The sequence below is a fragment of the Hibiscus syriacus genome, unplaced genomic scaffold, assembly GCF_006381635.1.
Source record: "Hibiscus syriacus cultivar Baekdansim isolate YM2019G1 unplaced genomic scaffold, ASM638163v2 tig00005936_pilon, whole genome shotgun sequence".
NCBI lineage: Eukaryota > Viridiplantae > Streptophyta > Magnoliopsida > Malvales > Malvaceae > Hibiscus > Hibiscus syriacus.
The window spans coordinates 7-60,954 of record NW_024062072.1 but is presented as its reverse complement, the minus strand read 5'-3'; the positions used below and the strand labels follow the sequence as shown (position 1 = coordinate 60,954).

Sequence of the window (60,948 nt, the reverse complement as noted above, 5' to 3'; positions counted from 1 at the left end):
TATACAATACATATATTTTCTGATCTGACATTTGGTAAGGAGAACTGACATGTCTTGCTCCACATTACTCTTTACTCTTCTCGAAACCAACGTGTGAAACAATCACACGCTAAGTCGAAGACTTAGTGAGGCATAAAAACTTATAATGCACTTTATAACATATATCAATACATGCATGTTTTGTTCTATCATGTTATACCAAATTACATGCTTTCTTCGTATCATATAAAATCATATCAGATTAATTACAGTAAATAAATACATACACATAACTCATCATTAACAGTTTATCATGTAATCACATACTTTTATGCTTAACCTTTTCAATCAAACACTATACATACACAACATCATATCATTTCTATAACATTTATCATATCACTAACATATATTTGTTTATATCTCTTGATTAGCCCGTGTACATATGTGAGAACTATAGATATGTGAGTTTATGGAGGTTGTACACTAATGCTGTCACCACAACTCATATAAATGCACTGAAGTGCCACATAGAATTGCACCGTAGTGCCGCGTAGAATTGCACCGTAGTGCCGCGTAGAATTACACCGTAGTGCCGCGTAGAATTGCACCGTAGTGCCATATAATAATGTCCATAAGGACCACATATCATTCCTTAAGAATCATATACATATACTAGGGATCAAGTATGTGTCTCACCAGACTTCACACATGTTCAAAAGAATACATATATGTCCCGAAGGACCACATATCATTCCTTAAGAATCATATACATATACTAGGGATCAAGTATGTGTCTCACCAGACTTCACACATGTTCCAAAGAATACATATATGTCCCGAAGGACCACATATCATTCCTTAAGAATCATATACATATACCAAGGATCAAGTATGTGTCTCACCAGACTTCACACTTGTTCCAAAGAATACATATATGTCCCGAAGGACCACATAGACCCTCGACTCTTGGCATGCCAACTATACCCCTAGCTCTCAAGACACATAACATGGGCATTTTCTTTTATACTTATCATTTCACATAACACATAGTTCAATTACTCATAGAACATTTTCATATGAGTCACATTTTCATGTCACATAGCTTATATACTTTATCACGTAGTTACATAGATCCATATCATATAACATATATCCCAAAGTGCACATAATCACATATATCATATCATATAGCTTAGATCATTTCTCAGATATTCATATAAACATACATATCATATCTTGTTCACATATGATCATATATGCTTCATATAACACATAGAAACACCTAGAACACTTTCTCATAGCTTATATCAATTTTCAGAGTCCTTTCATATTACCTGATGACATATATCATATAGATATATAATAACGGATATCATATTATCTACCTTATGCTCCATTTCTTTGTATTCCCTTAGATTATAAATTATGTCGTATTTCTAAACATATATCATTTAATAGTATTTTTATTTAGGTACTAATTAATCTTTTTACTTAATTCAATTTCATATATTCATTATAATATTTTCATATAGCTCCATTATCCTAATTCTCATAATAAATCATACCACTATGTACTTGTCCAACTCATGTTTCCATTATGCATATACTGTTACCCATGTTTACCTAGTTCATATCACTTCTTATAAACTCACTTTCATCATATTTTCCTATTATTACATATTTTATCTCATAACCATTTATCCATATAGTCTTATATTTCATTACCATATTACATATATTTGTTCTCCTATGACTCTTAATAAACATCTATTTCTATTTCCCTACATCTCTCGACTTATCTTCTATATTCCTATAATTTCATAACTTATTTTATATCATTTTCCCTTTTCACTCACATAAACCATCTATTTATTTAGTTCAATTTCTCACGACTTCCACAATACTCTTTAATAAAATTTTGTAGCTCTTCACTTTAATACATAAACCATAGTTTCCTTTAATTTATCAATCTTCTCTATATAACTTATGTATCCTTACTTATGCCCTCGAATTCATACTATTCTCTTAGAGTCTCCTAACATTTCTCGTATAATCACTTATACCATTTCATATGACTTATACTTGATTATCTTATTCTCTCATGTTCATTTCATTTCTTATGACTCTATCATATAACTTATTCCATGTTCTTCTATTATTACATGATAAAGTCTTACATAAATCATATAGCATATACAAAGCATATCATTATCTTTAGTCATGCATACATACAATCAATGTAATACATATAATCACATATAGTTATAACCAACACATAATCATGTCTATGACTTCATGCATATTACTCTAGGAAATAGACTCATCGCAAGTCTTATTTCCATTAAACACTACATGTCACTAGTATGCACTCACCTTGGCCTCACTAGTCAATTCCAATCTCTTATCTTCCCCCTTGATCGATCTTACTTGCCAAATGTTCCGGAATTGCTTTACGCGCAGAATCTACATAAATGTACATTTTGAGGCAATCATTAGATACCTACACCTTGTAATTGGATACTAGCAACTTAAACGAACTTATTAAACTCATATTCACAATTTTCCTTTAGGGGGAATCGGTTCCCTCCTGTGGGGGTATCGGTTCCCCCTTGACATTCTGGAATTCTATTGTTTGAGAGGGTATCGATACCCCTTTGAATGGGTATCGATTCACCCTAACCCAGAAATCATTTTTCAGCATGAAATTATTTCATTTCCTCTCAAACACTTCATATATCATCCCCTTTTTCATTCTTAACTCTAGTACACATACTTAAACCAATCTATATTCATTTATTTCATCTTAAACCTCAAAATCCTATCTTCCATATGTAATTCAATAATTACATCAATTTTGCAATATGTTTCAAATCCAATTCTATTACTCCAAACTCTTAATTTAACCATTTACAAGTCAAATTTAACTTTCAATTTAAGAAATGAACTTTATTCCAAGATTTCATTTGTAAACTCTAAATCTTTAATCTCTCCTAACTCCACCATCCTTTGCTTTTAAGATGATTTAAGCTTTCCTTAAGCTTAGTTATCATCTAATAATCAAAACCCAACCTTAAAATCAACAATTCAATTATAAACAAAGAAACTTACCTTTGGGAAAAAGAAGAAAGGAGAAGAGAACTCTAGAGAATTCTCTCCCTTTCCACGTGCATTTATCCTTACCAATCCCATTTTTAATTTATTTCTTGGTCAATTGACCCTTTTGCCCTTTATTTCATTTAATAATTACTAAATAACCTTCATCATATATATCCAATAATCATTGAACAATTTCATTCTTATACTTTAGTCACCAAATTCTGAAGCTTTACAATTTGGTCACTAACCCGGGATTGCGGATGTTACAAATTTACTTATAATATGTAAATATATCTTAAAGGTTTGAACATCTTTAAAATTTTACATCATCATAGTTCAAAATACTTTTCAGAGCATTATAATAAATCTATTACATGTCATCTCACAACATCAAAAGTGGACATAGCTGTCGTACAGTTACTGATGAGGCGACCCTTGAATGACAATGTAAGATGCACTCCTTACTATGCTAGCTAAAACCTACGCGTGAAATAAACACACGCTAAGTATTTACTTAGTTAGGCAATAACACTAATGAGGTGAAACCATTGCATCAATATATTATAACTATCAAATTTGAATTTTATTGTTTTCAATTATTATAAGTTCTTTGGGGTGCACACGTAGTGCCGATACGGTCGTTCATAAACTTATTATGAATTCTGTGGGTTGCATACTTAGTGCCAATATGGTCGTTCATAAACTTATTATGAATTTCATGGGTTGCACACTTAGTGTCGATACGGTCGTTCATAAACTTATTATAAATTCCGTGGGTTGCACACTTAGTATCGATATGATCATTCAAAAACTTATTATGAATTCCGTGGGTTACACACTTAGTGCTGATACGGTAGTTCATAAATTTATTGTGAATTCTGTGGGTTGCACACTTAGTGCGGATATGGTCATTCATAAACTTATTATGAATTCCATGGATTGCACACTTAGTGCCGATAGTACACATAATACTGATATAATAATGCAACACATGCATTTAACCATATGCAACTATAAGTCTTGATATACATAATAAATGCACTCACCTGGTATGCTTCACTAGTATGCTGCAATGATGTCCAACTATTTGGCAACTTTATCCTTGCCCTTTTTCTTGCTTGACTCTGGAGCTTGGTTATGATTTACACAATCATCCATTATTAAACATACCATACAAATGTTAGTATACTCTCTAATATTTATACTTTAATAATACTTAAAAGTACTATTATATTCAATTTCATTAAAATTTATCAAATCTAAAATATTTCAGCCTCAATAGTATCGATACCTCTAGTGTAGTATCGATACTTCTATACTATGGTACCGATACTCCTTTCAGTATCGATACCATTTCTGCATTCTGGAATCCATGATATTGATATCTTTCTATTAGTATCGATACTCTTAGCAGTATTGATACTAATTGCATCAGTATCGACACTGCTCATCTTATTTCCCTAAATTTAAACCTATAGTATCAGTACTGTTCTTCCAGTACCGTTACCCTTAGTTAGATTTTCCATTTTTCAGCTCGATTTTTACCCAAATTTCAATAAATTCTCTTACTTTTACCTCTAACAATACTATTAAATTCATCACTACTTAACCCAACTAACTTTCCTTCATTAATCTTCCAATAACATCCAAATTCTCTAAAGAACACTCCAAACCAAGAATCACACTACTTTTTCCAACATGTTTTTAACCACATCCAAGGCTTCTAATCTCTTATTTACATCTTTAACAAGTCAAATATACTTGTAGACCTCCATAAAAACTCATATTTCATCATAACAATCAAAAACTCATTTTCTTCAATCTCAAATATTTCACTAATCACTTAGTTTTAGTCATCTTTGAACTCTCCTTAAACCTCTATATCACTTAAGGTTTCAAAACTTGCCCATAAACTAAAGAAGAAACCAACTCAAATAAAACTCACCTTTGACTATGGAGGAGAGCACAGGACGAGCAAAGAGAAGAAGAAGAGAACTTGGTTTTTCTCAACTTTTCCCCTTTTTTCTCACTTAAATATCCCCAATATAATAAATTTTAAATCCATTTCCCTTGAAAAGACCAAAATTCGCTTCCATTCTTCCATTCTTACTATTTGGTCTTAAACACAATTTCCTAAATCATTTCTTATACTTTACCATTTATTCAATTTAATCCTCCAAATCTTTAAATCATTTCGATATAGTCACTGACCGATATTTAGGGTATTATAGCTCATATCTTAGTTTATGTTATAATTTCATCCTTGTTTGCCTTCAAATGCTCTTATGGTCTTATTCAGGTTCAAGTCATCAAGTTTTAGTTCATTTATTTTTCAACAATATATGCTTTGAATAGTTCATTCCAATCACTTTTCCTTATTATTGTGTTTTTGATTAAATTGATGCTGGTGTTATAATGTTTTATTTCTTTCTGTTTTAGTCATATATGTTGCTTTGGGGTTATTATTGTTTTAGTACTCCTGTTAGATAATATTTGCACATTAGCCATAAGTTTTGATGTGTTCACTATTGTACTTCCAAAGTTATTATTCTCATTATTTGATCCTTATTTACCAAGAATTATTAATTTACCGAGTTTGTACTTTAGCCTATCATGATCGTATGAATGCATTTTAGTCACTGATTTTGACTTGGTGTTAATTTTTATTTATATTTTTATTTCCAGTTTAGTCCTTATTGTTTTGAATATTGAGTTTTAATTCATGTATTTATTACATAATAGGGCATATATTTTTTATTTCATTATGTTTTGGTATTTGCTGTTGCTATGTATGAAATTTGATATACTTTTGTTATTGGCTCTCATATTTTCATGTTTATATTTTAGTCCCTTGTCTCCAATGTTGTTAAAAATCGATCTACTTCGATTCATATCATCAAAGTTCTATTTATATGCAACTTGATCACCATCTTAATGTTGGAAATTTAGATTGTTGTCTGATTAACTCCCTGTATTTTTGTATTCACATGTTTTGATCCCGATATTGCTTATTTGTCGTATATTAGTGTCATATTAAATATTTATGCGTGTATGTCTACATATTTATTTTTAGTATAGTATATTTATGTACTTTGTTTTTAAAAATGCTTATTTATTTAAGAATTTGTTAAATGTTATTTATTCAAATATTTTCAAGAACACTAATTTGTAGAATGAGCATGAAAAGCATTGTTTGATCGAAGTAGTGCGATCTGATACGACATCCGAAAAAAATATAAACTTGAAATAAATCGAAGTGTCTTTAAGTGCTAATTAATTGGTTTGATTCAAATGATGCAATGCATGTTTTTTAATAGTAAGTTATTACATACTATTATTAATATTCAATTTATATTCGAGTTGCGTTTTTTGATAATATTGGGGAGGGGAATATTTCTCGTATATATGAGAAATAGTTGAGATAGCCTTCCCATTGTAGGATGTGCAAATCTCGTGATTTCTTCTTAAATTAAGGAATATTCCCTAATAATAATTTGAAACAAAATAATCAATGTTCAATGAATTGATCATATTTTAACTTTATATTCAATTTATAATTTCCACCATTACGACAACGTATAAACATCTAAGTACCAATTTTTGGGCGACGAGGGGGTATTTATCCTTCCCCATGCATAATCGACACCTGAACCCATTAAATCAAATTTTTGGTGAACGCAGACCGATTTTTGTCTTAAAAAATGATTTTCCCTTAAAATTGTTTTGAAAAATGTTTTTAGGTATTCGGCCTATCTAGCTCAAAGGTCGATGGCAACTCCTTTCAATTTAATACAAATTAATTCAAAATCATAAATTATTCAAATAAAAGTCATAATTGTTTTTCTAAACTTAAATGTTTTTATAAAAAAATGGTTATGCCAGCTTAGCGACTCCACTGAGGAGTTTTTTTTAGAGTGTCAGGCTGTAAGTCACTTATACATTGTCGTAGTAGTGGAAATTATGAGTTCGAGTCTTTAGATAATTTATGATCCATTTATTGAAGCTTTTCTAATTTCTTTATTTCTTTAAATTATCGTACTAATGTTTCAATTTATGTTTTCAGCTTCGTCAAGGTTTTTATCAAGTTTTTTATCATTTACCTTTTGAATCAAAGTTTTGTATGTTTCTCCTCACACACATCACGAGCATTTACATGACATAAGCTCTAGACATGAGCTTCATTCCAAATAAGACGAGGTAAATGCTTTACTCTCTTAAGAATTTATTCTTCGTATGAGTTTTAGCAAATAACCCATGAGATATATATGCCTTATACATTCGTAGGGATTTATTCATCGTATTGGTATATGGAACTGAATCCCCTCAAATTGAACTTGATATGTTTATGCCTATAATGGGTTAGGATTGAGGGTTTGGTAGCCCAAGGGGGCACCGACATCAAGGACAATTTGAGTACCCTTTTCTCATAGAGCTGAAACCATTCATATAGTGAATCGTAGAGCGATCAACCTAGGTATATAGCCATATCGAACCTTTTTCCGTCAGTAGGTGCCAAAATAAGTGTACACGAATGAGGAACTACTCTAAACATTTACCTTTTACTTTAAGTTCGTAGAATATATTTATTCTTTTTGACTAAAAGCATGCGAACTAGATACCATGTTTTTAGGATCAATTTATTGAAAATAAATCATTTTTGGTAGAAAACATGTTTGGGTAGGATTGCTATCTAATGAAAGCATGCTTAGATAGATACCATGATCAGGTAGGTGTTATATTTATCTTTAAATAACATCTTTAACTCTATTGATTATCTTATCAACACTAACTCATTTTTTTCTTTTTGTGTCATTTTCACATTTTTCGCATTGCATTTCATCAACATGACATAATGCGAAAGTGTTGATCTACAAGGGGATATTTAAGAGAAAATTTTTATAGGGAGTGGTAAAATTTTCAATGAAGTAGTCGCGTACACAGACATGGACCAAGGGCTAAAAGAAGTTCAGAGAGTAGAATAAGGAGATTTGCTCGAAGACCGTGCAACATTCGAGACTAAAAAGATGGTCCATTGATCCAAGGAGTAATCCAACAATAGAGCTTTACCTACGATCGTTCCATCGCTGACCACCAAAGAGTGATGCACTGACTTTAGCACCGCAGGGGTATTAACCGAGTTAGGTCACAGAGCGCTTGAGTGGCATCATTTTCAAGGAAGAATATCTCAGATGAAGCATCGACCCATTTCAGACTGAGCATCCAAACGAAAGCATGTCTGTAAAATGGACTATCTTGTAATGTGAAGACTTTTATCTCTAGTGAAAATTGTTCTATGATATTCACCATTGAGATCAACACTTTTTTCATCTACATTTGCATATTTACATTATGCACTGCATTTATTTAAACATTTTCACATGCATAATTCGTGAAAACATGAGGGTTAATTCATGGAGAATTCAATGGAAGTGGTCTTAATAACGTGACACCACATTAAGAATAGAAACAAGATTCAAATAATTAAAGGAAAAAGCCGAAATCAGTACAGTGGGAGCTTATTCAGCTGGTCGTAGGGCTGAGCCTTATAAGATGATCCAAGAAAAGAGTCATATTGATCAAATTCCATTGACCTATGAGGAATTGCTTCCAATGCTGGTTAAGAAAATCCTTGTGAATCACATTCAGTCCAAGCCAAAAGACTCATTATATCCTGAGGGCTATGATGTTGATACCGCATAAAGCTATCACATAGGAAGCTCAGGGCATTCTATTGTGAACTGTGGGACATTGAAGCAAGGTCCAAAACCTGATTGATTCAAGGGCATGGACATTCAAAGAATATGGGGGCATTCTGATATTGATCAAGAAGTCATTGCATCTACCACTTTCATTAAGAGCATTGTTTTGTTTGAACTCTTTTTTTGTTCTTTCTTTAATATTAGCTTAAAAAAAATTATAATTGAACTTATATATATTCTAAGGTTGTGAACAACTAAACAAGTTTTAATCTTGTAGTTCTTTTAATATCTTTTGACTTAAAAACTTTCTTGAGAATTAAGATTATGGCCTCTGGGCAAGTGACAAGATTGAAGCCTCATAAAACAAGAACCCTGAATTACTTCATAAGATACACCAGAATACATACCCTTCTCTTGTAGGGACCAATCTAGCCTTCTCCTCGCATGAAGAGGTAATTAAGAGCTTGTCATTCATGTATGTAAGGATGTGAACAAAATGGGGCATCTGGCATATAAGATTGCAAAATTAATTAGTTTCTACTTCTGTTGATGACGTTCAATCATGATCATGATCCTCACATATGGAATAGTTGAGTAGGTGAATCTAGTTTAGGTCAGTTGCTTAGAAATTGAACTCTAATGATTAGATTTTCTGACTTTCAACAAACACCAAAACTATAACAGGTTCTTCTTGACAGACTTAAGAAATTGAATTCGTATACCCAAAATATAATTTTTGTATACAATAAAGCTGAGCTATTTCGCTAAAGCAATTGGTTATAGAGAAAACTCAGAAGCCCTGACTTTATGAATAGATTACATTCAACCCATGCCATTGATCGGATACTTGGCAATTTAGTGTTTGCTCCACTGTGATTGTCAAGTCAAAGACTTTATGACGACATGAATCCTTCATCTAGCCAAATAAAGGCAATTTTAAATATATATGTACAATAAAGCTGAATTCAACTAGCCAAACAATGACAAATTAAATCAAATTTACTAAATAAGGAGTTTCGGTGAATATGGACTAAGGGAGTTGAGGAACACCTGTTATAATCAATTTCACACGAGCTCTCAGGAATTTAATTTTTAGACCGATATTTCTGCACTTCTTTGCTAGATGTATCTACGAAGCTTGAACAAATGGAAGATTGCAGAGACTGAAATAAAAGTTTTCTAAAAGGTGTAGCAATTGTCTATGCTAGTTGCGACATTTTGTTTACACCCAATTAAATGCTAAGCCAGAAATGAGGGGCATGTACAACGATCTAAAGAGTAAGGACAAGAATAAAGACTTGGTGGCTGAAACCTTAGAAAATAGGAAGCCAGCCTGAAACCAATCCTTAATTCTGACACTTGTTGAAGAGCTACAATTTTGAAGGAGTACGAGTGAAATTAATTATTTGATATCCAATAAACTCTTGTTTTATGATTTGTTTCAATTGTGAAACCTAGAAATGAGCAATTTTTTTCAAAATTTTTATTAAACATTTCAAAATTCTTTTAATTAATATTTTTCAAAATAAATGAGAAGAAAAATATTTTCAAACAAGACAATCTATTTGGAGTAGATATTGGTAGTTGACACGTGGCTCTCAGATACAAAACTCATTCTTAGAACAGTGCTGAAGAAAGAAATGATGAATGTTGGGGCATTTTTAGAGGCTCGTATCATCCAAGAGTACGACATCATTGAATTGAGCAGACATCAATGAGTCAGAAAAATGTGAGAAGAATGAAAATGGTGAAAAAAAGACAGTGGAACTTAGTATATATGATTGTTTTGTCCATTATCACAACATATAAGTTGCATTTGTTCTAGTGATTTCCCATGCATTAATGTTGGCAAGCCAAAACACCCTATTTATATTCCTACTGAGCTTTATTCTTTAGTGTCTTTGCAAAGCTATACAAAATCCCTGAACACCATGCATAAAGCTTCCCTGGTTGAAAATCTAGACAGAAGCCACATGAAAGGATGAATAAGTTGCCAAATGTTTGAGGACATCCAAACTTCCTGGAGCTCCACAATTTCTCCTTTGTGTTTTACCTGATAAGAAATTTTTGATCTTTATGAGACTTGTCGAGTTTGGTAGAGTCACACAATGTATGGCTCCAACTAGGGTTAATGATCAACGTCTTACGAATTTGCTTCTAAAAATCAATGCAAAGCTTGGAAGAATGAATTCGATGTTAGCAATTGAGCAAACACCTTCAATTCCAGTTGTTTCTAAAGTCCCAACCATCATCATGGGCATAGATGTCTCTTATGGTTCTCCGAGGCAAATTGATATTCCATCAATTAATGTGGTGGTCAGCTTCAGGCAGTGGTCTTTGATTTCCCGTTACAGGGTAGCTGTGCGTACACAATCTCCAAACTTGAAATAATAGATTCTCTTGTCAAACCATCTGGCAGGGATGATGATGGTATCATGAGGGAGGCCCTGTTGGATTTCTACACAAGTTCAGGTAGAGAAAGCCAATTTTTTACCAGGGGCAAAATTTGTTGGGGTAAGAAGAAATTGACACGAGTCAAGAATTGCCAGGATGCACGCTGGTGCAAAAAAAATGAAGACAACTGAATCTGGGATAGAATGAAGATTGCTCATGTATCCATTCCCATCACATATCGAGAAAATATACATCAACATATACATACATGTTACATAAAATTTTCATCTTTACTTCATACATTCATCATCATACTGCAATAATAAAAAAAGATTTTCCCCTTCTCATAAGGATTCTTTTATAAAACTGATTTCATTTTTTTCAAGATTGTTTGTCTAAAAACACCAATATAGTCTTTCTTAAGACTGTTTTTCTTGAAATATTTATTTCATTTTTCTCAAAGACCATTTTTCTCCTCTCACATCGTCTAATTTTACATTCTCAAGATCATTTTCTCCTCTCAGGAGGACAAATTCAAAAGGTTATTTTTATCAAAATAAAAAAATCAAATCAAATGCATGAAATCAACTTCATCATAACATATAGGATAGTTATTCATAAATGCATCATTTTTTATGTTGATATGTCAGGAAATAAAGTTTGATGATGACTAGACGTCCTCAACATGAAGGATTAATGTCATCCATAGAGTTGACATCCTGAAGTCAACATCAGATCTCCTAAAGGCATTTACTCAACATAAAAGAACAAGCAGATAGTCTATAAGCCTTTGAGATTGTTTTTTCTCAAAACAAATTTCGTCTCACTTGAGACGGTTTTAAGTAAATTTTAATTTTTGAAACAAAATTGATCTCACTTGAGATTGCTTCTTTCAAAACAAACTTAATCTCTCTTGAGACATTTTCCTTTGAAAAACAAATTTTGAAATTGTTTCACTTGAAACAAAATTGCTGACATTTGATATTGTTTTTTTTCGTCTCGCTTGAGACAATTTTTCACAAATTTTGAAATTGTTTCACTTGAAACAAAATTGATCTCACTTGAGATTGTTTCTATTAAAAACAAATTTTGTCTCACTTGAGACAGTTTCCTTAAGACACAAACATTTGAGATTGTTTTTCTTAAAAATAAATTTCATTTCACTTGAGATAGTTTCCATCGGAACACAAATTTCAAAGTTGTTTTATTTGAAACAAAATTAATGTCACTTGAGATTGTTTCTTTCAAAACAAATTCGTCTCGCTGGAGACAGTTTTTCCTCAAAACACAAAATTTGGAAATTGTTTCACTTGAAACAAAATTTATAAAACCTTTGAGATTATTTCTTTTGAAATAAATTTTGTCTCTCTTAAGATAGTTTCTCTTGAAACATAAAAACATTGAGATTGTTTCCCTTGAAACAAATTTCATCTTGCTTGAGACATTTTCTCTTGCAACAAATTATCCCTAAAGATGGCTAGACATCCTCATCACGTAGGAACAATGTTATCCACCGACAAGATCTCATCATCACATAAGAGCAGTTTCATCCTTAGATAACTAGACTTCCTTATCACGTAGGAACCGTGTTGTCTCCCAAATTATCTCTAAAGATGGCTAGACGTCCTCATCACGTAGGAACAATATCATCCACCGACCAGATCTCCTCATCACGTAGGAGCATCGTTATCCTTAGATAACCAGACTTTCTTATCATGTAGAAACTGTGTTGTCCCCCAAATTATCCCTAAAGATGGCTAGACGTCTCACATAGGAATAATGTCATCCACCGACCAAATCTCCTCATCACGTAAGAGCATCGTCATCCTTAGATAACTAGACTTCCTGATCATGTAGGAATTGTGTTGTCTCCAAATTTACCTAAAAACGACCAGAACTCTTTATCGCGGATGAGCAGTTTCGTCTTCAGCAACAAAATCATCTCCAAATTGACCCAATTTCCTCAACGAGGAGGAACAGTGTCAGCTTCAACAAAAAATCTATCAAAAAGCGACCATATCTCTTTAACTTGGATGAGCAGTGTTGTCTTTAATATCAAGTTTCAAAGCAAAAAGGAGAACCATACAAAAACTTGTTTTCTTGTTATCTTTGCCCTATTCTTGTTAACATAAGAATTGACAAAGAGGGGCAGCTATGTACACCTGTTTTTGTCCTGCTTCTCATTTATTATTAATTCATTATTATTCTTATTATTATTAATATCCTTTACATTTTTTGCAGACCCAATTCTGAAGCCCATTAACAAACACGTTCAAGCCCACCAGGAAACCAACCCGACCCATTTCAGGCCCAGAGTGAAGCTTGTTTGTAACCCAAACCCACTAAGGTTTTCACCCTCTACCCCAGCACCGTCTGCATTTCCAACCGTTGGATTCGAACCCATTCAACGGTCCATATCACCTAGAGTAATTAGGTTTTAAACCCTAAAATATACATATCGTCTATAAAGATCGGCTCACCAACCGGCGCGTGTACTCCACTGCTTGTCTTGTCGTTGCGTGAGTCGCTGCTGATGGACTCACACGCCGGTCGTTGTCAGCAATCTGTAACGAACATTGACTGAACCTGCATCAATCAATCACTAATTCAGAACCAAATCCAAAACCCATTTTAAAATACCATAAATCCCTAAAGAATTGGGATTTCACCAACCCCAATCAGAGATATCATTCCCCTATTCTAGGTCTCATGATATGACCCAAAAAATATAAAAATATAACAGAGAAGCAACATTTAGGGGGCAGAAAAAAAGGTCTGAGGAGCATAAAGAAAAAAAATCAAGAATGATTAATTTGCACATTGTACATTAGCTATAATTTTTGATGTGTTCACCATTGTACATCCAAAGTTAATATTCTCATTATTTGATCCTTATTTACCAAGAATGATTAATTTCATGAGTTTGTACTTTAGCCTATCATGATCGTATGAATGTTAGTCACTGATTTTGATCTGGTGTTAATTTTATTTTTAATTGTTTTGAATATTGAGTTTTAATTCCTACATTTATTACATAATAGGGCATGCAATTGTTATTTCATTATGTTTTGGTATTTGTTGTTGCTATGTATGAAATTTGATATACTTTTGTTATTGGATCTCATTTTTTCATGTTTATATTTTAGTCCTTGTCTCCAATGTTGTTAAAATCCGATCTACTTCGATTTCAGATCATCAAAGTTTTGTTTCTATGCCATTTGATCACCATTTTATGCTTGGAAATTTGGATCGTTGTCTGATTAACTCCCTATATTTTTGTATTCACGTGTTTTGATCCCGATATTGCTTGTTTGTCGTATATTAGTTTCCAACTTAGCATATACTATATTTTACTATAAATATTGCTATGTATGCAATGTCATATTAAATATTTATATGTGTATGTCTACATATTTATTTTTAGTATAGTATATTTATGTACTTTTTTAAAATGCTTATTTATTTATTTAAGAATTTGTTAAATATTATTTATTCAAATATTTTCAAAAATACCAATTTGTAGAATGGACGTGGAAAGCATTGCTTAATCGGAGTAGTGCGATCCGATACGACGTTCGAACGAAATGTGAACTTGAATTAAATCGAAGTTATTTTTTAAGTACTAATTTATTGGTTTTGATTCAAATGATGCAATGCATGTTTTTTAATAGTAAGTTATTTCATACTATTATTAATATTCAATTTATATTCGAGTTGCGTTTTTTGATAACATTGGGGAGGGAGAATATTTCTCGTATAAAGGAGAAATAGACAAGATAGTGTTCTCATTGGAGGATGTGCAAATCTCGTGATTTTTTCTTGAATTAAGAATATTCCCTAATAAATAATTTGAAACAAATTAATCAATGTTCAATGAATTCATCATACTTTATATTCAATTTATAATTTTCACCATTACGACAACGTATAAGCATCTAAATACCAATTTTTGGACACTGTGAGGGCGTTTATCCTTCCCCACACGTAATCGACTCCCAGACCCGTTAAATCAAATTTTTGGTGAACACATACCAATTTTTGTCTTAAAAATGATTTTTTCTTAAAATTCCTTTAAAAGACGTTTTTAAGTATTCGACATACGTAACTCAAAGATCGATGTCGACTCTTTTTAATTTAATACAAATTAATTCAAAATCACCAATTTTTTTAAATAAAAGTTATAATTGTTTTCCTAAACTTAAATGTTAAAAAAAATGTTATGACGGTACGTTCGCCCATTGCGTAGTTGAATGGAAAACCCGTCAAACCCGTCCTTTGCTTTTTCTATATCTTCGCCATCAACATTGACGCAACGAACCATCTCCCATCTCAATCGATCATTGGTGCTCTCCCTTCATCTCCTTCCATTTTCTCTATATCCAATTCGTATCTTTTATTGCTCATTCATATTTTAAATTTTTTTTTTGGCTCAAAGCAAACAAAATCATTAAACGGAAAGGGGGAAAGACGAAGGCAAGCGATGATAACGCGATCGAATTTAGAAGAGCAGTTGAGAGAGTATCAGATTCGATCTAACCATGATTGGGCCTCCGTTTCGTTCTTCTCATCAACGTCTAATCTTACATCGTCTAGGTAAATACAATTCTATGATTTACTTTTCTAGTTTTTCAAAAAAACTTGTTTTTGAAATTTATGACTTTCTTTTTGTTTTTCCATATTTGATCCAATTGATTAACGAGCTTGTAATGAAATGTGTTTCATATGAGCTTCGATCGAAGCATTGGCCTTTTAGCTAGGCTAGCTAGGTTTTTATATAGCATATTTTGGTTAAAATTTCAGAAGGAGATTAAGGTTATGATATTTTTTCCCTTAATTTCTCTAGAAGCTTTCACTTTTTATAATTGATTTTCCCTCGATCTACTATACATGTAGACGTCAATGGCTCAAAGAGTCCTTCAATAATTAAACCATCCCTTTTGAATTATAGTGACATTTAGGTGATCAATGAAAGTGAATTTGGCTTATTTATTTTATGCTTTAGGCCCCAAAAAGTGAAATTTAGCTGCTGGGGTCCAGGTTGTTTCATGTAATTGCTTCATGGCAGTTTTTTGTGTAGATGAGTGTGGTTTTTGGTTAATGCAGTACCAGATATTTGAATATTGTTGTTATTTGTTAATATTTGTACGTTGTATTATCACTATTATCTTGCTAACCCTTTCTTTTCTACTTGTATTTCTATATTTTTATAAAATTGTCTCGTTGTTGAGGGAACTAAGTGTATAATGGTAGGAGTGCATGTGTGTCCTTGAATCTTGCCATTAGCTCAGCTGTGATTATTGTGTACCATGTGTATCTTTAGTTTTTTAATAGCTGTTATGAAGATCTATAAGAGCAGAATGCTTGCCCATCTGATGCATTATAGAATTGTTTGGATTTTGTTCAAATGTTGGAGGCTTAGGCTAGGAGTCCCCTTTACAAATGCTAGCTCACGTTAAGAAGTATTGTTGTTCACGGTTGAAAATAAGTAGTTGGCGTTGACACAATTCTTTGCAACATGCGTGCATTAATGTTTTTGTGTTACGCCGGGAAATATTCATGGCTGAAGGCTAATATGTTTTTGCCATGTCCTAGTTCCAACTAGTTTTGACATGTTTGTAAGGTTATAATTTATGTTAATAAATTGTATGATGCAGGAATTGCCATTTTTTTGGAGAAATAAATTAAAGAATTTATTTCTAAAATATTTGTAGTTTTATCAGGTTCCGTTCTTTTGGTCTTCTTTTGACTATTTATTCTTCTATGGCTCAGAATAAGAGATTTCTAAACTTTGTGCTTTGTATACTGTTTTTTCTGATGCAGGGTGGATGTTGTTGTGTTTGTTATTTGGGAACTTGTTATTTTAGCTTTCTTGGTTTTCTCATCCGTTTCTTTATACTTTCGGCATTTGCAACTTGCCTTTATTCTAGTATGCATCACAATGCTATTGCTTCTCTGCATGAAAATCACAAAGCAAGTGAGACTGGCTAGGAAAAAGAAGAGACGCATGCTCCTTCCATTATCTATGTAGAACTATATTGAGTTGTGTAAGTTTAAGACTTATTGATCATTGCATTTGGCCCACTTGCTCTTGTCTATTGAAATATGTAATTGTGCCTAGAGCAAGTTGATGAAGAAATTCAATTTGATATGATCACCTCAAAGATCCGATGTACCACTGTGAGTAATAGTTTGATGAGGAAAGTGGGGATGGTCTAATTGAACATGCAGGGGTCAGTTTGAAAATATGTTGTCGTTCTCACTACCCTTGTGCTGTATGCATCATTGTGAGAAGCTATATATTGTAATGCTATCCAGGTGTAGTGAAGAATATTTTACTTGATTTTGTAATTTGTTTGACCCGATTGTAGTTTACAAGACATCGGAGGATTGAAATTGGTGTATGTGAGTGATTTAAACATTTTTGCATGTAGGATGTATTCATACAATTGATTTGCAGCAGATCAAATACCATACGCAATTTGCAGTTTCCTGGTTGATGTAAGATAAATTCTTGCAAACTTTGGCATATTCGGTTTTATCATAGCTACTAAGTTTTTCAAATAGGCGTTGTTTATAAGATGATTTCAAGTATATTTAGAGGAATACATGAGCTTTGATATGTGTTAAACAGTCAATAAGACTCGAGGGATTGCAGGATGCACTCAAAGAAGTAGATGCTTGACATTGTCCTTACCGCGTGGACAGTTGGCTCAGGAGACCCGAGGCTTGTTTGGTCAGTTTTGATATGCAAGATGAAAGATAATGCGCAGCACTTACTCACAGGGCTTTAAAGAACTGGATTTCAATACCCTTGGTCACTATTCCCCATATTGCTCCAGTAGTCACTAAGACGCTGAGTACCATCCCTAACACCCCTAATGCCCAGTTGAGGCACCAACATGGACTAAATTTATGAGGTTTCTTGATTATCACCCACATGAGACAGGGATAGGCCAAGGTGATTGGTAAAGCAATCCCTCCAATCAACCCGGCCAAGCTTGGCAAGAATGGTAGTGCCACCGAAATAAAGAATGCCAAGCATCCGAAGAAAACTCTGATACCTGTCCGCACCCACCGTGGGCATGGCCTTCTACATTTGCTTGTATATCTGAACTCTAAATTATCAAATACAGGCATAGCATATATCTGGAATGAGCTGAGGCTGTTAATTACAATGAGTAGACTTGCTAGTCCAAGAAGCGACTTCGACGTGTCAAGTACATGGTATCTGTACAAAGCACTAAGCATCCCTCCATTTTCAGGCATCTAAATGCAACCCTAAAAAGTATTAGCCGCGAGAAGTATATATGAGCAATAATAATACCTATAATCCAAGCATCTTACCAGGTTTCCGTAAACCCAATAGGCACCAATTGCTAGGGGAAACAAGCAGGCTGCAACAATCATGTAAGCAAACTTCACTCCTCTCCACATCGGTAGACGGGAAGGGTGCTTTCCACTGGAAGGCATTGTCCCCTGTATTTCCAACACGAGATTGTGGCCTCTAAATGCAAAGCCGATTATTCCGAGTGCGTTAAAGGTATCGAAAAGCATGGTTAATTGTGATTTTGCTCGATCCGGTGAGTCATACGAGACAGACTCTTGCCTACCTTGAATAATCGACACGATCCATATCAAGCTACAATAACAGATGGCAGTGACTGCTCCAACCAGGGAAACCCCGGCAATGGAGTTCAAGTTAGGAAGTTGAGCCAGAATGATGGCTAAGCAAGTGAACACCAAGTACCACTCCAAAAGGGTGAGGGGTTTTAGGCTGCATGTGTTCCCACACATGATCTCAAAGAATATCTTCATGGTCCCACCTCCGATCATGATCAAGGTTACACAACTTCCTCCTGATAGATACATGATGGGGAAAAGGGCCAGCAGTTTACCTAATTTTTCTCCTGAACAATATTACCAAACTGTTAAATTAAATGGTTTCAATTATAAAAGAGAACATTATTCTTATAAGAATATTCGAGTTCAAATAATTGTGTTTGCATAATATATGCATGTTATCAATAATTAAGAAAGATTATAAACATATACTTCTTTATAATCATATTTAAGACTATTTAAAAAATATGCCATTTGATTTAATTCATATGGTCTCGTCTCTCGTGCAAAAGCATGCATGGATATTGGTCACAGTTTCATAATGAATTCGTCAAAATCACAGCAGGAGAAAAGGAAGATCTGATTAGAGTTATTTTGAGATTTCGACTTTCATTAAAGCCTTTAATCATATCAAACAACACTACTTTCAATTAAAATTTATATTAATCTTATCCGGAATAAAAATTATCATTATTTATTCCCTTAACAGTCTTTTTCGGTTCATACCTTTTAATTCCATTATAAACTTTAATTGCTAAATTATGGGTTGCAAGCAAGATTAAAGTATACATTATTATAAAGCTTAATTGCTAAACTATGTGATTCAAGCAAAACTAAAGCAGACATGAATATGTCCTATCATTATGTTAAAATACACTTCAAGTCCTTCAACTCTTCAAACTCATCATATATTTAGAATTTAGTATTCTTACCTTTATTTTTAGTAATTTAAATTTGAATTTTTAAAACTAAAAAAAATAGAAGGTTGAACTCTAAACATAGGAAGAGTATAGAGATTTGCTCCTGAAAACAGTGAATATATGAATATAACATAATAAAATTTATCCATCTTTCTATACTAGTTATAAAGTCCTTGATTTATTATCATGAATTAATCAAACATCAATTAAAAAGAAAAGGACAGAAAAACTAAAATTTTTAAAAGAAATAATTTTTTATATTTATGTTTTCCAATAATTTTATAAACTTTAAAAAATATTAAATAGGTTAAATTACACTAAAATCTTAAAATAATAATGATTAAGCTTGGATTAAGGTTTAATCTTTGGTGTTATATAATCTAGTTTTATTTTGATCACGATAAACCCTGATTCTTGGCATTTACTTTGCATGATTCTTGGCTCTTACCAAATGCAGCCATGGATAGTCGAAGGTATCTGCTGTACCGTATCCCAGATTCTGATTCATGCAACTGAATTAGTATCCACAGTGTGTATAGCTGCCAAACAAAAGCCACTGATAAGCATATAACTCCCCAGACCCTGCAACAAGAATCATACACATATGTTGTTCAAGTAATTTGCATTAGAATAACTCCTCTATTTTGGTTCAAGAAGAACAGGGATTTGTGTTTTAAACCTACCAACCAAGAGTGACGAAAGCTAGAGGAAGAACAAGAGCTTGGAACCCTATTCCTGAACTCAGTGTGTGAAATGCTGCGTAGTACGCGTTACCATTCCTGGACTCAGTGATGGGAAGCCAAGCTTCCTGTGGGTCAAGCTTGGTGAAGTGTCCGATTTCTTCCAGGTAACTTTGCATGCTCGCGATGGCCTTCTTCATGGGGCTAGCTACAGGAGTCATCATGCGTGTAACAAAGGGGCTTTTCGGGGTTTTGGGGGTTGAATCAAGAAGCGGTGACCGGGACATAGATATCAATCGGCAGTCGAGTTGAAGCGGAGGTGCTACGATGTTCAATGTTCGTGCAGCCGCCGGACTTGACTGCAGTTCCACCACCTCTCCCATAATATCTATCTATGTAAAATAGTGAGTTACAAAACGAAGTTCGATACTCGGTGCTCCTTGTTCATGCAGCTAGTGTTTGATCATCTACCTATATATATATAATATGATGTAATGGAAAAGTAAATATATCCAAGGAGAGATTAGTGTGTGTGTCGGAATTGGATTTGCACTGAATAATTGTCGTGTCGTGTGCTTTTTATAATAATTCAACGTCGTGGTTGTTGTGGATGCTGAGTAGGGGAAAATATGAACCCAACAAACATAAATATTCACAATAGTGGAGAGTTTTAATAAAGCGAAAGCTTTGACTGACCCAATCTCTGGCTGCTCTTCTTTTCATCTAAAGTTAACCCCTAAGTGACCGTCGACGCTTTAATTTTCTTCTTTTTCTTTCTTTTGTCCTCTGTTTTCAGACCTTAAGCCCGCAACCACCGTGCCCATGTCACCCATATTAACTGCGTCTGCTTTATTATCATCATTTTCATTATGTGCTTTGGTGTACCTCCTCCGTTGCTTTTAGACCGGGACGGATTCACGTGTAGTTTATTGGGGTCAATTGACCTCATTTGAGTCTAACAAATCTAAAGTAGAAAAGTTTGAAAGAAAATAAAAATTCAATGTACATGAACCCACTTGATGCATCACATGAATCTACTTTATACGAATTCAGATTTACCACTGCTTCGAGACAAATATTGTATCCCCTTGTTGTCACTCCTCAGCACGAGGACCTCGAAGGCTTTAGAATTTTTCCTAAGATAAATAATTCAACAAATTTTCACGTAATTATGATCCCTCAACATTATTATATAAATTTCATTATCGAATAACTATCATCTAACAATAGGATAGATCCACATGTTAACCTATCAATAGTCATCTATCCTAAAAATTAACACTAACTATTCTACTGTTTATTATATTCTTTAACTCTTCTTTCCAATAAATTTCCAAATATTTTTTATTAAAAATATATTTTCATCCTCTAAATTTTATAAATTCCTGTTTACCGAAAATCACCATAACTTCATTTGTCCCATCAATAAACTTGAATTACGCCATCAATCCACGCTTACTTTATTTTAGCCGTAAAATTAATCCATTCATGGGATGGAATTAAATGACTGTTTGAGTGTGAATGATATGGCGGTGACCAATGAATTCAACCGACGACAGGATAAAAGAGTTATAGTATTTCCTTGCCACTAATTGCAAAGCGACCGACAGGCTAGTTTGTGCTACTTTCTCTGAAGCTTCTTCTTTTCTAAACCTTTTCCTCACCCTTTGATTTGTCATGTTTTTCTTATTGTTTTCTATTTTAATAATTGGTTTTTATCTTTCTCTAGTGCATAAACTGAAATATGTACTAAATTGTATCATATGTAAGTATAAATCAAGTATATACGTAATGGAAAGGATCATATGAATATCTTTGGTCATGTTTTATATACCATATGTTAAAATTCGGAATATAGTACTGTAATACCCGAATTTTGTCCTAAAATTTAAAAGAGATAAAAAAATAAGGACCCAACTTGTATTTTAACCTTTTTAAGTTTTGGGCTTTAAAGCCGAAAAGCAAGCATTGTTTAGGACCCCTTTAGTTTCTGGTAAATCAGAAAGAAAAGAATAAAACAAAACTCCCTCCCTCTTTTTCTCTTACCGGTTCTAATCTAAAGAAAAAAGAGGTATTTTACAAGCTTCTTCCTTCTTCCTTTTTTTATTTTTATTTTTTTGTTTGTGCATGGGTGTAAAAAAAATAATAACATAGGAAAATTGGTAGAGGAGTGAACGGCTCGATCACATTTTAGATCGAGTCTTCGCCGGCACAAGAGTGGTGGGCTTCGAGTACGGAATCATCGGCCTTATCGGTCGTTTAGGAAGAAATCGAGTTGGTTTCATTTTAGGTTCGGTTTGATTTTTTTGTGGGTTTATTCTTGCATATCAGTCTTGGTTTAGGATTATTGAAAAAAAGGGTTTATTTCGGTTATCCTTAGGTTTGGATCGACTTAGGCCGGCCACCAAAGTTGGTGGCCAGTAAGGGGAAATGGCCTTCTCGGTCATGGAGAAAGAACATATGAAAGAAAGGGGAAGCTTCTTTTTTAGCTTTGCACGTGTTCTGGAAGAGTGAGATGATGGTGGGGTTTTATTTTTAACTTTTGGATAAATCATGCATTAGGTCCTTTATTTTTAGTGTATTTCATGATATTGTTACCAAAATAAAGGGTTAATCATACGTCAAGTCCCCAGTATCATGTTATCACTTTTGGTCAATATTAGGGGCTAATCACTCACAAGTCCCTCCAGTTCTGCCTTCTTTTGACATGGTAGTCACTGATTTACTTTGATTTTATCTATTCTGATTTTAGCTCCCTGTTTTGCTTTGTTTTATTTTGGTCACTGATCTATGCACTTTATTATTTCGAATTAACTTTTAACTTTTATTTTATCGTACATTAACCACTAACTTTTATTTTCTTTCATTCTAACCATTGTTTATTTATTTATTGTTTCTTATATTCGATTCGACCTTGTGGTGACTCGATCCAAGGTACGATCCACATTATTATGGTCTGGACCCTGCTAACCACTAACCGTTAACTTTTCTAACTTACTAACTTACTAACATACTAACTTTAATTTTTATTATTCTTACTAACTTACTAACATTTTTTTATTGCACAAACTAACCCGCTAATTTTCTAACATTAGAATATTCAACGATCTTGCTGTGACTCACCCTGGGGGACGACTCACATTATTTATGGTCCGGGTTAAACGATTAAAAACAACTCCCTAACTTTTATTTTATTTGTTCATATTAACTTACTAACTTTTTATTTTTATTGTTCTTACTAACTTACTAATATTTATTTTATTGCACAAACTAACTCGCTAATTTTCTAACATTCGAATATTCAACAACCTTGTGGTGACTCGCCCTAGGAGACGATCCATATTATTTATGGTCTGGGTTAAACGATTTAAAACAACCCCTTAACTTTTAAATTTATGCAATTTATTTTTGCTTATTTTATTTTATTTATTTTTCCAGCACTTTAAATTCATGCATTTTATTTTTTTGCCTTTTAATTTTCTTGCATTTTTATTTCAGTCCTTTTAATTTCCAACATTTAATTTTCAGTATTTTGCATTTAAGCATCTTAACTTACACTTCTTTTTATTTTAGTCACTGATCTTGCCTATGGTATATTTACATCTAATGCCTACACGTTTCATTATTTACGTTTCAACCTTATTTATTTATCCTCTTACTTGACTGGTATTTTAATCTTGGTTGTTGGTTTAGAAAGCTTGCTTACTGGTCCCTTGTTTATACTAGTAGGCTACCAATGTTTGACCCGTATTTTAGATTCGAAATCGAATTTTGTCATCTTCATTTATTGCTACATTTTTTATGCACACTTTTATATTATTCAAACTTTATTTTTTTTATAAATCATCATTTTTTATTATGTATATAGAAAAGATAAATGTTTGTTGTGAGGGAGATCTATGAAGACATCTCCCAACTACAAGGGAAAGTGTATTTTCGAAGATTTTTCGCACAAAAGGTTTTTTTTTGTATTCGATAGTCTTCTTTGTTTTACTTTTTTTTTATCTTATTATTTTTTATTTCGTTATATTTTTTTTCTGTTTAGTTATTTTATTTTTTTATCGTTGATATAAGGAAAATATAATGTCTTTTTGTGAGGGGAATCTATGGGAAAGTCTCCTAACTACAAAGGAAGTGCATTCCCGAGGATTGTTCGCACAAAAGGGCATTATTTTATTTGAACATTTCTAAAATTTAATATAATATTATGCTCTTTTAAACTATATCATCCATAAAATTAAAGAAACACCTTTTTATGAGGAGAATCCATGAAAAGTCTCATAACTATAAAGAAAGTGCATTTTCAAGGATTGTTAGTACATAATGATGTATTTTCTCTTATAAAAATAATTGTATTTTTTTGATTAAATAAATAGCTTTTTTTTATAAAATATCTTTTGGGCTCTTTAATTTTTGTACCCAAAGCATTTATCATTTGTCATCAAATTTTTATTTCCTTATTGGCAAAAGCATCATTGTTTTAGTTTTTTTTTTGAAAATTGACATCTTTTAAATAAATTCAAATAAATAGAATGATCGTAATTTAAATATATTCTCGAGTTTGTAATTTTCCAACATTTAAACATCATATAATCGTTTAGGTACCAAACTTGGGCGTTGTGGGGGTGCTCATCCTTCCTCACACGTAATCGACTCCCGAACTCTTAAAATGGATTTTTTGGTAAAATGCAAACCATTTTTTTCGTCTTTTAATGATTTTTCTGAACTCATTAAAATTATGTTTTAGGTTTTTAGCTTATCTAACTTAAAGGTTGGTGGCGACTCCAAAATCAAATAGTTTTAAAACTATATTTCATCGTCATCCTCGAATAAATTTTTTAAGTCTAACGGACCCCCAAGGGAGACGTTATGACAACTTGGCGACTCCACTGGGGACTTAGAGAGTCAGTCCATAAACAATTATACGTTGTTTTTATTCTTGGGAATTACAAACTTAAATTATATTTAATTTAAGATCCTTTTGTTTATTTTGAGTTTCGACATATCATGCATTATTTTATTTTAACTAATTGATTTTTTAGTTTAGTGGTATTCAGATTTGAACAGATTTTTGGAACTTGTAAAAGTGTTGTCTTTTGTTGTGTTTTTAAAGGTTTGTGAGTTTCTCCTCACACACAACACATGCATTTACATACCATAAGATCACTTACGAGCATTGTCCTTTTAAGTTGAGGTAAAAGCTTAGCCTACGTGAGATAATTTGTTTCTCCGTATGGCTTTTAGCAAGTAACTTTTGGGGTTCATATATTTTATATCTAAGTGAGATAAGTTGTTTCTTCGCATGGACACAAGGGAATGTATCCTCTCGAATTGAACTTGATTCGCAAGAGCCTGTAATGGGCCAAGATTGAGGGTTTGGCAGCCTAAGGAGACACCAATATGGACAATTCGAGTACCTTTTTTCTTATAACCCAATATCGTATATAGTGAGCCCTAGTAACATGCCCCAATAAAATTCATGTTGAAACTCTGTCCGTTGTTAGGTATCCAAATAAGTGTACACAAAGGAGAAACGACACTAAGCCTCTCTTCTTTACTCGTATTATTTTATTTTCTGAATAAAGCATGTGAACTAGAAAAATATGTGGTTAGGTTTAATTTTCCAACAAAGGGCAGAAAAAACATGTTTTGGGTAGGATTTAACCTAATAAGGGTAGAAAAACATGTGGGAAGGTGTTGCAATTACCTTTCAACAATATTTGCTTGATATTTGACTTGTTTTATACCGACACATTTTCTATGTTTGATTGTTTATTGTTTGGCATTGCATAATCATCATAAATAAAGAAAGGTGTTGATTAACCAAGTAATCATCAGAGTAGAAGAGCGATCATTAAGATGGAAAAGAGTTTTCATAATAAGGAAGAACCTAATCCAGTTGTCCAAGTTTGGTCTGAAGAAACACAAAAAGTAAAATGAGACATTTTTCTTGGGGATTATGTATCATAGATGTCCACATATGTTAATGTCAATTTCAAGAGAATGATCTATAAGATATGATAGAGATTTGGGAGAATAGCTACCAAGGAGAAGTTTGACAATAAATATGACGACATAGCCTACCTCTTTTATGTAAAGATAGAAGAACCTTTGCTTAAAGCTCTGGTCCGATTTTGGAATCCTGCTTATAGCAGCTTCATATTCAATAGACAAGATTTGACGCCAACAATAGAAGAGTATACAGCTCGATTCAATTTCGAGAGCCTCTAGGTGGATAGAATTTATTCTAGACCTCTGAAAGTCCAATCCTTCAAAAGCAAACTTGTGAAGATTATTGGTAGAGGTGTGATAACTTCCTAAAAAAGTCACTTTTAAGGCCTTTTTCACTTAAGTTATTGTTTGTTTAAAAGCCCATTTTAGTCATTTTAGGATCACGTAGTTGCATATAGTTGTATTTGTGGTGGTATTGCTATTTTATCTTTTAAGGATGATGTATGAGAGAAATGTACAGTTGCTTATGGTGTGCAGGAAATAGCAAGCAGAAGCTCGAACAGGGAAGGAATGCAGTGACATTACACGCTGTTGAAGCATATCGAAATGCCTTGGTATTTCTGGCCTATAAACGGAAAAAAAATATATTTTATAAAAGGACAGCTGGCAAGGCGCATGTTTGATGGTTGTAACTACCTACTGGGGACCACTTCCACCTGGAAGGATAAGACTTATGCCCAAGGAGTGACTATAGGGGTATGATGGGTATTTTGAGTGAAAAACCCACATTAATACCCTTAGATATTTTTATTATATAATATACCTCACTTGAGAGAGAAAAAAAGAGAATCTTCAGTAACATTTTCTTACCTTCTTCTCTGTATTCTTCTTTTCATTCTCTAGTGGTGTTCCTCCATTGACGAGCTTAAAGGAGTGGCAAACTAGACGTCCGAGAGGAGCTAGTGAGCTAAGACGAGTCTTGGTGGTTGAGGAGAACTCCGATTGCACGCGTCGAATGTTTCTTCTCCCTTCCCTTTTGTTGTTATTTTTAAATTTGATGATTAGGTTGTTTGGAATGAATATATTTCATGGCTTGTTTCATGGATGATTCGAACCCCACCATGAACTAACTTTATTTGGTGGGGTTGTTTTTATGGATGTTTAACTTTATTTTAATGATAGATTTATATTTTGTATTTGCTTATTTTTCTTATGAATGCTTCATCATCTATGTTTGTAGGAGGCATGAGAGTGTCCATTTCTTAGATGAAGGCTAGGTGTTCGAGAGAAACTTAGCTATTAATACTTGTAGTATTCGAGAGAAATGCAAGAAAGATTCACATAAGCAATAAGCTATAGTATTTTCTTAAGCTTTGAACTGGTCTAATAATACTATAACCTAATCCCTTAGTACTTGAGATAGACTATGATAGGATTTCAACAACTAAAAGGGTAGTTTTTATAGGTTGCCATAGCTGAGACTGAGAGGAGATGTCGTGACATTATATTCTGTTAGGTTCCTTTGACTAGAGATAACAAGAGCATTTTTAGCAAACCCTATCGAGCAAGTGAAACTTAGATAGATTAAATCTGCTTGAGAGATAAGTTTCAACATTCTTAAATCAATCCCTACTATTCATTCCAGTGGAAGCTTGTTGTGCGAGGATTATCAAATTATCATTTATTTGTTGTTTTTACTGTTTTTCATTGCCTTGACATTTCAATCATTCTCACTATTATAATATGCTCCTGCCACTACATTTCCATTTGCTACCCCATCAGACTATTAATCCATATCCACCAATATACACTTTCCATTGCCGTGACATATCATATTAGCACATATCAATACTAACTATACTTAGATAGAGTAGTGCTTTGCTTTGGTTAAACTTTGTAATTTCCACCAATCCCTGTGGAGACGTAACTCACTCATCACTTTATTACTTGAGCGATTGTGTATACTTGCATATTATTTGCGTATAATTTTATAGTACTCACAACACACAACAAGTTTTTGGCGCCGTTGCCAAGGATTGACAACGTGAAGTTAATTAGTTTTGCCATAGCATTTTATCTTTATTTTTGTGTATAGTTTACTTGATGTTTTTGCTTTATTATTTTTCAAGTTTATTTAATGTATGCCTAGAAGACATTCTGAAGAGCCATTGGAACCGATAGAACCTGAGATTGAAAGAATCTTTAGACAAAAGAGACGTGTTCAACGTGCTCGAAGAAATATATATCAAATTGAAAATCAAAGCATTGATTAAGATGACAGAATTTCGAATGCCGAGGCATTACAAAATGTTGGACATGCTGATAGACCTCGTGTTATTCGTGATCATTTAAATCCGATGCTAGATTACCTGAATCCTAGAATTGTAGCACCTGAAATTTAAGCTGCACATTTCGAGCTTAAACCAGTTATGTTTAGTATGTTGAATTCTATAGGGCAGTTTGGAGGCATGCCAACTGAAGATGCCAGACAGCATATTCGTAATTTTTTGGAAGTTTGTGATTCTTTCCGCCAAGAAAGAGTGCATGAGGATGTTCTGAAATTAAAGTTATTTCCATATTCATTGCGTGACCGAGCAAGGGCTTGGTTGAGTGGTTTTGCATCCAGTTCGAATGAATCATGGGTTGATCTTTGCAAGAGTTTCGTATTGCGGTATAACCCACTGAACATGAATATTCAGCTAAGGAATGACATAACATCATTTCATCAGGGTGACGACGAATCTATGTATGAGTGTTGGGATCGTTACAAGAGTTTGCTTCGAAAGTGTTCAAATCATGGTTTTCATGATTGGACTTAAGTAGATATGTTTTATAATGGAGTCAATGCACCCCGAGGATGATGCTAGATGCCTCAATAAATGGGACATTACTGGATAAATCACCTACTAAGGTGTTTACTATTTTGGATAGAATTGCTAATAATGACCATCAATTTTCTTCCTCAAGGCTTAGTAATGTGAAAAGAAAACACCTGGAACATTTGAGTTAGATACCAAGGATTCGGTGTCTGCTCAACTCTGAGTTATTACTAATATGTTGAAAAATTTACTACGATCCACCAATGTAAAGGAAGTGAAAGCAACTAGCTTGGCATGTCTGTTATGCAAAGGCAATCATCACGAGAGTGAATACTTGACCAATCATGAGTCTATCAACTTTGTAGGTAATTTCAATCGAGACAATAATAATCCTTATTCTAACACTTATAATGCATGATGGCGTCAACATCCCAATTTCTATTGGGGAAATCAAGGAGCCCAAAATACTAGTCATTCCACTCGGCAACAAAATCACAATGAATTTCAAGGTTACCAAAATGCCATGCCATGGCATAATACCAACAAAGGAGCTTCATCTTCAGTAAACATTAGCTCATTGGAATCTACAATTCAAGAATTCATATCTACTACGAAGACAATGCTGCAAGATCATTCTACTTCAATTAATAATCAAGGAGCTTTACTTCATAGTTAAGGCGCCTTACTTCAAAGCCATAGCTCGTCTTTAAGAGATTTGGAAGGTCAAGTTGATCAGATTGCTATGGAATTGCAAGAGCATCAGCAAGGACGTTTGCCAAGTGACACTATATTCTCTAAAACGCATGGAAAAAAACATTGTAATGTGTTCACTCTTAGGAGTAGAAGACAAATTAATCAACAAGTCAAGGTTAATGGGACACAACATGATGACTCTACTCCCACTACTGACATGGGTGGAGCTGAATTATATAATGATATCATTTTTGAGAATGACAAGGATGGTTATACTATTGAGCCTGCAAGGAACATGCCAAGGAAAAATTAATTCCTACTCCTGAAGTTAAAGAAGTTAGACCCCCACCACACTTCCCGCAAAGATTAAAGAAACATAATGATGAAGTTCAATTCAAGAAGTTTGTGGATATTCTTGACCAACTCCATATTAACTTACCTATCTTGGAAGCTATTGAACAGATACCGATGTATACCAAATTTCTTAAGGAAATTTGTACCTAGAAGAGGACAGTAGAGACTTACGAGACAGTTGCCACGACAACAGAATTTTGTTCTTCATTAAGTAAGTTGCCACCAAAGAAAAATGATCAAGGCAGCTTCATTATTCCCTGTTCTATATGAGCTAATTTTGTTGGAAAGGCACTATGTGATCTTGGTTTAAGTGTAAACTTAATGCCAAAATCTATATTCTTGAAGCTTGGCATAGGAGATGCAAAACCCACATCGATTGTTTTACAACTTACCGATATATCCCATGTTAAACCTGAAGGGAGAGTCGAGGATGTCATAGTAAGGGTGGATAAGTTTGTGTTTCCAATCAACTTCTTAATTATGGATTGTGAAGTTGATGCCAAGGCACCCATCATTATGGGAAGACCTTTCCTAGCCATTGGTCGTATTTTAATAAATTGTTAAAAATGTGAACTCACCATGAGATTGGCTGATCTATGTGTGACTGTCAATGTGTTTCGAACTCTCAAGTATGTCGATGACACTGAAGAATGCCAAGACATTTTTGAATTGAACTTAGTAATTGAAGAAGAAGCTGAACATCTTTGCCAAAACAATTTTATTCAGCTAGCAGAAAAGGAATATTGGATGGATGATGAAAGCTTAGTGGAGTACGATAACTTCCTAATTTTGGAGGACCAATCTAGCTTAGTACTAGCTAGATCAGGTATGAATTTTGAACCTTTGAATTTTGAAGAATTTATTCCTCCTAAGCCATCATTATTGCATGCACATACTCTAGAGCTTAAGACTTTTCCAGGGCATCTTAAATATGTTTACATGGGTAGCGATAAAACTTTACCAGTAATTATTTCCGCTAACCTTACTGCTAACCAAGAACAAAGTTTATTTTTGATGCAGTATAAAAAAAACGATTGGTTGGACTATGGCTGACTTGAAAGGAATTAGTCCCACGATTTGCATGCATAAGATTCTGCTTGAAGATTTCCACAGAAATTCGATAAAACCACAAAGAAGACTCAAACCTATTATGAAGAAAGTGGTATGAAAGAAATTCTGAAATGGCTTGATGATGGATTGATTTACCCTATATCAAATAGCTCATAGGTGAGCCCTGTACAATGTGTGCCAAAGAAATGAGGCACTACGGTGGTTACCAATAAGGATAATGAGTTATTACCCACTCACACTGTTACTGGATAGAGGATATTCATGGATTATCGTAAACTCAACAAAGCTGCAAAGAAGGACCATTTTCCTCTACCTTTCATCGACCAAATGTTGGATCGATTGGTAGGCAAAACATTCTATTTCTTTTTGGATGGGTACTCAAGGTACAATCAAATTGTCATCGCACTAGAGGACTAAGAAAATACTACATTTACTTGTCCCCATGGTACTTTTGCCTTTAGGAGGATGCCTTTTGGACTTTGTAATGCCCTGGTAACATTTCAACGTTATATGCAAGCTATATTTTCAGATATGGTTGAGGATTTCCTTGAGATATTCATGGACGACTTTTCTATTTCTAGAGATGATTTTGAGCGATGCTTCAGGAATTCGGAAAAAAGTTCTCAAAAGATGCAAGGAAGCTGATTTGGTTTTGAATTGGGAAAAATGTCACTTCATGGTGATTGAAGGCATTGTGTTATTTCAAAAATATCTCATAAGGGCAATGAGGTAGATAAAGTGAAAATTGAAGTAATTGAAAAATTACCACATTGCTTCAACAAAACCAACCCTTTGTGTTTGACGAGTTATTCCTCGACGTATTCATTGAGCTGAAACAATGATTGATCTCAACACCTATTATAGTTCCTCCTGATTGGACATCACCATTTGAGTTGGTGTGTGATGCAAGCGATTATGCTATAGGAGATGTTTTGGGACAACACCGAGGTAAACTTTTTCATGTTATATATTACTCTAGCCGCACATTGAATGAAACACAATTGAACTACACTAACACTGAGAAAGAATTACTTGTCGTGGTATTTGCTTTTGATAAATTTAGACCATACCTAATAGGCACTAAAGGTATTGTTCACACTGATTATTCGGCTATAAAATACTTAGTGAATAAAAAGGATACAAATCCTAAACTTATTAGGTGGATCTTACTTTTGCAAGAATTTGACTTAGAGGTTGTAAATAGAAAATGTACTGAAAACTAAGTTGATTATCATTTATCTAAGCTATAGAACAATTCTGAATGCCATGACATTGTAGATATTCAAGAAGAATTTCCTGATGAGAAAATTTTATATGCCACGACAATCACATGATACGTTGACCTTGTTAATTTTCTTGTTAGTGGAATACTGCCTTTTGATTTAGATAGTCAGGGTAAAAAGAAATTCAAGAACGATGCAATGTATTATTTTTAGGACGAACCATATTTGTTTAACCATTGTGTTGATCATCTCATTAGACGATGTGTACCTGAAGAAGAATAACACGACATTATATACCATTTTCATTCAACCCCAAGTGGAGGCCATTTTGGAGGAGCAAGGACTGCTGCTAAGGTCATGCAATCAGGCTTTTACTGGACAACTCTGTTCAGAGATGCTCAGGCATTTTACAAATCTTGTGATCGATGCCAACGCACTGGAAACATATTCAGGCGACATGAAATGCCACTACAAAATATTTTGGAAAAAGAGTTGTTTGATGCACGGGGCATCAATTTCATGGGACCATTCCCATCTTCTGGAGGAGATCTATATATCTTGCTTGCTGTGGATTATGTATCAAAGTGGGTAGAAGCAATAGAAACATCAAGGAATGACTCTAAAACCATACTCAAGTTTTTGTACAAGCATATTTTCACTCGGTTTAGAGTACCTTGAGCTATCATTAGTGATGAAGGAACCCATTTCGACAACAAGTTGATTGCCAAGGCATTAAGGAGATATGGAGTTCATCATAAGATTGCCATGGCATATCATCCGTAAACCAATATACAAATAGAGATATTCAATCGTGAGATCAAACAGATTATAGAAAAAGTGGTGAACCCAAGGCAAAAGGATTGGTCGCCAAAGTTAGATAAAGAACTTTGGGCGTATAGAACAACTTTCAAAACTTTTTTGGGAATGTCACCATTCAAGTTGGTGCATGATAAGGCTTGTCATCTCTAGGTTGAACTTGAACATAAGGCGTACTGGGCCATTAAACAATTGAATTTTAATGCTTAGTTAGGTGGGGAGCAGAGATTACTGGAACTTAATGAAATGAAAGAGTTTAGAGCACAAGCATATGAAAATACATGAATATACAAAGAAAAAACAATAAGTGGCATGACCAAAAACTGATGCCACAACATTTTCATATTGGCCATCAAGTATTTCTTTATAATTCCATACTCAAACTTTTTACTGGGAAGCTTAAATCTCAATGGTCGGGACCATTTGAGGTGCATTATGTTTATCCCCATGGAGTCGTTGACGTCAAGAATATAGACGATGGGACGATTTTCAAAGTCAATGGCCAACGTTTGAAAGCTTATAATGAAGTTCAACCACTACACAACAAGGTAGTGTTGTATCTGCACGATGCTGAAGTGTGCCCAACATTGAATTCCGTTGACTGTGCATAAATAATAATTTTATTTTTCCTTTATTTTTATTTTTATTTTATTTTGTAGATTTTGATTTGTTTTGAAGGGGACCCACAACACTGCAGCTATGTAAGGAGCGGTTACTAAGGGAGGAAATGACAAATCAATTAATTGGGGAAAAGATTCTTTTTGATTTATTTATTTCTTTTATTTTATTTCCTTATTTTAATTTTTCGATCTTCATTGTCTTGTCCCATCACCATTACTTTTACATTTTACTTTTTTCTTTTCCCACTTACCCATTTACCCCCCATCTACTATTTTTTTCAACAAGTGCATGAATGTTTAGGAAAAAAAGGCTAGTTCTTTAGTTTTTCCAAATTTGATTATTGCTTTGTGTCGAAAGAAAAAGGTAAGTGAAAATGCATTTGATGAAATTTTATCTGGAGTTTCGGGTATTACTAGGGCCAGATTACCATTATTGTTTTGTCTTGAAAACCCAAAATCTAAGGCCCCTGTTCATGAAAAGTCTGTAGATGAAGCACAATCTAATGCCGAGGCAAAGATGCTTTCTCACGAAGAAGCTGTTATACAAACTCAGACTCATTTTCGCGCTTTACACCGTGATATAAAAAAATTCTTTAGTTTTGTCAAACATAGAGATATTGCGGTGGAAACGATATTCCAAGAAATACTTCCCCACGTTCAACAAAATTTTCTAGGCTTTCCGAATGAAATTCTGTCGGTATTCAATGCCGAGGTATCTCCTGAGCAAGATGACGTTGATCCTCATGTTGAAGAACCGACTCCAGACCTTCAACGTTCCCAGACCCCCGACTCACCTATTGTTCCAGCTGAAAAAACACCCAGTCCAATTCCTGTGCATGACCCCTCTCCTACACGAGGAAGTGGCTGATGTATACAAACATCAGTTGGACAAATCAATGTATTGCAGTACTACTCTAGCTCTTCAGAGTCTATCCCTTCACTTTTACGAAAGAGCACAAGACAAGGAGCTGCCAATACCTCCAAGTCAATACCACAACAGAAAACATGAGGTACCTCCACTTGCATCCATTTGCATTCATTTTTTATTTCATTGCATGACATATAGTTTTATTCCTTTTAGTTCTCCTTAAGCATTAATGACAATGCTTCCCTTAAGTTTGGGGGAGGTAGTGTTCTTGTTCGAATATATGTGTAATAGTATTAGCGTAACATTATGCCATGACATCAGTAAGTGGTAGGACAGTTAGATAAAATGTCTTGATGATACCCGATGATGATGAACTTGTTAGGCTAGAAATTTATCTTTTAAGGATGCTATATGAGAGAAAGGTGCAATTGCTTATGGTGTGCATGAAAGAACAAGCAGAAGGTTGCACTGGGAAAGAATGCCGTGACATCACACGCTGCTGAAGTAGATCGAAATGCCTTGGCATTTCTGGCTCAGAAACAGACAAAATGATATTTTTGTAAAATGACAGTTGGCAATGTGCGTGTCTGATGGTTGTAACCGCCTGCTGAGGACCATTGCAACCTATAAGGATAAGACTTACACCCAAGGAGTGACTCTAGGGGTATGATGGGTATTTTGAGTGCAAAAATCCCATTAATACCATTAGATATTTTTATTATATAATACACCTCACATGAGAGAAAAAGAAGAGGATCTTCAGTAATATTTTCTTACATTCTTCTTTGTATCATTCTCTTCATTCTCTAGTGGTGTTCCTCCATTGACGAGCTCTAAGGAGTAGCGAGCTAGACATCTAAGAGGAGCTAGTGAGGTAAGGCGAGTCTTGGTGGATGATGAGAACTCCGATTGCGTGCGTCGAAGGCTTCTTCTCCCTTCCCTTTTGCTGCTATTTTTCTATTTGATGATTGGGTTGTTTGGGATGAATATATTTTATGGATGATTCGAACCCCACTATGAACTAACTTTATTTGGTGGGTTGTTTTTATGGATGTTTAACTTTATTTTAATGGTAGATTTATATTTAACTTTTGTATTTTCTTGTTTTGCTTATGAATGTTTCATCGTCTAAGTTTGTAGGAGGGATGAGAGTGTCCATTTCTTAGATGAAGGCTAGGTTTTCAAGAGAAACTTAGCTAATAAAACTTGTAGTATTCGAGAGAAACACAAGAAAGATCCACATAAGTGGGCTATAGTATTTTCTTAAGATTTGAACCAACATAGTAATACTATATCCTAATCCTTTAGTACTTGAGAGATACTAAGATAGGATTTCAACGACTAAAAGGGGTAGTTTTTTATCAATAGTGTAGGTAGCCATAGCTGAGAGTGAGAGGAGATGTCGTGGCATTCGATTATGTTAGGTTCCTTTGACTAGAGATAGCGGGAGCATTTTCAACAAATCCTGTCAAGCAAGTGAAGCTTAGATAGATTAAATATGCCTGAGAGATAAGTTTTAGCATCCTTAAATCAATCCCTACCATTCATTCCAGTGGAAGCTTGTTGTGTAAGGATTATCAAATTATCATTTATTTGTTGTTTTTACTATTTTCATTGCCTTGACATTTCAATCATTTTCACTATTATAATATGCTCTTTCCACCACATTTCCATTTGTTACCCCATAAAACTATTAATCTATATCCACCAATATACACTTTCCATTGCCGTGACATTTTATATTAGTACATATCAATGCTAACTATACTTAGATAGAGTAGTGTTTTGCTTTGGTTAAACTTTGTAATTTTCACCAATCCCTGTGGAGACGAAACTCACTCATCACTTTATTACTTGAGCGATTGTGTATACTTGCACATTATTTGCGTATAATTTTATAGTACTCACAACACGGAACAAGGTGAAAATTGGATAGTAGAGCACATCCAACAAAAGGGAGAAAGTGAGTGTTTTCCATGGTATTGTCTCAAGATGGTGATACTCGAGAACATATATGTAGATAAGAGATTAGACACATTTACTATGGCTATATATGGTCTGGTGATATTCCCAAAGACTTTGCTCCACATGGAGGTTGTTGTTGTAGATTTCTTTGACAGATTGGAGAGAGGTATAAATCTTGCACCGAATATCTCAGTTGAGACCTTCTGATCATTAAATAATTGTTATAGATTGGAGGGAGGTCAATTCATAGGCTGCGCTCAACTACTCACCGTCTGGACTCGTAGTCATTTCTAGAAAGAAGAGAAAATGTCTTATCACCATTTCTCCATCATGTACTCGCCCTTTAAAGAACTTCTTAGCCAGAAATGGCCAGAGGGATTTCCAAGGAGAAGATGAATATCAGTTTTTAGTAATTTACAGGATCGAGACATCGCTTGGTGTGTTCCTTGGCTAGGATATACCAGCATTTTGTTCAGATGTGGAGATCTCGACTACGACCCATTGCTGGGATTATAGGGAGGAGTCAGCTATGCCCCGTTAATGGTCCTCAGATAGTATAGAGCGCGCCAATTTGTTCCAGTTACGAACGACTTGAGTAAATATGAAATCAATTACCATGGAGACCATTACAAGAAAAAAACATGTGATTTATCTCTTTCCTAGAAAAGAACCTTTCGAGCAAGAGCTAGCCAACAAGGATAAGGTCATTCTACTTCGCATTATTTTATCCTCTGAGTATGGAGACAAAGTTGTTGGGATCATGTCTGAGATCATAAAACTAAATAAAAGGGCCAAACCGCATTTGTAGATTGATCTCTTGTAATGAAGAAAACTCTTTTGGATGAATGAAACTCTTTCTAAGAATGGTTACTTTTGGAAATCGATACCTTTTGCACCACATTTATTTAAACATTTTCACATGCATCATTCATGAAAACATGGGGTGTTACACCCCCAACCCGTACCCGACCCAGATACGAATCTGAGGTGTCACATTGACTTTTCAAAAATTTGACTATTATAAAAATCATGAAAATCTAAACTTTCATTAAAATAAAATTAGTTAATTTACATAAATTGGACCAAAATAATACAAAATCGATCAGAGCATATGTAATTCATAACTTGTTTACATGCCAACACACTTGATACAACAAAATACATACTTTGCAAATTACTTCTGATCTGCTAGTAGAGATATGTTGTCCCTGCAACTCATAATTTCAATCCTCCTGTTTCGTGGTACCTACGTATAAACCACTTATACGCTAAGTCACATACTTAGTGAGGCATAATAGAACATGTAATAAAGAATTCATGACACATGCACTACTATCATTGCATCGTGACATTACAGTTTGCAAGTAACCATTAAACTATAACATATATGATCATGATATACACAGATGAAATCTGACTTCTTACGAAGGTTTCAATTTAATTTATCTTTAGATGCCCATGTCCATCATTGAGAACATGAGATACGTGAATACACTGAGGTTGTTCACAAATGCTGTCACCACAGCTCGAATAAATTCCCACTAGGGGCACTGAAGATTTATCCCGAAGGACCACTTTATCCTGAAGGACCACTATGTCCCGAAGGACCACTTTGTCCCGAAGGACTACTGATAACCCTCGACTCTTGGCATGTCAATTATAACTACAACTCACATATCATATAACATGGGCTTAAATATGAATACCTGTTACATTTTCAAATCACTTCTCATATAATAAATCACATGTACATATATGATCATTTATCTTGTCATACATAACTTGGAATTGTTCTCTTATAGTTGCACTCATCACATATTATATCATATTAAAGCATGTATGAATTATGCACATACTCATTATAATCATAACGTATGCATGTACATGAATATGAAATCATGAACTCAAATATAGGAAATAGACTTATCACAAGTCTTATTTCCATAAAACAATATCTATACTAATTATGGTATGCACTCACCTTAGCCTTACTTGATTCGAATCAATCCTAGAACTTTATCTCTCTCTTGACCGTTCTAATTCTTCGATTATTCCGAAACTTGCTTGAGTTCAATATCTACATGAATATACTCTAATGAATATCGGGATTTGAAATATTCGAAAAGGATTCATACTAATTTAAACTAACCAAAAATACTAATATACTTCCCAACTTAAGTAGTATCAGTACTACAAGCACATTATCGATACTTCTATTATAGGGTATCGATACCCACCCTCGGTATCGATACCAAAATTAGATTCGTTGTTTTCTGGTATTGACACCTTTAATCTGGTATCGATACTACTATACTATGGTTTCGATACCTTCACATTGGTATCGATACCTCATGAATGCCTTTATCAAATTCATACTTATGGTATTGATAATGTTCAACCAATATTGATACCTCTATACCAAATGTCCCTATTTTACTCTTAAAGTATCGGTACTGGATGAAGCAATACCGATACTCAAGCCCATAATTTCACATTTTAAACCCGAAAATTCACTCTTATCAACTTAAATACTTCATATCATAACCCCATTCATATTCTTAACTCAAATACACATACTTAAATCCATTTGTACTCATCTAACACACCTTTATCTTCAAAATCTCCTCATATATCTTAAATTGAAGAATCCTACCAAATTTCCAACATGTTCTAATTTCAATTCTAACACTTCATACTTCTTAATTAGGTTGATGACAAGTCAATTCCAGTCTCAAACTTTATTTACTAACTCTCTTCCAAGATTTCACTTATTCTCCTCTTGTCTTTAATCCTTCCTAACTCCCTTATCTTTTGATTTTAAGATAACTTAAGCTTTCCTTAAACTTAAGTATCATCTAAAGAACATTAACTGAACTTAAATTCAATGAATAATCACTTAATAAGAAACTCAGCTTTTCCACTTAGCTATCACGCCTGAAGAAGGAGAAGAGTTCTCTGGAAAAGTTTCTTTTAATCTTTCACTTCCCACGTGTTGCTAATATATAACCCCTCTCAAATTAATTATCTTGCTATCAAATGACCATTTTGTCATTCCATTCCATTCTCTTTTCTTTAATATTTAATCTTATACAAAATTTACAATATAAGTCCCTAAACTATTTAATTTATCTACTTTGGCCAACAAATTTGAAAGTTTTTCAATTTAGTCATTAACCCGGTATTGAGGATGTCATTAATGGAGAATTCAATGGAAGTGGCCTTAATCACGTGACGTAATGGAAGCAAATCTCGAAAAATTGAAGGAAGAAGTACAAACGAATTTACAGAGAATGCAATGAGATGGGTTAATTGGCTAGGCTCAATCAGGAAAAAGGCAAAAAACATGCCTCTTCATCAATGGAAACCTATGAACGTGTGATGATACATGCTCCACAGCTAACTATTTAACATGAGAAGCTTCCCAAAGGCCGAAAGAGTCACTATATCCTGAGGGCTACGATGTTGATGCCATATGTAGCTAACACATAGGAAGTTCAGGGCATTCCACTGAGAACTGTAAGGCAGTGAAGCACAAGGTCCAAAATTTGATTGATTCAGGGTATGGACATTCGAAGAATGATAGGGCATTCTGATGTTGATCAAAAAGTCATTGCTTCTACCACTTGCATTAAGAACATTGTTTTGTTTGAACTCGTTTTTTGTTCTGTCTTTAATATTTGATTGAATATTTTTTAATCTTTTAATGATTTAATTTAAGCTACATTCTAAGGTTAAATAATTGAACAAGTTTTAATCTAGTAGTTCTTTTAATATCATTTGAATTAAAAGCTCCCTTGAGAATTAAGGTTATGACCTCTGGGCACGTGACAAGGTTGAACCTTTATAAACAATAACTCTTAATCTTACTCCAAAAAATATACCAAAATACATACCATTCTCTTATAGGGACCAAGCTAGCCTTCTCCTCGATTGAAGAGACAATTAAGAGCTTGAAATTCTGGTATATAAAGGTGTGAACAAAATGGGGTATCTTACACATCAGATTGCAAAACTAATTGGTTTTTACTTCTGTTGATGATGTTCAATGATGATCATGATATTCACAGATGGAATAGTCATGTAGGTGAATCTAGTTTAGGTCAGTTGCTTGGAAATTGAACTCTAACAATGAGATTTTATAACTTTCAACAACACTTAGACTATACCATGTTCTTCTTAACAAGCTTAAGAAATTGAATCTGTATACCCAAAATATAATTATATACGTATACAATAAAGCTGAGCTATTCTGCTAAAACAATTACTTATAGAGGAAACTCAAAATCCCTGGCTTTATGAATAGATTACATTCAAACCATGACATTAATCGGGTATTTGGCAATTCGGTGTTTGCTCCACTATGATTGTCAAATCAAAGACTTTGTGAGGACATGAATCCTTCAACTAGAAAAATAAAGGTTGTTTTAAAACATATATGTAAAATAAAGCTGAATTTAGCTAGCTAAACAACGACAAATTAAATTAAATTTACTAAATAAGGAGTTTCAGTGAAGATGAACTAAAGGAGTTGAGAAACACCTGTTATAATCAATTTCACATGCATTAATGTTAGCAAGACAAAACATCTCACTTATATTCCTACTAAACTTTACTCTTTGGTGTCCTCACAACGCTATACAAAAGCCCTGAAACACCATGCAAAGAGATTCCCTGATTGAAAATTCTAGGCAAAAGCCACAAGAAATGATGAATAAGTTACCGAATTTTCTATGAACTAACAACTATGGCACTGAACTAATGATTTGATCATATGAGGTTTATAAATTCCATTTTAACTCAAATGGAAGGTTGTGTTCTTCCTATGCCAAGGTTAAAAATGATGAAGTTTTCTTTCCGCAGAATGAGCAATGAAATCTTAATAGCAAGAAACTAGTTGAGCCAATTAAGATTGAACGATGGGTTATCGTTAACTTCTCAACATTATGTGATACAAATAGCCTCATTCGAGAATCAATTCATATATATCCTCTATTCAAGGCGAGTCAAGAGCCCAATCAGAGCAAACACTACTATATTGTTGAAAGAATTTGAAGAAATTATCAGAGAAACCCAATCTGAACTTCCTGAAGCTCCACAGTTTCTCCTTCGTATTTTACTTGATAAGAAAAATTATGATCTTTATAAATCTTGTCGAGTTTGGCATAATGACACAGTGTATGAGTCCAACTAGGGTCAATGATCAATACCTTATGAAGTTGCTTCTAAAAATCAATGCAAAGCTTGGAAGACTGAATTTGATGTTAGCAATTGAGCAATCACCTTCAATTCCAGATATTTCTAAGGGTCCAACTATCATTCTCGTCATAGATGTGTGTCATGGTTCTCCGGGGCAGTTTGATATTCCATCAATTGTTGCGGTGGTCAACTCTAGGCAACAGTCTTTGATTTCCCGCTATATGGAAGCTATGCGTGCACAATCTCCAAAGCTTGAAATGATAAATTCTCTTTTCAAACTATCTGGAAGAGATGATGATGGTATCATAAGGGAAGATCTATTTTATTTCTATATAAGTCTAAACAAAGGAAGCCAATTTTTTTCAAGGGTAAATATTTACTAGGCCAATAAGAAATCAACACAAGTCAAGATATGCAAGAGTGCACGTTAGAGCAAACAAAAAGTGAAGACAACCAAATCAGGGATAGAATGATGTTTGCTCATGCAACCATTCACATCATAGATCAAGAAAACATGCATCAACATAAACACACATCACATGAATTTGCACATTTGCATCACACATTCATCATCGCATGTAATAAAAAAGGTTTTCCCTTCTAGTAAAGATACTTTTATTATTTCTTTTGATAAACTAGTTTCGTCTTTCTCAAGATTGTTCATCCAAAAAACATCAATCTAGTCTTTCTTAAGACTATTTTCCCCTGAAATCCTTATTTCATTCTTAAAAGACATTTTTCTCCTCTCATGAGGACATCATCTAATTTTCCTCCCTCAAGGTCATTTTGTCCTCTCATGATGACGAATTCAAAATGCCATTTTTATCAAAATAAAAATCAAATTAAATACATGGAATAAATTTCATCTTGACATTCATAAAAAAATTCATGATAGTTATTCATAAATGGGTCCTTTTTATATTGATCTTTCATGAAATAAATGTTTGGTGATGACTAGACGTCCTCAACATGAATGAACAATGTCATCCACGGATTTGACATCTTGAAGTGAACGGTCATATCTTCCAAAAGCAACTAGATCTCCTCAACTTGTAGAAGTAGAATGTCTATCACCTTAGAGATTATTTCTCCCAAAACAAAATTTTGTCTCGTTTGAGACAATTTTTCTTGAAACAAAATTAATCTCACTTGATATTGTTTCCTCTAAAACCAAATTTTTTCTCGCTTAAGACAATTTTCCCCAAAATTTGAATTGTTTCACTTGAAACAAAATTGATATCGCTTAAGATAGTTTTCCTAAAACTAATTTCGTCTCGTTTGAGACAATTTTCCCACAAAACGAAAAAATTGGAAATTGTTTCACTTGAAACAAAATTGATAACATTTGAGATTGTTTTTCTTAAAAACAATTTTTCTCGTTTGAGACAATTTTCCCTTGAAACGCAAATTTTAAAATGTTTCATTCAAAACAAAATTTTATCTCACTTGAGATAGCTACTATTGAAACAAATTTCTTTCCACTCATTTATTTTTACTCAAATATTTGACAGAAATTCAACATTAGCAAAGACTTCATTCCACAATTCCATGTTAGAAAAAGAAGATTTTATTTGAAGTCAATCATTGGCAACTATAGTAGCTCTCCTCAAAGCGTAGGAGCAGCGTCAATCACAGGCAATCAAACTTCCTCATCACGTAGGAACTGTGTTGTCTCCAAATTATCCCTAAAGACGGCTAGACGTCCTCGTCAAGTAGAAACAATGTTGTCCACCGACCAGATCTCCTCAACGCGTAGGAGCAGCGTCATCCTCAAGCAATCACACTTCATCATCACTTAGGAACCTTGTTGTCTCAAAATTATCCCTAAAAATGGCTAGACTTCCTTAACATGAAGGAACAATGTCATCTAATGACCAGATCTCCTCAATGCGCAGGAGCAATGTCATCCTCAGGCAATTAGACTTCCTCATCACGTAGGAACCATGTTGTCTCCAAATTATCCCTACAGAAGGCTAGATGTCCTAATCACGAATGAACAATGTCATTCACTAACCAGATCTCCTCAACGCGAAGGAGCAGTTTCATCCTCAGACAACCAGACTTCCTCAACGCGAAGGAACCGTGTTGTCTCCAAATTATCTCCATATTAACCTTATTTCCTCAACGAGAAGAAACAACGTCATCTTCAGCAAATAATTTACCTGAAAAAGACCAGATCTCTTCAACATGGATGAGCAGTTTCTTCTTCAACACCAAATTATTTCTAGATTGACCCGATCTCCTCAAAGCGAAGGAGCAGTGTCATTCTCAGATAATCAGACTTCCTTAACGCGAAGGAACCGTGTTGTCTACAAATTATCTTCAGATTGACCCGATTTCCTCAACGAGAGGAAACAACGTTATCTTCAGCAAACAATTTACCTGAAAGCCACCCGGTCTCTTCAACATGGATGAGCAGTGTCGTCTTCAACATCTAATTATTTCCAGATTGACCCGATTTCCTTAACGAGAATGAGCAATGTCATATTCAACAAACAATTTATCTCAAAATAAGAACCAAATCCTCAACATGAAGGAATAATATCATCTCTAAATCCTCTATTTTCATACAAAAAATATGAGCTACAGATGCGGAGCGAACATCATAGCTAGACAAAATTAGGCCATTATTTATCTTTGATTCGTCATTGTTTACGCAATAGAAAAGCAAAGAGAGGCAGCTGTAATACCAAATTTTGTCCTAAAATTAAAAAGGAGCAAAATATAGGGACCAAACGCCTATTTTAACCTTTTTAATTTTGTGGACTTTAAAAGACAAAAAGCAAGCATTGTTTAGGACCCCCTTTAGTTTCTGGTAAACCAGAAAGAAAAGAATAAAACAAAAACTCCCTTCCCCTTTTTTCTCTTTGATCGGTTTTAATCTAAAGGAAAAAAAAGTATTTTACAAGTTTCTTCCTTCTTCTTTTTTTTATTTTTTGTGCATAGGTATAAAACAAATGATAACATAGGAAAATCGGTAGAGGAGTGAATGGTTCAGTCATATTTTAGATCGAGTCTTCACCGACGTAAGGGTGGTCAACGTCGGGTATGAAATTATCAGCCTCATCGGCCGTTTCAGACGAAGTCAGATTGGTTTCATTTTAGGTTCGTTTGATTTTTTTGTGGATGTTTATTCTTGGATATTAGTCTCGGTTTAGGATTATAGAAAAAAGAGAGTTTATTTCGGTTATCCTTAGGTTTGGTTTGACTTAGGTCGACCACCATAGTTTGTTGCCAGTAAGGGAAAATTGCCTTATAGGCTATGGAGAAAGAAGAACAGGTAAAAGAAAGGGGGAAGCCCCTTTTTTTAGCTTTGTACGTGTTCTGGAAGAGAGAGATGGGGGTGGGGTTTTAGTTTTTAACTTTTGGTAAATCATGCATTAGGTCCTTTATTTTTAGTCTACTTCATGATATTGTCACTAAAATAAAAGGTAATCACGCGTCAAGTCCCCAGTCTCAGCATGTTATCACTCTTGGTCAATTTTAGGGGATAATCATTCATAGGTCCCTCTATTTCTACCTTGTTTTTACATGGTGGTCATTGATTTACTTTGATTTTATCTATTCTGATTTTAGCCCCCTATTTTTCTTTGTTTTATTTTGGTCACTGATCTATGCACTTTATTATTTGGAATTAACTGCTAACTTTTATTTTATCGCACATTAACCACTACCTTTTATTTTCTTTCATTCTAACCATTGTTTATTTATTTATTGTATCTTATATTCGATTCGACCTTATAGTGACTTGATCTGAGGTACAATCCACATTATTATGGGTTGGACCCTGCTAACCACTAACCGCTAACTTTTCTAACTTACTAACATACTAACTTTTATTTTTATTGTTCTTACTAACTTACTAACATTTTATTTTATTGCACAAACTAACCCGATAATTTTCTAACATTTGAATATTCAACGACCTTACAGTGACCCGCCCTAGGGGTCTACCCGTATTATTTATGGTCCGGGTTAAACAGATAAAAACAACCCCCTAACTTTTTATTTTATTTGTTAATATTAACATTATAACTTTTTTATTTTATTATTCTTACTAACGTACTAACATTTATTTTATTGCACAAACTAACCTGCTAATTTTTTAACATTCGAATATTCAACAACCTTGTGGTGACCCGCCCTGTGAGACGATCTGCATTATTTATGGTCCGGGTTAAACGGTTAAAAACAACCCCTAACTTTTAAATTTATGCAATTTACTTTTTGCTTTTTTGCTTTTTTTATTTATTTTTCCAGCACTTTAAATTCCTGCATTTTATTTTCATGCCTTTTAATTTTCCTGCATTTTTATTTCAGTCCTTTTAATTTCCAACATTTAATTTTTAGTATTTTGCATTTAAGCATCTTAACTTACACTTCATTTTATTTTAGTCACTGATCTTGCCTATGGTATACTTACATCTAATGCCTACACTTTTCATTATTTACGTGTCAACCTTATTTATTTATCCTCTTACTTGACTGATATTTTAATCTTGATTGTTGGTTTAGAAAGCTTGCATGTTGGTCCCTTGTTTATGCTAGTAGGCTACCAATGTTTGACCCGTATTTTGGATTCGAAATCGAATTTTGTCATCTTCATTTATCGCTACATTTTTTATGCACACTTTTATATTATTCAAACTTTATTTTTTTATATAAATCATCATTTTTTATTATGTATATAGAAAAGATAAATTTTTGTTGTGAGGGAGATCTATGAAGTCATCTCCCAACTACAAGGAAAAGTGTCTTTTCAAAGATTTTTCGCACAAAATATTTTTTTTGTATTCAATAGTCTTCTTTGTTTTATTTTTTTATCTTATTATTTTTTTATTTATTCTATTTTTATTTTGTTTATTTAATTTATTTTTATCATTGATATAAGGAAAAGATAGTCTTTTTGTGAGGGTAATCTATGGAAAATTCTCCTAACTACAAAAGAAATGCATTCCTATTGATTGTTTTATATATGAATATCTTTGGTCGTTGTTTTATATACCATATGTTAAAATTTGGGATTTAGTTACACCGCCGTCAAATATGTTAAACCATTGTTGATCACTGTGAATAATTGTCAAACATTCTGAATTTGATTATACGAAAACTATAACCGTCAAAGATATTTTAAGTACTCAAAGCTTCACTAGATGAAATAAATTTTCAACTCTTTGAATATGGAAATGCTTTGAATTGCTTTTAGTGCTTAGAGACCTCTTGACTAATGGATATTTATAGGAGTGGTTCTCAATTAGAAACCACCCAAACTACCCAGGTCATATTCCACGTACATGAAAATGGGAATGTAAGAGTGGGAACAACTCCAACGGGCAACATTTCAACCACTCCTGAACCACTAAAGGAAACTATCAACATTCCTACTTAGTTCGTAATGATCATTTGTACTTAAATTGAAACATAATGTACGAATCATGACGATATTTCCACTTAAGATTTGAGAATATCTTCCATGTACCACAATGTATCATGTCTTAACATTTTAGCCAAATTTCTTAATAAATATATACAGTGTTTATTCTAAGTCTAAACTTTTGTGACATTTCTCAAAATAAATAAATTTATATACACAATAAAAATGAGAAACATCAAACTTAATAGAAATAGAATTTCCTGCCGCAATTCTATTCCCCTATATATGTCCCACCGCTAACATTGTGACATGTGTATTAATACTAATTAGTAAATTAATGACAGTTTATTACTAACTTTCTTTTCTTTACTTTTTCATTTAATGTTTTTTATTTTCTTAGTAAAACAAAGTCAACCAGCTTAGTATATCTAAAAAAGTTCATTTAGTTACCAACGAAGTTGATTCAAGTGGTAAGCAGTTTGATATTGCTTAAACATGTCACAAGTTTGAGTTCTTGTGTATACATAAAATCTCCAATGGGAGACTCACCTACTACAGCTAGATGTTCGATCCAGGTCGGTCTAGATTACTCAAAGCGAAACCTTAGGAACCGGGAGAGCAATAAAAAAATTCATTTAATTTATTTTTTCTAAATTATTTATTTTATCTATAACTAAATTTATTTTTAAAAAAAATTAAAAGAATTCATTCGGTTAACTTTACTTTTTATCGTGTTGAATTTAGATTTTATTTTTTTTATTTTTATTTGAATAAAATAAGATTTGTGTTTGAGGCTTAAGGTTTAAGGTTTAGGGATTATAATTTAGGGTTTTATAGATTTGGTGTTTAGGGTTTTAAGTTTTGTGATTTAGAGGTTAGGGTTTGGAATTTAAAGGTTAGGATTTGAGATTTAGGGGTTATGATTTGAGATTTAGAGTTTAGGATTTATTTAGGTTTTTAAGGTTTATGGTTTGTTTAAAATTCTAAAAAATAAAATAAAATCTAAATTCAATATGAAAAACAAAAAAAATAAATTAACTCAATGAATTAATTGAAATTTTAAATAATAAATTTTAATTATAGACAAACTAAATAATTTAAAAAATAAATTAATTGATTTATTAATTAATATTAATACGCGTGCCATAATATTAATGATGGGACATATATAAGGGCATAGAATAGGGGTAGGAGAGCATTAAAATCGTTCTTACAACGAAAATTTACAAAGTGTAAACAAGTCTCATAGTGACAACATAATCCTTAAATTTATATGGTGGCATGCCTTTAGTTAACGAATCAATTAACATTTGCTTAGTGTAATGTGTTCAATGACCATTTTTTTTCTTTAACTAATTCCCTAATGAATAGATACTTAATGTCATTTTGTTTACTTCGACTTCCACTTTTGTTACTCTTAACCATAAAGACAATAGTTGAATTGTCACAATATATCATTAATGGCCTAGAAATAGAATCCATTAGTCTAGGTCTAGAAATGAAACTCTTCAACCACATTCCATGTAAGATAGCCTCAAAACAAGAAACCAAGGTTTGCTTAACACTCTTACTAGATATAGCTCGCTAGCTAACATAAATATGTAACTTGATGTTAATTTATGTGAATCAACACAACCAAGAAAGTATGAATTGGAGTAGCCAATCACCTCTAAAGTAGGTGTGTTCAAATTAGTATGTTACCGTTAACCGTAACAGTTAACCAATGTAACTATTACATTTTACAAGTTAATTAACCAAACCGTTAAGGTTTAACGGTTTCGATTAACCGAACCATTAAAAGTGTCGGTTAATGATTACAATTATGAATTTTGATAAATGGTTAATCGATGGTTAATTGTTAATAAATTATAATAAATTATATTTTTTAGAGAATAGAATTAGAAATAAAATTAAAATGATTCGTCCTTATTTTTTAGTTATTATGTTTACCTTATATATGAGCACATTAAATTAAACATAGATAAAAATATATTATTTTAAACTACAAGATATAAATATACACGTAAAATTTTAAGATGCAAAAAAATGAATATACCTCATAATATATATATATATAATAGATATACAAATATATATATATTTCTATCATTGTAAATTTTATGAAATTTTGAAACTTTCATATTGTGTTGTGTTTGAAAAAAATTGTAATAGGTTAACCACAAGTTAACCTGTAACTGAACCGTTAATAATGATTAATCGTCAGCAATTAATCATTTATTTACGACTAACAAAATTTAGTAATCGTTATAACAGTTAACCGATCGTTTAGGTTAAACAGTACAGTTAACCAACCATGAACACCATTACCCTAGATTAGTCTAATATCTTCTCAACATCCCAACAAAAAATGTAATATCAGGTCTTCTATAGACTTGAACATACATCAGACTTCCAACAACACAAGTATATAGAATGTTTTTCATTTTCTCTGTCTTAAAATCGTTCTTCGAATATTGGTTCAAATTGACTTATCATCCTTCACGATATGAGAAACACTAGGTAAACAATCTTTCATCCAAAATCTTTCTAAAACTTTGTTGATAAAATTTCTTAAGAAAGACCTAAGACACGTCGATGTTTATCCCGATGAATTTTAATGACATTAACATAAATTTATAATCATTTCGATGTCTAAACATACCTCCCAAAGTGGCATTATTTTGGGGCTTTAAATACTCATTCTTATTATTTTTCTTCATCTTTTTTCTTTTCACTATCTCTAGCCTCCTCTTCTATATGTTTTTTTATCTACAATCCAGTCGATGTCCGATGTCTACCTAGCCTTCTTTTTCATCTTTCATCACCAGTCAACCGATATATGTCGCTATCAACGATAGTCGTTTAGGTCCAAATTTTACGGGAAGCTTTGCAATGATGCCCAGAGTTGTAATTTGACCTCTGTTTTGCCAGAAAACATCTTGATGTATACAAGTTTGGGTTGAAACCTTTTGAATTTTTTGAATCTAATCTCCTTAATCCACTAATTGATCAGACTAGATTTGGGATAAAGGCTTCCTTCAGATATGGTGACCCTTCTTATCATTCATATTTGGTAAAATGTGCTCTAATAATTGACGAGGAGCTTCATTCAAACAATAAGTCCTCTCTTGCTTCACTTTTCCTTCAGTATTTTATATCTTTAATCTCTATTTTCTCTATTTTCCTATCGTATGTTCCCATTAAATTCCCTTAGATTTTAGGGGGTTTCCTCCTTGATTTCTTTCATCAAACCCCCTTTTGTGTGGGTTTTAAATGGTTTATATAGAATTTGTTTATAGATTGAATATGGCATTGCATATTTCATATTTAATAAGATTTGGATAAAATTATCGATGAGGGTATAAAAGAGATCATGATAGAGTCATTATAGGGGCAGTTTGATACACGCACCACACACCCTAAAGCTAAGGATGATGAATTTAGTATACCACTTGGCCCTATCACACGAGGTCGGACCAAACTTCTTAAAGACAAGCTTCAAATCGTAGTTCAAGCATTCATCCGTAAGGGTCTAATAGCAGCAGATTTGCAACAACATTTTGAAGGGGATCCAGTTGCTATCCGGTCAACATGTATTCTGGATATACAACCGTTTGTCTCTTATCTTTCCAACGATTCTTGAATCGCATCAATCTAATATCGGGAACTCAAGATATGGCCATTTTACTGAAGGCGGTGCATGCAGGAAATCTTATACGGGATTAATACATGATTTTGTAAATATTACGAATTTTCAATATTTATATTGATTATTTGTAATATAATTTAATATAAGATGATCAATTATCTTTTAGGATCAGATTTATTATTTTATTAGGAATTAAGGTTGGGTTAAAACAATATTTTTAGTTATTATTATTTTATTAGGAATTAGAGTTAAAACATGTTTAGTTTATTATTATTTTATTCTCTAGTTATTTAGAACCTTTAGGATTCAGCCCCTATATAAAGGAGGCTTCATTGAACTTTGTAAATCAGATTTTTTTGATCAATAATACAACGAGAGTTTGTTTTTGCAAGTTCTGATTGCCTTGTGCCTTCGAAGCTTCTTCTCCTGGAGTTCTTTCAAGTTATTGTGAGGAGATTAATCTTCACACTCCAATTTGCCTTTTCATTGCGACTAGGAGGGTTGATTAAAGCCATATTATCGTGTTTGCTTTTCCATTGTGACTAGGAGGGCTCGATAGGACATTATCCATCGATTTTCCACATATCCATCCACGCCATCAATCATCTTTACCGTTCACTTTCATAAGGGAGATCTTTTGATTTCTTGGTTATTTTCTTTATTTTCGATTCTTTTATCTTTTTATTTATCTTGTTTTAATCTTATTTTTTTATCTTGTTTTCAGCACAAAAAAGAAACCGTAAAGAACCCTAGCTATTACCGCCACCTTCCCCATTCATCCCTTATTATTCTTCATCGAGTCTAGATCCTTTCTAGGTTTGATTCTTCAACAAGAGCAACGTTCATCAATCCGTCACCGCTTCCCTATCAATTGGTATCAGATTTGGGCTGATTCTTGGAAAGAAGCAAGCAATCATGCTTGTTCTTGTACACAAAACTGTCAAGGTATCCCAACGGAGCTGGTCCAGAAAATATTCTTCGTTTCAGGTTCTTTTTATTTAATTTTAATTTAGATTCAAATCCTTCTTGTTAGTTTGCTATTTTTTTCAAAACAAAAAGGGCAAAAAAAAGGCAAAAAAAACAAAAAAGATAAAATTTTAAAAAATTGCAAACGAAGGTATTTAGGGCTGATTTTCTCCAGATATCATATTCATCCTAATATAAATCTCTATTCTAAAATTCACCCAAATCGGAGTTCATTAGAGCCTTCAAATACGTTCTTCAAGTTTCATTGGCAGATTCGGTCTAGGATCTTGTCAAATTTCTTGAAAATTCTACAGGAGAAATTTCGTGGTGAAAATTTTCATATTGCAACTTCATATATTGAAGATCATTTACAAAAAAAAAGTAGAATATTTGGAGATCAAGAACACCTTTGAACAAAGCGATCAAGAAAAACAGATTGTTTAAGGACTCACCATTCAACAGAGTCCATTGGATACTACTGAAGGTATTTGGTTCTGAAATTTTACAGGTGGTTTCTTAACGCATCGAAAGACATTCAAAAAAAATTTGGACACCGGTAACCCCCTCAAAAACGTTGCTCAAGTTGATCCAGTGTTTTCCAAGTTTCTGGGTTGGTTCTTTTTTTTTCTTTGACTCTTAGTGCTTTAAGTTCTTTTGTTTTTTCTTTTTATTGTTCTTGTGCATTATCTAACACATTATCTTTCTTGTGTTAGTAGGACTAAAGAGTTTTCATATTTCTTCCTTCTTTGCATTCTCGTTCTCTTGGAGTCTAACCCTTGTTTGGCCTCTTAAAACTTTTAAGTTTTTTCTTATCGCCTTTGCTAGTAATCAAACTCCGATACGAACTGTGGAAGACTACTTGGTAAAGTGAGTTTTAAAGAGTACAAGATCGGCTTACTTGCCTCTCGTTGTGTTACTTTCTTGGAGTGACTTGTGAGGTTTCTTGCTTTGTTGAATTTACTTCCTTTTATTTTTATTTTACTTTAAAATCTTCTTTTCAGTGTTATAATTGCAGGATGGGTGACAATAACAATGAGACACTTACGGCTATCTTAGCCGCACTTGAACGACTCATAACTCAATTTGATCAACTTAATAATGCCTTGAGAGAACGACAAGAACTACAACTGGATCTACCAAACCAGAATCCAAGGCTAAACAATGCTGAACTTTTGGCCCCCAGGTGGGCACAACCACGTTTTCAAACACCCAAACTCTTTGCAAAACCAAAGTTCACGATCCCGTCTTTTAAAGGAGACTACGATCCGGACAAGTACATCGATTGGGAAGGAAAAGTTGATCTCATGTTCGCATACCATGATTGCCCCCAAACTGAACAAGTTCCCCTCATTACTTTGGAATTCAAAAGATATGCTCACACTTGGTGGATGCAAACAAGGAAAAAGATTGAAAACTTCCAAATTCAACCAATCACTTGTTGGACCGAACTCAAACATTTCATGAGGAACCGATTTCTACTGACACATTATACACGAGAAGTTAAACAACGACTACACCGACTTCGACAAGGTAGAAGTTCAGTTGAAGATTACTACAAGGAGATGCAGTCCTTACTCAATAGGGCTAACATAACTGAAGAAGAAGAGGACACCATGTCAAGATTTGTTGTCGGCTTAAACCCAAACATCACTGATCTTCTTGATCTCCATGGGTATGAAAACCTTGAAGATACACTAAAGAAAGCAATGACAATCGAAGCACAACTCTAAAAAGATTCCGATTCAGAGAACAATACCAAGGTACTTTATTATCTCACCAAGGTAATCCTTCAATTCCTTCAACGTCTTCTACTACATCTTCTCAAAAAAAGTCTAGAGATGACAAACCCGACAAGGAGAAACAACGACCAGTAAAAAATGACACACTTTCAACCTCTAAAGACGATACCCGAGCAAGAGACATCAAGTGTTTTAAATGCTTATGAAGAGGTCATATTAGCCGCAATTGCCCAAACACGAGGACCCTAACCATACTAGGTGATGGTTCTTACAATTCTGAATCCGATGACGACATCCCCGACATTCCAACACATGCCGAAGCTAAAGAAGATAGTGATGACTATGGAAGCGATGAGTACAATGGCACAATCTTGGTGATTCGCCATACCTTGAACATCCAAGCATCCGACGAATCTGACATACAACGTTCCAACATCTTCCACACACGCTTCCTAATCAAGGAACAACCATTCTCCATCATCATTGACAATGGTAGTTGTGTCAACGTCATTAGCTCCAACATTGTTGAATCACTCAAACTTCCTTGCCAACGACATCCGAAACCTTATTGCTTACAATGGCTTAACGAGAGTGCCGAGATGAAGGTGGTTAAACAATGTCTCGTTAATATCAAGATGGGAAAGTATTGTGACGACGTATGGTGTGATGTAATTCCGATGCAAGCATCTCACATCCTCCTAGGACGTCCTTGGCAATACGACAACGACGTCACATATTATGGCCGAAAGAACACTTACACAATTCCAATAAAAGGTAAACTGTTTCGACTTAACCCTCTACCCCCCAAAGAGATTCTCATAGATTAACAACGAATTCTCAAGGAGACAGGGAACTTAAAACAAAAGGTAAAAGAGGTCACAACCGATAAAAGCCAAACAAATGACCCACGGGTGGTGAGTGACCCTCGATGTGAAAATAAAAGAGTGTCTCAAAACATTTATGCGAGTTCAAAAGACTTGAGAGAGACCTTTTTCAAAATAGGCCGTGCATTCTAGTCCGTTTCAAGGACTCCATTTTATCAACTATCACTAACATCACAGATTTGCCTAGTGTATTTTCTTCTCTATTGCAGGAGTTTCAAGATGTCTTAAGCAACCCACCGGATGGTTTACCACCTACAAGAGGAATCGAACATCAAATCGACTTCATCCCTGGATCAACCATACCAAACTGCCCCGCTTACCGATGTAATCCTGAGGAAACGAAGGAATTGGAACGAAAAATAGATTCATTGTTACAAAAAGGACACATTCGTGAGAGTCTTAGTCCTTGTGCGGTTCCTGTCATCATAGTTCTAAAGAAAGATGGCACATTCTGAATGTGTATAGATTGCCGACCTATCAATCGAATAACAATCAAGTATAGGCATCTTATTCCACGCCTAGATGATATGTTGGATGAACTACATGGTACAAGTATCTTTACCAAAATTGACTTGAAGAGTGGTTACCATCAAATTCGAATGAAAGAAGGTGACAAATGGAAAACAACATTCAACACAAAGTTCGGCTTGTATGAATGGCTTGTTATGCCCTTTGGACTCACAAACGCTCCAAACACCTTCATGAGATTAATGAATCACGTTCTTAAGGAGTTTATAGGTAAATTTGTTGTCGTTTACTTTGATGACATTCTTATATACTCATCTTCTCTTGATTCTCATGTTATTCACGTTCGAATGGTTCTCGAAGTTCTTCGACGAGAACATTTATACGCTAACATGGATAAGTGTGTGTTTTGCAGTGATAAGCTTATGTTTTTAGGCTTTATAGTTAGTGTACAGGGTATCCATGTAGATAAAGAGAAGGTCAAGGCAATTCAAGAATGGCCCACGCCTACTTTCATCACTGAGGTAAGATCTTTTCATGGTTTGGCAAGTTTCTATCGTCGCTTTGTCAAAGATTTCTCAACCATTGCTGCACCATTAACCGAGATCATTAAAAAGTCAGTTGAATTCAAATGGAGACCACTATAACAAAAAGCTTTTAAACTTCTTAAAGATAAGTTATGTTCTGCCCCTATTCTTCGTCTTCCCAATTTTTCTAACACCTTTGAGCTAGAATGTGATGCTTCAGGCATAGGCATTGGTGCCGTCCTCATGAAAGAAAGACAACATATCGCTTAATTTAGTGAAAAGTTAAAAGGTGCACAATTGAACTACCCTACCTACGACAAGGAACTTCTTGCACTCGTCCGAGCACTCGAAGTGTGGCAACACTATCTTCTCCCTAAAGAGTTTGTTATTCACACGGACCATGAATCACTCAAATGGTTAAATGGACAAGGTAAGTTAAACAAAAGACATGCTCGATGGGTTGAGTTCATTGAATATTTTCCTTACATCATCAAATACAAACAAGGGAAAGATAACATCGTAGCTGATGCATTATCTCGACGATACACACTTATCACTCAAATACATGCTATTGTTCTTGGTTTTGCACATATCAAAGAACTTTATCCTAACGATCCAAATTTTTCTGAGATTTATAAACAATGTGTAAAAGGTGCTTTTAACAAGTTTTATCTTGTAGATGGCTTTCTTTTTCGCATGAAAAGGTTGTGTATACTACAAGGCTCTTTACGAGAGTTCTTAGTTCATGAGTCACATATCGGAGGACTCATGGGACACTTCGGTGTTCACAAAACACTCGATATGGTCATGGAACACTTCTTTTGGCCGCACATGCGTAAAACAATGGAAAAGATTTGTGCATCATGCATCACGTGCAAACAAGCAAAGTCAAAGGTAAATCCTAATGGTTTGTACATGCCTTTACCAATTTCTTCTTCTCCTTGGATCGATTTATCAATTAATTTTATACTTGGCTTACCCCGCCCTAAGAAAGGACGAGATAATATTTTTGTGGTTGTGGACATATTCTCAAAGATGGCACACTTTATTCCTTGCCATAAAATGGACGATGCTACACACATTGCTGATTTATTCTTTTGAGAAATAATTCACCTTCATGGTATTCCTCGCACCTTTGTGTCCGATCGTGACACTAAGTTCATAAGCCACTTTTGGAAGGTAATATGGGGTAAGATTGGCACAAAGCTTCTCTATTCCACTTCTTGTCATCCTCAAACCGATGGACAAACCGAAGTAATAAATCGGATTCTAGGATCTTTACTAAGAACGGTGGTAGGTAAGAATACTCGTAATTGGGAATAATGTTTACCTTTTGTTGAGTTTGCTTATAATCGATCCATTCACTCCACAACGGGTTATTCTCCATTCGAAATAGTTTATGGTTTTAACACATTAACTACTTTGGATCTTATTCCCTTACCTTTAGATCAGATTGCCAGTTTAGATGGTGAAAAGAAGGCTGCCCTTGTCAAGGACATCCACGCCAAAGCTAAACTCAAGATGGAGAAAACTTACGAGGCAATTGCAAACCGAGTTAACAAGGGCCGACGATATGTCACCTTTGAACCAGGAGATTGGGTATGGGTTCACATGAGAAAAGAAAGGTTCCCGACACAAAGGAAATCCAAGCTAGACCCACGAGGTGATGGCCCATTCGAAGTCCTTGAAAGAATCAATGACAATGCCTACCGCATTGATCTTCCCGGTGAGTATAACGTGAGTACATCCTTTAATGTTTCTGACTTATCTCCTTTTGAAATTTCAGATTCGTGGACGAATCCTTTTAAGGAAGGGGGAGATGATACATGCACCACACACCCTAAAGATAAGGATGATGAATTTACTATACCACTTGGCCCTATCACACGAGGCCGGACCAAACTTCTTAAAGACAAGCTTCAAATCGCAGTTCAAGCATTCATCCGTAAGGGTCTAATAGCATCAGATTTGCAACAACATTTTGAAGGGGATCCAGTTGTTATCCGGTCAACATGTATTCTGTAGATACAACTGTTTGTCTCTTATCTTTCCAACGGTTCTTGAATTGCATCAATCCAATATCGGGAACTCAAGATATGGCCATTTTACTGAAGGCGGTGCATGCAGGAAATCCTATACGGGATTAATATGTGATTTTGTAAATATTACGAATTTTCAATATTTATATTGATTATTTGTAATATAATTTAATATAGGATGATCAATTATCTTTTAGGATCAGATTTATTATTTTATTAGGAATTAAGGTTGGGTTAAACATATTTTTAGTTATTATTATTTTATTAGGAATTAGAGTTAAAACATGTTTAGTTTATTATTATTTATTCTCTAGTTATTTAGAACCTTTAGGATCAGCCCCTATATAAAGGAGGCTTCATTGAACTTTGTAAATCAGATTTTTTGATCATAATAGAACGAGAGTTTGTTTTTGCAAGTGCTGATTGCCTTGTGCCTTCGAAGCTTCTTCTCCTGGAGTTCTTTCAAGTTCTTGTGAGGGAGATTAATCTTCACACTCCAATTTGCCTTTTCATTGCGACTAGGAGGGTTGGTTAGAGCCATATTATCATGTTTGCCTTTTCATTGCGACTAGGAGGGCTCGATAGGACATTATCCATCGATTTTCCACATATCCATCCACGCCATCAATCATCTTTACCGTTCACTTTCATAAGGGAGATCTTTTGATTTCTTGGTTATTTTCTTTATTTTCGATTCTTTTATCTTTTATTTATCTTGTTTTAATCTTTTTTTTTATCTTGTTTTCAGCACAAAAAAGAAACCCTAGCTATTACCGCCACATTCCCCATTCACCCCTTATTGTTCTTCATCGAGTCTAGATCTTTTCTAGGTTTGATTCTTCAACAAGAGCAACGTTCATCAATCCGTCACCGCTTCCCTATCACAGTTCTGCGGTGCGGCACCTTAGTATACGGCTAAAATAAGGCGCTATCAGTTTTGTTATTATTTTAAATAACAAAACCAGTAAAAAAATGACTGAAAACATCATTATTTTGGATAAATTATCCGATCTAAGGTGTCACATTAGGGCCACCGAAGCGACCCACAATATAAATCCAGAAAAAAGTAATTATTTTTTATTAAAACGTGTAAAATCATAAAACAATTTATAAATACATACAAATTCCAGACTAGGTATAAAATAAGTCAAATATGACATACATGCCCCATAATTACATATTTTATTGTACTCTGCAATCAAACCTTAAATGGAACTCCTAATACTGAAGTTGATAGATGGACTGGATTGATTCTTTTAACCTGAAATGGAGAGTAAAAGAGTGAGCTTTAGGAAACTCAGTAATACAGAACTACCAAGTGATGCTAAAGAAAATGCAAATAAATGGAAAGCAATAAAATTTCCTTGTTGATTCAGACGTCTACAGGTTTTCGGGATGAACTAAGGTTCCATTGATATTTCTCCGACTAAAAGACATGAAGATTTCAGTTCAGATGAAACATTCATAGGACCAAGTTCAAGATCAGAATAGGATATCTAGTGTTCCAACAAATAGTGTAACATATAGATCCTTAAAAAATGGTAGTAGTTTAAAACATATTTTAAAATCATAGTAATGCCCTCCAACTGAACATCGTTATGCGTTCCCCATAACTGCATCCATAAGGTCTTACCCTAAGCACAAAACAAAACAGCCACCCTAAGGGAGTATCTGGCGCCTACGGGCATACCCAAGGGTCTCTTAAGTCCCTAAGGAATTACCATCTTGATCAGAGTTGAACCTCCATACTTCATAATCCTACCCATACAATATCTATATAAATCAGATTTAACAGTAAATTGTATATCAGGATCGTGATCCAGTAAAATCTCATAATACTGACAATGAAATAAACCATATGCAGTCCCATAACTATCCTCCACCCGTACACCATATGCAGTCCCATGATTTACTTAAGGGAGTGCCTTGGGCTTGAAGCTTACCTAAAACGTTTCTCGGGGCCTCATAGCCTACCCAATGGTCACATTAGGTCTATAAGGATTTACTAGCTTGATCAGAGTTGAACCTCAATACTCTAGGAGCCTACCCAGATAATATCCCAATAAAAACAGTTCAAGTAGTAACCAGTAGATCCCATGATCCATAATTCAGGAACATTTATATTTCCAGTGAAAACAGGTAATCAGAAAACACATCATCATGTAACCATAGTTCATTTAACATTGAATCAAAACATCAATAAATCTGTAATTTCAGAAAATCACATTTTAAAATAGGTAAAATTTACATGTCACATATGGAACACACTAGAGGATCCATATATTTTTCATAGATACTTGGTGATTAGAAGGTTTGGTGATCAGGAAGGTATTCATAAGCTTTTGTATAAGAGTTACTTAAGATTTCAAGTATGACAGGAGTGATTCCATTATTCAACAATAGGGTATTTTAAGATATTTTAATTCTGGACAACTCTCAGTAATTTAAATTAATAAATTGAGTGATGATTTGTGATATTCAAGATTATTTATTGAATTATTAGGATTTCGAGTCTGATTGAACTACATATCCCAATACTGCAATACTTTTCAATCATTCAAACCATGATACTTCACTATTTTTCACTTCTTATTACTGACTGTACCGCTGATCTGATCGATATCAGAATCATCTTTGATCAGTTTTTTAGGAGATGAATAGGTATTTTGTTAGTATTTATTTCATTTTCACGTTGTAATATTATCCAAAATGTTCGACGACTTGGATCGTGCTCCATAACCTTTAGAGGAAATACATTATTTAGGATCATCAGTGTTCCCATAGTCTATCCAAAGACATTCACTTGTTCCAAGTTATAATGGTATTTAGGTCATCTAGGTATTCGAGGTTATTTTAGTCATTTGGGTCCACACATTAGTTATTTCAAAACTTGAGGATAATCAATCATTTAAATATTTAGTGACGTGTCACACTTCCAATAATCTAGTCTTCAATGATCATTCAAACCAAAGAGATCAGCGTATTAGAATTTCTAAATGTAGAAGTTTATTTTTGGGTTTTTTTAAATAGATCAAAATTTAATCGGTGATCCCAAGGTTCAAGTGAATCAAATATGAGTTCTCAGTTCGTCTCCATTATCATAGCCATCCATTGTCCTTCTTACACTTTAAGGGTATTATCATCATTCCATTCAATTCTGTCAGTGGCATTACTTCCGATAAATTAGGCTTCAAAGTATTCTGGTTCCTTTATAGTTCGGGGTATTTTGGTCATTTAAACATTAGATGTTATTTTATTTATTTCGTGTCTCGAGGACATTTCGGTAATTAATATCAATCCAAACATAGTACATTTTTGGTAATTTGGTTAGATATAT

General features: G+C 33.9%; 2 protein-coding genes across 2 annotated transcripts; one reads left to right on the top strand and one right to left on the bottom strand.

The window, feature by feature from the left end:
• The first annotated feature begins 15,486 nt into the window (after positions 1-15,486).
• LOC120200284 lies at positions 15,487-17,640 on the top strand. Its single transcript, XM_039201167.1, has 2 exons — positions 15,487-15,764; positions 16,992-17,640. The coding sequence occupies exons 1-2, from the start codon at positions 15,652-15,654 to the stop codon at positions 17,197-17,199; spliced, it is 321 nt and encodes a 106-aa protein (XP_039057098.1). The 5' UTR covers positions 15,487-15,651; the 3' UTR covers positions 17,200-17,640.
• Positions 17,641-17,743: 103 nt separating this feature from the next.
• LOC120200282 (lysine histidine transporter-like 8) lies at positions 17,744-20,818 on the bottom strand. The gene is made up of 4 exons (XM_039201166.1): positions 20,395-20,818; positions 20,160-20,293; positions 18,516-19,078; positions 17,744-18,437 (listed from the first exon to the last, which is right to left on the bottom strand). The coding sequence occupies exons 1-4, from the start codon at positions 20,772-20,774 to the stop codon at positions 17,949-17,951; spliced, it is 1,566 nt and encodes a 521-aa protein (XP_039057097.1). The 5' UTR covers positions 20,775-20,818; the 3' UTR covers positions 17,744-17,948.
• Between the last annotated feature and the right edge of the window lie 40,130 nt (positions 20,819-60,948).

What these genes read in the sequence shown, in the direction of transcription:
- LOC120200284 (XM_039201167.1), top strand. Translation starts at nt 15,652, where the DNA reads ATGATAACGCGATCGAATTTAGAAGAGCAGTTGAGAGAGTATCAGATT. An exon ending in TCTAATCTTACATCGTCTAG is followed by an intron (nt 15,765 to 16,991) that starts GTAAATACAATT and finishes TTTCTGATGCAG; the next exon opens with GGTGGATGTTGTTGTGTTTG.
- LOC120200282 (XM_039201166.1), bottom strand. Translation starts at nt 20,774, where the DNA reads ATGGGAGAGGTGGTGGAACTGCAGTCAAGTCCGGCGGCTGCACGAACA. An exon ending in GCTTTCGTCACTCTTGGTTG is followed by an intron (nt 20,294 to 20,394) that starts GTAGGTTTAAAA and finishes TTCTTGTTGCAG; the next exon opens with GGTCTGGGGAGTTATATGCT. An exon ending in ACTATCCATGGCTGCATTTG is followed by an intron (nt 19,079 to 20,159) that starts GTAAGAGCCAAG and finishes AATATTGTTCAG; the next exon opens with GAGAAAAATTAGGTAAACTG.